Genomic DNA, 72,089 nt, shown 5'->3' with positions numbered 1-72,089 from the left:
TAAGGGAAAACTACAGAGGCTACGGGAGGATCTCGTTAACGCTCCGGTCCTAAGCCTACCAGACTTAAAAAGACCCTTTTATCTGTTTGTCAACATAGATAATGGTACAGCTTATGGGGTCCTAACCCAAGATTGGGCAGGGAAAAAGAAGCCGCTGGGATACTTGTCAAAGTTATTAGATCCTGTGAGCCGGGGATGGCCCACTTGCTTACAGGCAATAGTAGGATGTGCCCTCCTGGTAGGGGAAGCTAAAAAAATCACTTTCAATAGCAATCTTAAAGTACTATCTCCCCACAATGTTAGGAATGTACTCCAACAAAAGGCCGAGAAATGGATATCGGATACTCGGCTCTTAAAGTATGAAAGTATCTTACTGGAAGCCCCCAATCTGACTTTAGAAACTACCAGCTTGCAAAATCCTGCACAATTTTGTATGGGGAACCAGATGACACAAAATTAGTACATAATTGTCTCCAGACTATAGAAGAACAAACAAAAATTAGGCCTGACTTAGAGGAAGAAGAATTAGAAGAGGGAGAAAGGATTTTTGTAGATGGGTCCTCCAGAGTAGTGGAAGGCAAAAGGAAGTCGGGATATGCTGTGATAGACGGGAAAACCCTTAAAGTGTTAGAATCAGGACCCCTGAGTGGCACCTGGTCAGCCCAAGCCTGCGAACTATATGCTGTATTGCAGGCCCTAAACAGATTACAAGGGAAGGAAGGAACAATATACACAGACTCCAAATATAGCTATGGAATAATACATACCTTTGGAAAAATCTGGGAAGAAAGAGGGCTAGTAAACTCACAGGGGAAAGATTTGGTGCATCAAGAATTAATAAAGAAGGTGTTAGTAGCGCTACGTAAGCCAAAGAGGGTAGCAGTGGTACATCTCAGAGGACATCAAAGGGGAGTGGATTTTAAAACCAGAGGGAATAACGCTGCTGATCAAGAGGCCAAACAGGCAGCATTTAAAGAGTTAATTGTAACTCAGAAAGAACAAGAGGAGCCCAGACAGGATTCCTCGGCCCTATTATTTACGACACAAGAAGAACAGAAATTGACCCGGATGGGTATTTCAAAGAACGCAGAAGGGAAGTGGCACTTAGCAGATGGGCGAGAGGTGTTATCTAAATCAATAGCTACTCGAGTGCTAACCAGGTTACATAAACAAACACACTGGGGAAGCCAGGCTTTGATAGACCATTTTGCCACCAAATACATGTGTATCGGACTGCACGACTTAGCTAAGCACATTACCCAGGGATGCCCCACCTGCTTGAGAGTTAACAGATCAGTACAAAGAAAATTGCCATTGGGGGGGAGACCTTTAGCTACCAGACCATTTTCTAAAATTCAAATAGACTTTACTGAATTCCCTAAAGTAGGAAGATATAAATATGTACTAGTTATAGTAGACCACCTAACCCATTATGTTGAAGCTTTCCCTACCACTAGAGCAACTGCGCAAACGGTGTCTAAAATTTTGTTGGAACAAATAATACCTAGGTACGGGGTAACTGAGGTTATAGATTCTGATCAGGGACCACACTTTACCTCCAAGATAGTCAAAAACCTTGCTGAGGCTCTGGGAATAAGGTGGGATGAACACACCCCTTGGCATCCTCAAAGTTCTGGAAGAGTAGAAAGAATGAATGGGGAATTGAAGAAGCAATTAGCCAAGTTAACGATAGAAACCAAGCTCTCTTGGATAAAGTGTATTCCCCTTGCCTTATTAAATCTTAGGGCCCAACCTCGAGCTGATATAGGAATATCTCCTTTTGAGATGTTATATGGAATGCCCTATGATGCTGGAATACCACAGGATCACCCTGGAATTACAGACAAAATCATTCAAACATATATTAATGAATTGATGAGATACAGACAAGAATTATGGAAAAAAGGACAATTAATCCAGCGTCCCCCTCTTGATATTACTTTACACCAGGTAAAGCCCGGAGATTGGATCCTTATAAAAACGTGGAAAGAAACCACTCTGCAACCTCGGTGGGATGGCCCGTACTTGGTATTATTGACCACCAATACAGCGGTGCGAACTGCAGAGAGAGGGTGGACTCATGCCAGCCGCATAAAAGGGCCTATACCCAAGGACGAGTGGGAGGTCAAGAGCCCAGCCGGAGACTTGAAACTTAAACTGGCTCGTAAAGGGGGGGGGAACCCCACTTGAGAAAGACACCGATTGAATCTGACTGATTCTGGTCCTCTTGACTTCTACATCTTTTAAATACAGACATTGGGGAAACATACAAAGGATACATATATATTGTTTAACCTTATGGAATAAAAGAGAAGTGGTTAATGGATAGGGAACATAAGCATAGAACCTTTAGAATAAAATATTTACCTGGGGCTAGAAGGGATGATAAGGGGAATGTATATGCACAAGATGTGCAAATAAAGTGTACGGATTTATATTGTAGGGGAACCTGTTATCCATTTGTATGCTATCAATGCTTAGTGTGTAAAGACAGGTGGTGGACCCATTGTAATAACGGGTACCCACCAAAAGGAGTTTGTTATTCCTGTTGGTCTCTCCAACGAGAAATAACTAATTGGACATTGGCCCAGAGGGTGGCCACTGGAAACTTAATATTAGGATCTAATGAATGGTGGAATATTTTTGCAGAAGGGGTTAATCCGGACCTTTACTGTTATCATTCAAACGAACCAGTGCCTTTCGTGGCGCACATTATAGCAGGACTGTGCCGCAAAAGGGCAAAGAGCATCAATTGTAACGTTCCAGAGGTCAAAGACCATAATTGGAACACTTACATTCAAAAGACAACCCGAAGGGGGCAAAACTCCCCTCCTGAAGAATACTCTTGCTGCCGAGAAGATGGTACACCCCGTGGCTCGAAGCAACCGAGTCGACGGGCGAGGCAGAGGAGACAAAGACTGTGGAGGAGGTCGCCCCGATATCAGTGGAATCAAGAGGTTATGGTCCAGGAAATGCCCCAAGAGTGGGAATGACCCTCCTATCCAAAATCGTACCTGTTATTACAAAGGAGAGACCACTAGTTTAAGGCTGACAATTAAGATGACTATCATGTTAAGTTTATTTGAAAGATGTTGGGGTGAACCGACACATCAACCGTTTAAGTGGTCCTTGATAAGGTGGGACAATTCCCAAACATTACAAACCATTACCACGGTAGGGGCTCCAAGTTTTACAGTAGGATTATGTAACATGACTAATATTGACCACTGTGGAAAGGTATTGAATCTGACTGGATTTTACATGTGTCCAAGCTCAACTCAAGGGAAAGGGTATTGTAACCTACCTGGGGAATATTTTTGTGGATACTGGGGTTGTGAAACAATTGCCTCTGATTGGTTGCCAGGAGGAGGGCCCGACAAATATTTGAGAGTAGATTTTGGACCGGCAGGATGTATTAAACCACGGAGAGGCCCATCAGGGGAAACAACCTATATAGGGACCTGTTCCTTTCTCTATGTTAATGTTACCCAGCCAGAGAAACCAGAATGGTTATTGGGGAAAACCTGGGGAATTAGGCATCGGGAACCCGGAAGGGATAGAGGGAATCTAATCTTGATAAAAAAAGAACCAGCCCCATATGACACACCCACAGGTGTAGGACCCAACCCAGTACTGGTAGTAGGGCAAAACTGGACAGAGGTCACAAACAACAATAGCTCGGGAAAGTTAACAGTGTTGCAAACCGATGCCTCGGAGGAGGCCTCTAATTATAATACTCTTTGGAAAATAATGCAAGCCAGTTATGGAATCCTAAACAAGACATACCCCAATTTGACCAAAGAGTGTTGGTTATGTTATAATATGAGGCCACCCTTTTACGAAGCTATTGGGACTGATGCTGGGACAAGGAGAAGAAATGGGACTAATCCCAGAGAATGTCTCTGGAAGCAAACAAAAAAGGAAACCCCTGGAATTACATTGGCTTGGGTTACTGGGAAAGGAAGATGTGTAGGGACAGTACCTATGGGAAAACGTCACCTGTGTAATAATACCATAAGTTTAGAACAAGAATCAGCTGATTGGCTATTACCAACAGCTAATGCAAAATGGATTTGTAACACCCTGGGAGTAACTCCGTGCCTATCAGTAAAAGCATTCAATAAGAGCCATGAGTATTGTGTACAAGTGACAATAATCCCACGAATTATATACCATCCGAAGGAATATGTACTTAACCAACACATTACAGCTGAACACCACTTGGAAAAGAGAGAACCACTTACGGCTCTGACCATAGCAGTCCTACTGACCATGGGAGGGGCTGGAGTAGGGACAGGAGTGGCCTCTCTAGTATCCCAACAGAAAGAGTTTAAAACCCTGAGAATGTCTGTGGATGAAGACCTTAGCAGAATAGAGAAAGCCATTGATGGATTAGTAAAATCAGTCAGATCATTGTCTGAAGTAGTGTTACAAAACAGGAGAGGATTGGACCTCCTGTTGCTACAACAAGGAGGACTGTGTGTAGCCCTTAAAGAACAATGCTGTACATATGCTGATCATACTGGAGTAGTAGTGGATACTATGGCTGAACTCAGGAAACAATTAGAACAAAGGAAGCGAGATCGAGAAGCGCAACAAAGCTGGTATGAATTATGGTTTAATCAATCCCCATGGCTGACTACCCTGCTATCGACAATCATAGGACCCGTTATACTACTGGTATTGGGATTGACCTTTGGACCATGTATCTTTAATAGACTTATAACCATTGTAAAGAATAGACTAGAAGCAGCCCATCTAATGTTAGTAAGAGCCAAGTATGAACCACTTGAAATGGAAGAAGAATTAGAATGGAGCAGACAAGAGCTAAAGCGATTTAATGAACAAAACAAAATAGCCTGAAAGAAAAAGGGGGGATTGTGATAAAGTGTGTTTGTTCACTAAATCTGGGTGAAGGGATATAGATGCTTTGCTCACTAGAAGGGTGAAGGGAAATAGATGTTTTATTCACTAGAAGGGTAATAGGATATAGATGTAATAAAGTACATTTGTTCACTAGAAGGGTGATGGGATATAGATGTAATAAAGTACATTTGTTCACTAGAAGGAGTGAAGGGAGATAAGTAAGGTATGTCCGTTCACTAAATCAAGGATGAAGGGAGATAGATAAAGAATGTCTGCTCACTAAATCAAGAGATAGATAAATTGTATAACTTTACTGACCCCTTCCTGTTAAGATAAACATTTTCAGGGACACGCTAATTGCGATGATTAACTGCATCTGAGGAAAGGCTAATCAAGACCCTAGCAACACAGGATGGACATGCGCAGAGTACATCGAGGACAGTCACGTCGACAAGGAACAGAACTGTATAAGAGGACACCAGAGACCCCGGATCGGCGCGGCGGGTTTGCGGGACGAAGAGCCCACCTGTCGCCCAGCGCTGAAACTGCTTTTGCTTTGCTTGCTGTAATTAATAAAATTTCAATTGGAAACCATAATTGGCTTTTGGTCATAAATTGGTAACAGGTACCAGGGAGAATTGACAGGAAACATTCGGGAATAGGGGTAGGTGTCAGGGAAAACTGACCGACACAACCCAGGCTAAACCACCACCCCAGGGAGGGTGAAAGGGAACAAACCATATGATATTAAAATACAAAATTACACACAGCAACACTGTTCTCTCTCTCTCCACATGTAGCCATCTTTGTCTCTTCACACGGGGTGATCTGCAGAGGGTGCCATCTTGGGAGGAGGGGTTTCTCCACCAATGAGTTTCTTTTTGTTCCCAAGGAGTCCATGAGATTTCAGCAACTTTGTAATTAGTGATTTTTTTATAGTTATTCTTTTTTATCTGTTGCTATTTTGTCATTTGTTGGGGTTTTTTTTTGTTTTGTTTTTTAGTAGACTTTTATTCACTTATATCTACTCGTCTTCATCCCTCATTTTTGGTGGAAAGGATTGGTTAAAACTAAAGGGTAGTGTTGGAGGTTAGGATTTTTCCTTTTTTTTTTTTTTTTTTTTTTTTTTTCTCTCAGGGAATTTTGCCCCATTTGTTACTAAGAGACGATAATGACCAGTACTTAAGAGACAAAAGAAATGGCCAAGGTGGGGGGAGGGTTGCAGCTGGCTGCAGCCTCTTATCCCGAGGGCAATCTCTTGGAAGGGCAGAGATGAGGGGCTGGGCTCGGCTCCTCTTTCTCTTGCTCTCAGGATCAGAGGGGAACGGACGAGCTGCCAATGTGGAGTCCAGCCTGGCACTGCTTCTTCTTTACTGTGGGTGAGCCTCTGCTTCTAAGAGCAGCCAGTGAACTGGGACCTTCTTAACAGCCGATCTGACTGGAAAGGACCCTCACCATCTACTCGGGTGCTTCAGGGGAAAAACCTGGGATCCCGACCCCCGACCCCTTCCCAGAGGGGTGTGGGTTCCCATCTGCATGCAGCAGCTGCTACAGAGAAGTCTGGATGTTGCTGCCAGCCCCGCTGTATTCTGCCACTGCCTTGGGCTTTTTCGCTACACTCTAACCCAACATCCTATGTCCGCTCAAGCCCCGTGGCTCCTGCTAAGTCTGCAGAGTTTTCTGTTCCACTTTGTTTGCTACCCGGGGTGTGCCCACCTCTGCCATTGCAGCCACTGCTCCGAGGTTCCTGCTACAGCCCATTCTGTCCATTCTGCCATTCAGAGGGGCACTGAGACCGGTCACTCCTGTGACTTTGTAAAGGAAGCCCCTTTTCCATCTCTTCCGCAGTCGTGTCTGCCATTACCCAGGTGCAGAAAGGCTGAGCTCGCATCACAGCACCCCCTGCACCTGTAGGGGAATCACTGCACCTGCCCTGCCTGTCCGGGAGCAAACAGCACCCCTGCCGGCTGTGACCATACCTATGATAGCATAGGTATAAATGTTTCTAAAACCATGGGAATTGTATACAATAGATTCAGGGGAGGTGGAAAGAAAGATTGGGCCTGGATAGGCCAGAAAAAGGGAACCAGGGCTGGGTAGGCCCTGGGAACAAAGGTTAGGCTTTGTCTTTACTAGATCATGTGAAACTGCACCTGCATAATCATCATGTGATAAATTATATGATTGTTTATTGTAATGATTGATTGGTAATTGAATATGATTATTATCTTAAACAAGAATCATGAGAAACTATGTTTGGGGGGCCTGATGATATCAGCAATTGATGGAGAGACGGGAAGACTGATTCATGATCAGAATTCGATTTTACTCAGGTTTTCCAAGTCTTTTATACCATTTCAGTGAGGTTAATAATTTCTACTACAATAATTAGGTTAGAAGATCATACAAGCAACTCATGCATTATACAACATCTTTATCGTAGGGGGTTGATTGAATCTTTTCCCTTAAGCAGGTTTTAATCCCATCTTCTCATAAGCTCAAAGTTCTGTTTGTCCTTGCCACAGCATCCTAGTCACCAGACTAGTTATGCTAATTAAGTCTGTCTTAGTCTCAGACTTGTGTATTCCCATATTTCCCCCTTCTGTATTAACCAAAACCACTCGTTTAACAGCCTTATCAATCAATCTCTGCACACATTGAAGCAAGAAAGGTATCATAACAAACATAATTATTATTAAAATCATAACATGCATTCCTATTCTAAGAAAATCTTTTAGCCAAGGTGTCAAACCCCAGCTACTAAAAACTTATCTAGCCAAGATCCAGATTCTACCTTTAGTTTAAACACACTATCCTTCAGCAGCTGAATGCTTTTATGGATAGATTCTGAGCGATCAGAAAGATTCATAAATAAGCATAGCATTTGATTCAACCCCACGGTTTTATGCTTGTTTGTTTTGATCTATATTGTGGAGAGAAAAAGATTCCTTTTAGCGTATTTCATTTTTAAAAGATCAGTCAAATATAAGGCACTCAATTGTTTTGTCTTCATTCCAGTTTGCAAATATGGCTATTTTTGGATTTCCTCAATACTTGCCTCCTGAGCGTAGGGAGATGAGGACTATCCTTTTCTTGTGCCCTGGTATAATTAAAATTTCAATGGCTGTTTACCTGAATTACACCAAAAGGACTCCGTAATATCTCTAGTTTTCACATCCTTTATACTGACACAAAACTCAAAGTTCACAGTTTCCTAGATAAGACAAAAGAACATCAGCTGCAGTCCAGGTGGGGTTTCTCCTCTTCCTCCTCTCCTGTGGACTCGGTGGTGTCAGCTGCCAGTAGAGGTTCACAGAAAGGCTTCACATTCTTTGCAGGAATCCAGCAAGGTCCTCTTTCTGAGGAGATACAAGCAAAGCCCCTTCCCCAAGTGATCAAGGTGTGGTAAATGTAATTGATAAATTCGTGTATCAAAGATTTGGTCTATTAAAAAGCTTCTCCAGGGCATCTCTGAGATTCCAAGACCTGTGGTGCAAGCTGTAAAACCACAACATTTGCAACAGAAATGACATAGCCGGACTGGAGATGGCCCATTCATCAAGGATAGGCTGCTACTTCGCAGCTGCTCGACATCTGATATCAATCTTGATAGGGGATCCGGAGGATGACCAAATCAGCACCCCAAAGATGAGATCCGGGAAGACTATCAACGTCTTTTCATACTTACGGGAACCCCTTTCAAGACCTCGCTTGGAAATAAAGAGATACATGAATATCTGTACTTTCAATGGACTTAGCCTCAGGGCGAATAAACTGTACAAAAACTGTATGTCGAAACCCAGTGTGTGTGGCTGAGGTTGGATGGTAGCGTTGTTACTGTCACTCTGCCCACCCAGCATTCGATCCATGTTGTCCAATTTTATTGTGGCTTTTTGATTGTTTTTTTTTTTTAAATTTGCTAAATAAATTCTGTTATTTTGAATTGGCTTCTTATCATTTATAACAAAGGGGTAAGGGCCCAGGATTTTACCAGATTCTGGGTCACGGATTAGTACTGGTGGTTTTTCCTTGCAGGAAAGCGATGTGGATGATGCAAAATGCCTAGTCATGGGAGGATTCAAGTTTGTCATTGAACAGTTTAAGAAATTAAAAACGTATTGGGCTTTGCATAGCCTTTCAGGGGGGGTGTCTCCACCTCCCCCCTTTTGTTGTACCAGAAGGCGTTTGAGGGTGCCATGGGCACACCCTATAATGGACTGTCCTGTGGGTGAGTGTGCTATGCCTCTTTTGTGGGTGATACCCCATAAGGAGAAAAAATCTGCAACTCTACGGGAAATGTATTCAGGTCCATTGTCTGTCTTAATCTGTTGGAGAATTCCTAATGTAGCAAAGGCAGCAGCGAAGTGACGACAGACATCCTTTGTTGTCTCTCCTGTGTGAGCTGAGGCAAAGAGAGCACCTGAATATGTGTCAATGGAAGCATGCACAAATTTCAAGTGGCCGGATTCAGGAAAGTGTGTTACATCTGTTGGCCAAATCTGTAGGCTTTGTAAACCTCTTGGGTTGACTCCTGTGTTTACATTAGGAAGGGTGCAACGCTGACAGTTGGGACATGTGGCGATGATACTAGAGGCCTGAGCTGGAGTTAAATCAAGAAGTCTTATTAAGGCTCCAGTATTTTGATGAAAGAAGGCATGACTCAGCCTTTCTTGCTCTATTTTGTTTGGTAAAACATGCTTCACTGATAAAGCTAGCAAGTCTGCTTGGGTGTTACCTTCAGTGAGATAACCTGGGAGGTTGGAATGTGACCTAATATGCATGACAAAGTAAGGAGCTGTCCACTTGTCTAACAGAGTAATCGGCAGTTTCAACCAGGAAAAAAAGAGTGTCATTTTTAACATTTTTCAAAACAGAATTTTCTGCTCTTTGAACAATACCTGAAACATATGCAGAGTCAGTAATCAGATTAAAAGGTGTACTGAACTTCTCAAACCCTCTGACCACAGCAGCTAATTCCACTATTTGTGGAGACCCTTCAACAACAGCAATATCAGATTGCAGGGTCCAGTTTCAGAATCTTTCCATACAATCACTGATTTATGGGTTTTCCCAGAACCATCTGTGAATATTGTCATAGCTCGCAAAGGAGTCTCACTTCTCTTTGTCTTAGGGAGTAAGTTAAAGCAAGAACTTAACAATTTGTGTTTAGGTGGATGGATAGATATCTGTCCTGGGTAATCTGCTAAAGCAATTTGCAGTTTTTCAGACATCTGTAGCAACCAATTCAAATAAAACATAGTGAGAGGCAGAAAGATACAATCAAAATCTTTCCCAGCCAAGGAGGTCAGCCTTTGACGAGCCTTGATAATCAACAAGGCCATAAGTTCATCCTGCATGGAAATAGTCTTGGGCATATTATTAGGCAAAAAGACCCATTCGAGGATTAGTAAAGGGTCTGCTTTTTCTGAGTCCCACTGAAATATTAAAGCATGGGGTTGCTTGCTGGGGTTCAGAACGATTAACCACAATGGTAATTCAGGGGCCCAACGGGCTGATTGTCTCTGAGAGATAGCATCAGCCACTTTCTGAAGCGCAATCTGTGCTTCTTTGTTTAAATGCCTAGGTGATAAAAGATCGAGCTCTCCCCCCAGTAGGGCGAACAATGGCTCTAAATCTGCATTCGAAATCCCAAGCAGGGGTTGAACCCAATTTATTGTTCCCAGCAGTTTCTGTGCATCATGTCAAGTTTTGATTTCAGTTGAAATTTGCAAGGGTTGTGCTGAAATAGAATGCATGCTTATTCGCCAGCCCAGATATTTCCAGGAGGATGTCTTTTGAACCTTTTCAGAAGCAATGGTCAGGCCCGCTGATGTAACAGCCTGGCAGACCGCTCGCATTGCTTCCTCCACACAAACCACAGTTTCTGCAGAGATGAGGATATCATCCATATAATGATACAACAGAACATCAGGCATTTTTTCCCGTACTGGACTCAGAATTTTTGCCACATACCATTGGCATATGGTCGGGCTGTCTCGCAATCCTTGAGGCAGTACTAACCAATGATATCGATCAAGTGGTGCCTGCATATTAATGCTTGGCACAGAAAAGCTAAATTTGGGTGCATCATCTGGATGCAGCAGTATATCAAAAAAGCAATCCTTTAAATCAATCACTATTAAATGCCAATTTCTAGGGATCATAGAAGGAGAAGGGAGCCTCGGTTGTAGGGGCCCCATTCCCTCAATTGCCTCATTTATCTTCCTCAAGTCATGCAACAGCCTCCACCCCCCAGACCGCTTTTTAATTATGAACACGGGTGAATTCCAGGGACTATTTGATGGGATTATATGTCCCTTTTTTAGCTGTTCTTGTACAAGTTCCTGTAATACGTGCAGTTTTTCTAATGACCATGGGCTATTGATCCACCCAAACAGGATTGGAGGTTATCCAGGTTAGTTTGGGGGTGTCGCGCGCACCAATGACCCTTATGCAAAATTTGACTGCATAAAAATTCCCCACTGTGATAAAACATCTCTCCCCCACAAGATCAGTGGCGCTGAGACCACAAAGGGTTTGACAGTAGCTACTCTCCTCTCAGGTCCTGTAATTTGCACCATGTGTTGGCTCTGATAGCTTTGACTGTTCCCACCCACCCCTGAAAGGACTTGGGGGACCGGCATCAATGGCCAATCATTAGGCCATTGACTTCGAGAGATAAGACTAATGTCTGCACCGGTATCAATAAGTCTGGTTAAAATTAACTCCTTGCCTTTCAGAGACACTTTGCATTGACATGTGGGACGCTGAGAAGTGATACGTTGTGTCCAGAAAATCTGTGGCACCCCTGTGGAACCAAACTCGCCCCCCCTCTGTGTAGCTATTGGGGGTGTGGACAAGGGGGCTGCCGGGAAAAGTATAAGCTGAGCAATTTTGCCGCCTGCGGGATTCATGCAGGGGGGCTGTGGAGTCCAAGCCATAATTTTTATTTCCCCAACTGTATCAGAGTCAATGACTCCTGGCAAAACAAATAGACCTGATACTGAGGTAGAAGATCTACCTAAAAGCAAAGCATGGTAGCCCTACGGCAAAGGACCACCAATTCCCGTGGGGAGACAAAATACAGAGCTGCTGGTAAATGTTACTGTGTTACTGGTTGATATGTCCAACCCGGTGCTTCCTGGAGTGGCTGTCCGTAGTTCTGCAATGGTCCGAGTGGCGGGGGCAGGGCTGGCTGGAAACTGAAGGTTGGTTCTGGCAGCTGTGCCTGGGGAGGCTGTGGAACTTGTGTCTTCATGCGTCGCCATCCTGCCCTGCGAGATGAGTTTCCCTGCAAAGGCTGCCCATTTTTGTGAAATTCAGAGTGACAGGAATTAGCAGTGAGGACCCTTCTGGCAGCGAGGGCATACATTCGGTGTTTTTGTTTTTTGAACCTTTCAGCAGTCTTTTTTAATGTGCCCGGTGTCCCCGCTGCCAAAACAAACCGACTGCTTTCCGGGCAATATTTTTAAAGCGGCAAAGGCATCAGCTATACCTTGCCCCACGGCTTGGTAAGTAACTGCTGTTGTGTGCTGCAATGTCCCCAGGCGATTGCAAGCCTCAGTCATTTGTAGCAATGTGGGCTCTGGTTCTGGTGGCAAAGTTTTTAAAAGACGTTTGCAAGCCTCATTAGTATTTTCAACAGAAAGTTTTAGTAGTACAACTTCCCTGGCTTGATCATTATCAATTTGTCTTTCCAGAGTTTGTTTCAGTCTGTTCACAAACAGCATATGGGGCTCTTGTGGAGCTTGCTTAATATTTATGAAGGATTGTTGCGGGGTTTTGGCATCAGCCGCTTTTAGAAATGCATACCTGGCTGCCTCGGTGATTCCCTCCAGTGCTTCCTTCGATAAAGCAGCCTGGCCATTAGGATCGGTATGCACCCCCTCGCCAGCCAATTGGTCAATAGTTAAGGCAGCCAGGGCTTGGGTTGCATGCCCTGCATATGTTAAAATTAAGTTTTCCAGTCTTTTTTTCCATTGTGCCATGAATATTGCATATTGCGTTGGGGTGAGCAAAGGTTTGCCAAGAATTTAACGTCATGAGTAGTCATCAGGTGGGTAGTGAAGGTTGCTCTTAGTAAATTACTGAAGTAAGGGGATCCCAAACCATATTCTATTGCTGTACGACACAGTTCCTTAATTTCTGAGTGGCCTAAGGGCTCCCATCGCGGATTCTCCCCCCTCGGGCTGAGTTGCACAGGGGATACAAAGATTTCTGCCACAGTTTCAAAGTCTCTGTCCTTAAGGGCTTTCTTTTTTATCCATAACCAATTGTTATGCATATTTGGAGGGAATAGGTCCGGATCTTTTTCGGGGCCGGGGTCGAAAGACTCTCCGTTGCTACTAGAGTCACTGTCTGCATAATCAATTAACGTTTGGCGGCTCTGCGGTTGCTGGTGGGGTAGTGGCAAGGCTACAGGTGGCGTCTGTGCTCTGTCCCTGGCTTTCGTCGGGAAGGGGGTGCAGACGGGAGAGGGAGCGTGGGACCTGGGCCGATCAGGGTTAACCACAGCTGCAGGGACCGTCTCTGCGGTTGCCTCACAGGTTACCTCACCTCCCCCCTCTTTTTTAATCACCTCCGTGACTGCCCTCCAAGCAGGGGGCAGGGGAAGCTCTGGCTCATGGCCAGGCAGCATAGCCAGGTCATAGAGTTTTACACCGACCTTGTCCCAGTAGCAGAGAGTAAAAATAGAAGAAGCCGTGGTATTGGGAAATATGCGTGACACTCATCGTAGAAGTGGCTTAAGGTCCCTCTTAGGGATGGGGGATCCATGCTTGCTTAGGAGGCATAGCATGGTTTCATAGACGTCTCTCTTGGTGGACATTCCCTGTCCCATATTTTTAGATCCCCTGGCTCACTTTTCACGTCGCAGCGTACAGGGATTGTGGGTCCAGATGCAGTTCTTTCACCATCACGATCAGTTCCAGGGGCATCACCGATTGCTGTCAGATCGCTGGTTCTTCTCCAGTCACACAGAGCACCAACTATCGGCGATTGATGGAGAGACGGGAAGACTGATTCATGATCAGAACTCAATTTTACTCAGGTTTTCCAAGTCTTATATACCATTTCAGTGAGGTTAATAATTTCTACTACAATAATTAGGTTAGAAGATCATACAAGCAACTCATGCATTATACAACATCTTATTGTAGGGGGTTGATTGAATCTTTTCCCTTAAGCAGGTTTTAATCCCATCTTCCCATAAGCTCAAAGTTCTGTTTGTCCTTGCCATGGCATCCTAGTCACCAGCTCAGTTATGCTAATTAAGTCTGTCTTACTCTCAGACTTGTGTATTCCCACAGCCCTGGACATTGCTGAAAGAGAGAAGTGGCCAAAGCTCTGCCTCTACACGGATTCATGGATGGTAGCCAATGCTCTGTGGGGATGGTTGAGGAAGTAGAAAAAGGCTAATTGGCAACGTAGAGGAAAACCAATTTGGGCTGCTGAAGAGTGGAAAGACATTGCTACCAGGGTATAAAAGCTACCTGTGAAAGTCCGCCATTTAGATGCCCATGTCCCCAAGAGCAGAGCTAACGAGGAGCATCGAAACAATGAGCAGGTCGATCAGGCTACAAAGATAGAGGTGACTTAGATTGGCAACACAAGGGAGAGTTGTTCTTTAGCTTGATGGGCCCATGATGCCTCAGGTCATCAGGGCAGAGATGCTACCTATAAGTGGGCACGAGACCGAGGGGTGGATTTAACCATGGACAGTATTTCTCGGGTTATCCATGATTGTGACACATGTGCTGCAATCAAACAGGCCAAGAGAGTTAAGCGCCTGTGGTATGGTGGACGATGATCCAAATATAACTATGGGGAGTCCTGGCAGATTGATTATGTTACACTGCTCCAGACACGCCAAGGCAAGCGCTACGTCCTCACAATGGTAGAAGCCACCACAAGATGGCTGGAGACCTGTCCTGTGCCTCACACTACAGCCCAGAACACCATCCTAGGCCTTGAAAAGCAAGTCCTGTGGAGGCATGGTACCCCTGAGATGATTGAGTCAGACAACAGGACTCATTTCAGGAATAGCCTTATCAACAACTGGGCTAGGAAACAAGGGATTGAGTGGGTGTACCATATCCCCTATCATGCACCAGTTGCCAGGAAAGTGGAGAGATACAATGGACTGTTAAAAACCACTTTGAAAGCATTGGGTGGGGGATCTTTCAAGAATTGGGAGCATCATCTATCAAAGGCCGCCTGGTTAGTTAACACCCAAGGTTCCATCAACAGAGCAGGCCCTGCCCAGTCTGAGCTCTTTCATACAGTAGAGGGAGATAAAGTCCCTGTAGTACATGTAAGAGGTTTGTTAGGGAAGACAGTTTGGATCAATTCTGCCTCAAATACAGACAAACCCATTCGCGGGATTGTCTTTGCTCAGGGACCAGGTTGCACATGGTGGATAATGCAGAAAGATGGAACAACACAATATGTACCTCAGGGAGATCTGATTATTGGGTAAGAACCATGTGTAAATATCATTTTTTGTTCAATGTCACTGGCATTACCTGTATATAGCTGTATATTGTTTTTATATAGATATATGCATGTATAATGTGTGTGTATGTAGAGTTAGAATTCAAATAGTTTTGGTAGATTGACGATATGGTGATAAGGGGTGGAATGTCCTGGGTTGACTATGATGCCTCTGTGTCCCCAGTCATCTGTTCTGTTTGTGCTGTAGATTGTGTTCTGTACCTTTAAGAGTGGTTCTGAGGGTGAGCAGGGAAGAAGACACGCATAGTTTGTTTTTGAAAAGTGTTCTCTCCTCCACATTCCTTTTTCTGTTTTTTTTTTTTTTTCTTCCTTGGGATGGTGTGTTCGTCGGATACTCGAACAGGGACCAGGAGAGGTTTTTTTTTTCCTTTTAGTTAGTTTAGCTAGTTGAGGCAAAGAAGCTTCCTGGACTGTTTTTCTCTCTTTTTCTTGGGACTGTTTAAGTCTGCTCTGGACTGAAAACTCAGAGAAGGATTGGGATCTGAAATCCGGGGCCCACTGGGTCCTGGTCCTCTGCATTTTCCAGCACCAGAAAAGACTGAAACTAACTTTTGGCGAGAACCTCCTCAATTTGCCATCTCTCTTTGGAGTAACGAGAAGTTTTGTTGTTTAATTTTTTTCATTCCTCATGCTCATGAGCATTTTGTTTATTAAATAAATAGTTTTTTTCCACTTTTTCTCTGAGGAAATTCTTTTCCCGGACCAACTGGGCGTGGGGCCGTTTGGGTTTGCTCCCCAGAGGAACCCCATTCAGAGGTTTCCTCCCAAATTTGACCTAAACCAGGACACCCACCCTGAGCATCATGCCATGTTTTACTCCCTGAAGTTGTACTCATCGGTGAGATTTGCTGAGACCCCTTCCTGACTTTCCCTTAGTGCCCCCTCTGAGCATCCATGTCCAGTGGTCCTTTCCTATGGACTCTGCACAGACCCCCCCCCCCCCCCCATCTGCTTCTCCCTGTGGACTGAAACCTAAGTGGTATGCAACAAAAGGTTAACCACAAGTAATATTGTAACAAGATGTGCAGGTAAAGCAAGCAAGATAGCAGAGAAAGCAACTATCAGAGCAAGCAAGATAACATGCACAAGGAAAAGCAAGCAAGATAGCAAGTTTTAACAACTTGCAAACTGCAAAATTGTCTAGAAACAAGTTAGACTGAAAAACAAGAAGCACAGAACATGCATTAAAGGTAAAATGTTTAAACGTGAAGGAAGACTACAGAAGTCTTCATCAAAAGACCACCAGAAGACTGGCAATCACCACAGAAGGAACTGACACGTGCAAAAGCAAAAAACTTGTAAAACAATTGAGAGGAATGACAGACCTGTCTTTACAGACAAGCAGTGGGTCTGCTGGTAGATAAAACTAGCACTGAGAGATAAAAGAAACAATGGGAAGGATTCTACTGATTAATGAATGGAAAAGAAGATATTTGCCTTTACAAACAAACTGTAGGTTTGCTGATAAATGAAATTGGATATTGAAAGATGAAAGAAACAGTGGGGGAAACTCATAAATTCCATAAGAACTAAAAATTAAAAGGGGGGTTATACATTAAAGGGGAATTTTATGTATTAGGCACTCTGGGAAGTCTGTAACTCTCAAGTACCTCAGCCAATGGGGAAAGAGAAGGGGAAATGTGGCCAGGAAATTAGGATAAATAGGAGGCTGTTTCCTCCAAAATTTGAGAGACCCCAGGGGAAATGCCCCATGGCCTCTCCCTTTATTCAAATAAAGTAAAAGGACTCCTCTGTCTCCTTTTTGGACATAAACCTCTCGTGTTTGTGGATTAATATTCCTAACACCATTGCACAGCTTTATGCAGATATGAGTATGCTAATGATAGGTAGTAATTGTGATGTTGCGTGGAAGGACTTTTCAATGTAACTGAAGGCTAAAGAAGATGGAGTAAGTTTTGTGTCGGGGTGATCCCCTCACTCCCAGTGCTGACTAAACAAATACCTGCTCTGTAGCCGAGTCGACTATAGAGTTTTATTTTCTTGCCTAGTTTTGTGATTTAGTTTGATGAGCCAGGCAGGAGGAACTCTCTGCCTGGCTGCAAGGTCTGCTGGAGCTGTGGACTCCCTTGGCACGCCTCGAGAATTTCTCGGAGGGATTCCATGCTTCACTGGCTCTCTGCCGGGGTAGACAAGGACCAACTGCAGGAAATTTAAGGTATTTATTTATCATGTGAGGGTTGTAGGTAGCGAGACAGAACTCATTACTCAAGTCCTCTTGATCATGAGACAAACAGCCTGTTTTGTTGTTTGAAACTCTCTTATATAGGGAGTTCAGAACTCCTGGATCTAGACACTGATTGGTCTGAGTTTTAGCCCTGCCCATCTCCTTGACTAGTGATATGTCTGCTCTCTGGACTGACTATGATTGGCTCAGGTCTCTGCACGAGCTCTCTTATTCACCTAGGGACTTCTAGAACAAGCCAGGTCAGCTGAACTGGACTTGCCATGACCAGATTTATTTTGTCTTAGCTAAAGGCTAGCTGTGACATTTATTGATTGTTTTGGATTTTATTTCTGGTCTTGGTTAAGTAACTCCCATAAGATGCGTGTGATGACTCATGCAGAGCACTATATCATGGGTGAAATTCCTGAGACTGTTACATATGGGGATAGAGTCCCCTAAAAGGCAGTCTGATGACTTTAAGTATTGGTCTGGGTCTTGGAATTTTGAGTTTGATTATTGTATGTGTCATTTTGTTATTAAGTTTTTGGGTTTTGCCTATGTGTCTGTTAAAAGGTTTTTGGATTATGCCACATCCTACGCTGTTACCTTGTCTGTTGGGCAGATTGGGATGGTGTAGATTGGGACTGTAGATTGTGCGAGAGTGGACCATGTGATCCTTTCATGTTTATGGCTTGCCAACATTGTAAATGTGAATACTGGTGCAGGTCGAAACTAATATTCCCAATTTGTGGTCGGTGCAGTATCTGCAGAATAAGAGTAAAGAAAGGAACACTGTTGCAGGACTTAAGACAGGCTTGAGCAATTCCAGACTGAGCCCTTTGGCCTGTTGGCCTCTGTGACACAGGAAAAATTCCCAGTTGTGGCGCAGTAAAAATTCCCTTCTGACATTAAGATGTTCCGGGCAATAATGAGGTTTGATATGCAGAATTGTGGTTCTGGTACTTTAACCACCTTAAGTCCAAGACTGTTTACATACTTTGTGTGACCTGTAATGTCAACTAAGTTGTGTGTATAAAAGTCATTGCTGAAAACAATAAAGAGAGAGCGACATGATAACCACATTGGCTCGACGTGTCGCTGCTCTGTCCAGCCTCCTATTATTTAAGGTTCCCCCTTTGTTACAGAACACAAGTGATAATTTTTTGCTGCAAAAAGAGAGCATCTGGATAGCACCAGGAATGGGTAGCACTGATGGCAAGGAGATTGTCAAAAAGAGTCTGTTGGGGTGTGTTTTGGCTCATTGGAAGGATTTGGGAGGGCTCCCTGGAGGCAATTTAAAGAAAAGTGATTTATTAAATATTGTAATCAGTGATGGCCACTATATAAATTAGAAAATGTGGAAAAGTGGCCTGTAAACAGGACTTTACAATAGAATACTCTACTGCAGGTAATGTTGCTTTTAAGAAGAGAGGGCAAATGGAATGAGGTTATGTACCTGGATGTTTTCCACTCTGGGAAACAAGCCTGAATGGCAGAGAGGATGCAGTATTAGTTTACTCCCACAAGATCCCATAGTCTTGGCCCTAGAAAAGGATGGAGGTAAATGAAAAAAATGAGAAGGTGTTGTTCTGCATGTAGTATAGCTCAGAAATGTCTTAAGATGAAAAATAGAGAAGAAGATAGTGAGGTTGAGCTTTTAGAATTACAGTCTAATCTCCTCAGGAGAGTCCTCAGGGCCCCTCAATTATCACCTAGTGGTAGTAGATTAGAAAGTGAGAAAGGAGATGACTCAGATGACCCAGATGAGGGAATGAGCCCAGGGACTCCAGGAACAGCTCACACTAGAAGCAAGACTAAAAATGTTTTACCAGTTATTGCTCCTTTAAGACAAGTGGTAGGTCCCACAGGAAATGCCATGAGAGTAAAAGTACCTTTTTCCATTAGTGATTTGAATAGTTGGAGAGAAGAGGCTAAAAATTTCAGGGAAGACCCCAGTAAAGTGGCAAAAGGATTTGAGTTGATAGTCAAGAATCAGGACCCAGATTGGGGTGATATCGATTTAATGCTGACAGAATTAACAGAAACTGAAAAAGAATTAGTTATAAAACAGCTAAAGCACATGCACAGTGATGGAGGAGGTACAACTGACACCAAAGAAGGATTCAAGCATCAGCTCTTTATTGCTTTGCAGTACAATCTTTTATACCCTTTATCTTACATGCATTCCACCTGTGCACCCTATCTACCCTTCTGCAATTGGTCAGGTACACCTCAGCATTCCATGTTTCTTTACCTTCAATATTGTTCACCTGCTTTACAGAGTTGTAGCCTATTAGGGATGAGGCTTGGGCACAGCCCCATTCCCAATCACCACAAACTGTGTGCCTACAATTTCCCCTTATTTTTCTTTTAAATAAATGCCATGTTTACCATCCTTCTACAGCGCCCTTGCAGAAGAAATAGCAAACATGGTACAAGTATCTTTCTATGTAGGTTCCACTAACACTGGAATGTGTCCGTGTACTGACCTTGATTGATTCCCCAAATCTACATTGCATTTCATCAAAATCCTTATACCTACATTTATAGAATATTGACAATATGTCCTGGGTTGTAGTTTAGGATGTATTCTATCACCATCTTCAGTTAATGGCCCATCAATGCCTTGTGCATGACTCAGAGATAACTCCCTCCGGGAGTTGTCTCTCTTTAATGGGCCATCAAGGCCCTCTTCCATGACTCATCATCCCATTGTGAGATGCTCCACCCATGGGGAGGAGCCAAGCATTCTCACCTGGATATAAGCTGGGATTTGGGACAGTAGAAGCAGCCTTTATCCACTGGATTCCCAGAGGACTGGAGCTACCAGACCTTTCTACGAGATCACAGCTTCAGTAAGACCATCTCACCTGGACTGTTTCCATCACCCCGATCAGGTTGCATTCTGACTCTGTCAGTTGTTTTTCTTATTGTATTTGTTTTGTTTTATTTTATTTTATTTTCCTTTTTTTCTCATTAAATTTTATTTCTGGCTTAGAGCCTCTCACTTGGTTTGTTTTCAAACCACAGCATATTTTGGCGCCCAACGTAGGGCAAAGGCAATAAGAAAAGTCAGAAATTACAATTTTATTGAAGAAGACACCTGTCTGCTATGATGCTCAACATGCTTACATGTGTCTTATACCTATCTCTCTATATTTTTCCGAACGTGGGGCACTATCTGCCAGCGTTAATACTCCTGCGTAGACGAGGATATGGTACAAAAATTGCTTTACTGGTCTATTATGTCCATTGCTTGATAAACTGTGAGGTAATGAACATTATTCAGAATATATACCCAGTTTTGTATTCTTGTTCTAGTCTAGGATGCTACATCTGGGGCCTCAACAATCTCACCCAGCCCCTGTGGGGAGGAGTAAAGAAAGATTTTTTTCCAGCTTTTCAGGAATGACACAGCAGTTTTTAAAAATATTGAGTACCCTCTGGATGCCAGGGACAGCATGATGTTCTTGTTAGTCTTGCTTGGTTTTCTATGTATGGCCCGCACCATGCTTAGAATCAAAACACTACATAGTGTGTTGGAGCATGTTCTTAAAGAAGTAGAAGAGGTAAAAAGAAGCAAAGCAACAGCATCAACGTCCACACAGACTCACAGAGGAGAAGGGAACCAAAGGCGAGGCAGCAGTGTCCTCATCTACACAGACCATCACAGAAGAGAAAGAAGCCAAAAGTGAGGCAACCGTGTCCACATCTATGCAGACTGTCACTGAGGAGAAAGGAACCAAAAGTGCTGTCAGCATCTCCACACAAACCGTCACTGAACCGGAACAGCCTAAACCAGTAGCAGTTGCCACCACTCAGAAGAAGAAATCAAGGAGCAAATCAGTCTGCATAGCGGCTGACGAGGATGGAGCAGGACCTTCGCACCCAGCTGAAGAGACAGAGACAGAGATCATCACTCGCTCTCTATCTCTGGGTGAACTGCGTGACCTGCAAAGGGAATTCACCCGCCAGACCAGGGAGTCCATCCTCACCTGGATGCTCCGCATCTGGGACGCTGCAGCCAATGACACCATTCTGGATGGAACCGAGGCCAGGCAACTGGGATCACTGTCCCGGGATGTGGTCATTGACCAGGGAATTGGAAAAGAAGCTCACAGCCTCTGGCAGCGACTGCTAACAAGTGTGAAAGACAGATACCTTTGTAAAGAAGACCTCCTAGTGCACCAAGGAAAATGGAACACAATAGAACAAGGTATCTGATGCCTAAGGGAATTGGCTGTGCTGGAGATCATTTTTGCAGAAGACGAGAGATTTCCTAAGAGCCCAGATGATGTCCAGTGCACATCACGGATGTGGTTGAGATTTGCACGGCTCGGACCAGAGATGTACTCACGTTACCTGGCAACACTGCAATGGAGAGAAGGTGAGGACAAGGTGGGTGTCCTGGCTAATAAACTAAGGATTTACGAGGACACTGTCACCGCCCCAGTTCGTACCCATGTCTCATCTGCGGAAACAAGACTGGCTGAACAAGTCAGGAGCTTAATTGAAGAAGGCCATCAGAAACTGAAAAAAGAACTTAAGGAAGAAATTTACGATATCTCACCAGAGCCGACGAGAGTCTCTGCAATTAGGAGCAGGCGTCCCCCAGCCAGGGAGAGAGGATACACACCCCGAGGTAACCTTTGGTCTTTTCTTCGGGAGCATGGAGAAGATATGAAGAAGTGGGATGGAAAACCCACCTCCTCCTTAGCAGCCCGGGTACGTGAACTGAAAAGAGAAACACCTACCACAAAAAGCTCATCTATAGAATCAGTGTTGCTCCAGTCTCTCGTGCACAGAACTCCAGACAGTACAGGAATGATGATATGACTGATCCTCTTGAAGGGACCTCAGCAACACATTTACAAGAAGAGAACAACGTATGCGATGACCAGGAATAGGGGGGCCCTGCCTCTAGCCAGGAAGAGGAAAGGGACAATTGGATCTACTGGATTGTGTGGATCCGATGGCCTGGCACATCTGACCCACAAAAATATACGGCATTGGTTGACACTGGGGCCCAATGTACCATGATGCCATCAAGATATGTAGGAACAGAACCCATTTCTATTACAGGAGTAACAGGAGGGTCCCAGGAACTGACTGTATTAGAGGCTGAAGTGAGTTTAACCGGGAACGAGTGGCAAAAACACCCCATCACAACTGGCCCAAAGGCCCCATGCATCCTCGGCATAGACTGTCTCAAGAATGGATATTTCAAAGATCCAAAAGGATATCGTTGGGCTTTTGGGTAGCCGCAGTGATGAAAGAAGACATCAGACATTTGAATACTTTGCCTGGTCTCTCAGATGACCCCTCTGCTGTGGGACTGCTGAAAGTTGAAGAACAACAAGTACCAATTGCCACAGCAACAGTACACCATCGGCAATACCGCACTGACAGAGACTCTGTGATTCCCATACATGAGATGATCCGTAAACTGGAAAGCCAAGGGGTGGTCAGTAAGGCCCGTTCACCTTTCAACAGCCCGATTTGGCCCATGCGTAAGTCCAGTGGAGAATGGAGACTGATGGTGGATTGCCGTAGTCTGAATGAAGTCACGCCACCACTGAGCGCTGCTGTGCCGGACATGTTAGAGCTTCAGTACGAGCTGGAGTCCAAAGCAGCAAAGTGGTATGCAACCGTTGATATTGCCAATGCCTTCTTCTCCATTCCTTTGGCAGCTGAGTGCAGACCTCAGTTTGCCTTCACCTGAAGGGGCGTACAGTACACCTGGAACCGACTGCCCCAGGGGTGGAAACACAGCCCCACCATCTGCCATGGACTGATCCAGGCTGCACTGGAAAAGGGTCAGGCTCCAGAGCATCTGCAGTACATTGGTGACATCATCATATGGGAGACGACGCCAGAGGAGGTCTTCAAGAAAGGAGAGAAGATTATCCAAATTCTGCTGAAAGCTGGTTTTGCCATTAAAAGAAGCAAGGTTAAGGGACCAGCTCAAGAAATCCAGTTCCTGGGAGTCAAATGGCAAGATGGTCGTCGCCAAGTCCCCACAGAGATAATCAACAAGATCACTGCCATGTCCACACCTACCAACAAAAAGGAGACACAAGCTTTCCTAGGTGCCATAGGCTTTTGGAGGATGCACATTCCTGAGTACAGTCAGATCGTGAGCCCTCTCTACTTGGTGACCCGCAAGAAGAACGATTTCCACTGGGGCCCTGAACAGCAACAAGCTTTTGTTCAGATCAAGCAAGAGATTGCTCATGCAGTAGCCCTGGGCCCAGTCAGGATGAAACCAGATGTGAGGAATGTGCTTTACTCCGCAGCTGGAAACAATGGTTTGTCTTGGAGCCTTTGGCAGAAATTGCCTGGGGAGACTCGAGGCCGACCATTGGGATTCTGGAGCCGAAGTTACAGAGCCTCTGAGGCCAACTACACTCCCACAGAAAAGAAGATCTTGGCCGCCTATGAAGGAGTTCAAGCCGCCTCAGAAATGATTGGCACTGAAACACAGCTGCTTTTGGCACCCCGACTACCAGTGCTGGGGTGGATGTTTAAGGGAAAGGTTCCTTCCACACATCATGCCACCGATACCACATGGAGCAAATGGATTGCCCTCATTACACAGCGCGCCTGCATTGGAAACCCAAATCGCCCTGGGATTCTGGAAGTTATAACGAACTGGCCGGAAGGTGAAACTTTTGGATTATCATCTGAAGAAGAAGAAGAAGAAGAAGAAGAAGAAGAAGAAGAAGAAGAAAAGCAAGTAACACGTGCTGAGGAAGCCCCACCATATAATGAGCTACCGGAGACTCAAAGACGATACACTCTATTCACTGATGGCTCCTGCCGAATTGTAGGAGCTAACCAGAAATGGAAACTGCAGCATGGAGCCCCACATGACAAGTTGCACAAGCTACCGAGGGACAAGGTGGATCGAGTCAAGTTGCAGAGCTTAAAGCTGTCCAGCTGGCTTTGGATATTGCTGAATGAGAAAAGTGGCCGAGGCTCTATCTCTACACTGACTCATGGATGGTAGCTAATGCTCTGTGGGGATGGCTGAATCGCTGGAAAAAGGCCAACTGGCGGCGCAGAGGAAAACCCATCTGGGCCGCTGACATTTGGCAGGACATCGCCGCCCGAGTAGAGAGGCTGACCGTAAAGGTTCAACACGTGGATGCGCATATACCCAAAAGCCGGGCTAATGAGGAGCATCGCAACAATGAGCAGGTAGATAAAGCTGCCAAGGTGAAAGTATCACAAGTGGATCTAGACTAGCAGCACAAGGGAGAATTATTCCTAGCTCGTTGGGCCCATGATGCCTCTGGTCATCAGGGAAGAGATGCAACATATCGATGGGCCCGTGACCGAGGGGTGGACCTCACTATGGACAGCATCTCACAGATTATCCACAACTGTGAGACCTGCGCTCCAATCAAACAGGCCAAATGATTGAAGCCTCTGTGGTATGGTGTGCGATGGCTGAAGTACAGGTACAGGGAAGCCTGGCAAATTGACTATATCACCCTTCCCCAAACACGCCAAGGAAAGCGGTACGTGCTGACCATGGTGGAAGTCACCACTGGATGGCTGGAAACCCACCCTGTGCCTCATGCCACTGCCCGGAACACCATCCTGGGCCTTGAAAAACAAATCCTGTGGAGACACGGCACCCCTGAGAGAATTGAGTTGGACAATGGGACCCATTTCAAGAACAACCTTATAAACACCTGGACTAGAGAACACAGTATCGAATGGATATACCACATTCCTTATCATGCACCAGCTGCCGGGAAAGTTGAACGGTGCAACGGACTATTAAAGACTGCCCTGAAGGCACTTGGTGGGGGGACCTTCAAGAATTGGGAACTAAACTTAGCCAAAGCCACATGGATGGTTAACACCGGAGGGTCTATCAATCGAGGTGGTCCTGCCCAGTCTGAACCCTTACACACAGTGGATGGAGACAAAGTACCTGTGGTACACATGAAGGGCATTTTAGGAAAGAGTGTATGGATTAATCCCACTTCAGGCAAAGGCAGACCCGTCCATGGGATTGTCTTTGCTCAAGGACCTGGTTACACTTGGTGGGTAATGCAGAAAGATGGAGAAACCCGTTGTGTGCCACAGGGAGACTTAATTTTAAGTGAGGGCAGTGTGTAAGGTTTCATTCTGTATGCATACCTCTGTAAGAATGTATTGATTTGGGCATGTTGTAGATGGTAATAGAATAAGGGGTGGATTGTCCTGGGTTGTAGTTTAGGATGTATTCTATCCCCATCTTCAGTTGATGGCCCATCAATGCCTTGTGCATGACTCAGAGATAACTCCCTCCGGGAGTTATCTCTCTTTAATGGGCCATCAAGGCCCTCTTCCATGACTCATCATCCCATTGTGAGATGCTCCGCCCATGGGGAGGAGCCAAGCATTCTCACCTGGATATAAGCTGGGATTTGGGACAGTAGAAGTAGCCTTTACCCACTGGATTCCCAGAGGACCGGAGCTACCAGACCTTTCTACGAGATTTCTGCTTCAGGAAGACCACCTCACCTGGACTGTTTCCATCACCCTGATCAGATTGTATTCTGACTCTGTCAGTGGTTTTTCTTTTTGCATTTATTTTATTTTATTTTATTTTCCTTTTTTTCTCATTAAATTTTATTTCTGACTTCGAGCCTCTCACTTGGTTCGTTTTCGAACCAGAACACAATATCAGTAGCAACATACGTGAATAAGCTAAAGGTTGCATGTTAGGATATTAACAAAATTAACAGCTGTATGATTCTATCAATAACTATACAGCTTTAACAACATCAATAACTATACAGCTCCGTCAAGTAACATACAAGGACAAGATAGAATCTGTATGTTCCCATCACCCACATGTTTTTTCTTATTCCAAGGAGTCAGGTGAGCCACAGCCAGGTTTGGTGCTTTGAGGGGCATTATCCAACACAGGTCGAATTCAACGAGCAGGCACCCACTGAACTGCACTATCTGTCATGATAGAGGCATATCTATATCTCTAGGTAACAAGATCCCATGGGCCCTCCCAAGCTTGTGTTTGCAAATTATGAACCCAGATTGGAGCAGGGCCACCAGTCTTGTCACTTGATACAAAAAGTGCATTAGAGTAACAGGCATTGTACATGAGGGAGGAATAGTAAGATGATTCAATGTAAACACAGCTTTCCAAACTTTTTGCCTGTGGGGTTTCACTTACTATTCCCCCTGTTTTGCTTTTGAAGAAAGGCTTTAAGTGTAGAATGAAAATATCTCATAATAGCTGGACCAGTTGAGGAATGAAAAATACTAGCAACATGTTGAACACTCCAAGATTGTAAGAATTGTTTGGTACGCTGAACTACATAACTAGGTCCAGTATTAGCCTTGACAATATGTGGTGCACCTAAAGCTGCAAAAGCACTACCATCAATGCAAGATCACATATTTTTGCCTTCCCTCCTGTATGTACAGAAGCTCAACAGGCCTTAGAATAAGTGTCCACAGAAACATGAGTGAGTGGTAGCTGTTTTTCTGCACTGCTAGAAATACCCATTGTAAGAAATGCAAAGGATCGTACTAACTGTCACACCATCAGGCTATTGAGGCCCACAGGATGGTCCAGAGATAGTAAAATATATATACTGAGAGGTATGGTGGTAACCACCCTCCAAGCTTTTCCCTTTTGTACTCTTAATTCTACTTGCCTCAATGTAGCAAGTGCTTCTGGTGACAAGCTCCGGGAAGACAACAAGGTAGGACTACCTTTTAATTAATCAAAAAGGTGTGCCAACAGCACATTCAATAATCCCAGCAATGGTTTGATCTAATTAATTGTACCTAATAATTTTTGCAAGTCATTCAATGTTTGTATAGAGTCACCATCTGAGGTTTAACAGGTTGGTCCAAGATTTTCATCCCTAAATACTTCCAGGGAGCTTGCTGTTGTACTTTCCCAGGAGTAACACACAAACTATGACTTGTTAAAGCCTCTTTCATTACAGGCATTGCCATAGTGAGCTGTTCTACAGTTGATGCAGCAACTAAGACATCATCCATATACTATACTGAGTTCCAAGACACTATAAGTTGCTTTTTCATCATTCACTGTTCTATAGCTCTGCATTAGTTTTAAGGCAATGTATATGTCAAATTTAGGGAAAGAAAAATATAGCAAAATGCACTGTACCACACTGTCCTATCAAGAAATAATGATACACCAAGTTCTGATTTTGTTTAACTGCAGTAAATGTTACAATCTACTTGTGTTACTGATTTTCCTTTTGAGAAGGCTGCCTACTAAATGAGTAAACTATGTATGAAATACAATGTTCTCAACCAAAAAGACAATACAAGGTGCACAAAAAGGCAGTTTTGCAAACATGACTGACTTGAAAACTTAATTTTTGTATGCTCAATGGGAGAAAGCTAAGCTTAAATCAAATTAGTTTATTATCTTATAAAATTTCAAAGAGTTAAATATTGTCAACATGCTATACCTCAAGTCACAAGTGTCCCATTTATTATTATTCAAAAGAAAATTCTTTCCTTACTCAGCCCAGTAATACTGTAAGAGGGAGCAAGTCAAGAGAAAGAAAAGCCCTCTCACTTGCTACTCTTGGAGGCAACCCCATTTGATTCATACCATGGCCAGCAGTCTTGTCCTTTTGTGCTTTTCCTTGTCTATGATGGAGGCCAATACCACATCCTGCCTGCCCAATGTTCTTTCACTGCATTATTGTAGTGGTTTTAGTTCATCAATTTCTGTTTTCCAGCCAATGCACCAATTTCTGTAGTGGGCTGAATGTCGACTAGAATGATTTACTCTTTTTCTGCTGTGAGATAAGATTATGAGAAAAAGCAAAGCAGGCTCAAACGTTAAAAGGTAGAGAGAAAGCTTAATTAACAAAACTAAAAGAGGGAAAAATTAATAAGAACCAGAATAAAACCTTCAAAACACTTCTCCTCCCCCCACAACTTTTCTTTCCCTTCTCACTGACAATGTATAGAGACAAAACTTGGAACCCAGGTCAGTTTACCACCTCTAAAATAGTCTTTCATCAGTTCTTTTAGGGAGAGAAGTCTCTTTTTCCATGCCGTGGGGACTTCTCCACAAGAAAAAAACAGTTTTCTTGTGGCTTTAATTCTCACAAATAGCAGCTGCCTGGGAATCTGCATTCGTGAAGTCCCTCCCTTATCATGCAGCCTTCCCACAGCTGCATTGTGGGCTGTATAAACTCATGGGGTACCATTTTAAAGATGAACTGTTCAAAAGCAAAGGTTCTCTTCATATCTCTCTGACATAATTTTTATCTCTGGGAACAGAGGTCTTCTCTTCCTGGGGGCAGGTCTTCATCTCATCTCTCTCTCTGTTCAAGCCCCTCATGAGATCACAGCTACTTCAATATTTACTTAGTTCACCATAAATGCCTTTGCCCATGTCTACAATTTGAAAACTCTTCATCTCTCAATACATGTTTTCCACAACTTAAAGGGATATTCTAGTATATCACAGTCCATCACCATGGACTTACAAAAGAATTTCAGCCTAAGACTGGGCATCACCTCATTCTCTTCCTATCTAGGATGTGACTTCTCCTTCACTGACTTTAATGTCTTCATGTTGTCTCTCTACATGTCTTCACTCTGTCCTTTTCTCTCACTCAGAGAGGATTCAATGCTTTGCAAGTTTCATCTGTGCAAGGAAAGAGATAATTTCTTGCCCAGGGCCTGCAGAACATCATGATGGTTTCTGTCGGGCAGTGCAGAGCCAGCCCTGGTCTCAAGCTGCATGATCTCTTGAGCGGCTGGGGCCACTTCCTCGGCAAGGTGCCTTGGTAACAGGGGCCAAAGCTGTTTACAGTATGAAGGCTGCACTGGGGCTTGTGCCAGGATCTCGGAGCTCTGGCTGCATTCAGTTCCATCTGTGGGGCCCCTCTGCATGGCTGCAGAGATGCCCCTGGGGGGAGTAGCAGCTAGGATCTCAGCAGTAGCATGCCCGCAGCTGGTGGGGCCTCCCTCCCTTTCTCTGCCTGGCAGCCACTGGCGCTGGGGGAGAAGCAGCTTAGCAGCAGGATGTTAACAGCAGCTAGGGCCTGATCCAGCTAGCATGGGGCACGATAGGCTTCCTGGGAAGGAGCTGGCCCCTTCACAGGGCCCATCCGGCCCGGCCTCCACAGCAAGGAGAGAGCGGAGCCAGCTTACCTCTTCCCAGGTCGGAAGAAAAGAGAACTTTTCCCGGGGTTTCTTGATTTTTAACATGTGTATTCGCAGAGGCATGTTCAACTTTCTAGTTGTCTAACAAGATGTCAATATTCAAAACTAGTCACTGATTGGTTTTGCCACTCCTTTTCTTAGAACCATCTCTATTCCAGCTGGTAGAGGGGTCCGCCGCTTGGGACCCAGAGAGCCACAACCACCACCAAAAGATGTCTCGCTAAAGACAGCTTCTTGGGGGGGTCAGGGAGCTCCTCAGCTAGCAGAGGGGCTTCTCAGCAGGAGGGCAGAGCAGTGATTTCAGCTCAGTGATTTCAGCTCCTGCCCTTGTGAGTTTGCCCCTCTTTTAGCCGGCCGTGATGAGAGAGAGAGAGGTCTCGTGTGGAATTTCCGCAGGTGGTAACTTTATTGCAAAGGTACCAGCAAAAGGGGTCCAGGGACAAGGTACCTCTGCCAACCAGAGGAAACCCAGGGGTTTTTATGGGACACCAGGGTGGGAGGAAAAGAGTACAAAACCAATCAATTGTAACTGATCTACATAAGATCCCGAGGGTGCTTGTGGGTCTCCAGACAGGTCGCCATGACTAGAAGGTTTGTTTTTTGTCTTAGGGGCTCTGGGTGAAGTTGCGAAATTCTTTCTTAACTCCTCAGCTTGGCTCTCTCCAGGGCAAAGCAGTTGGGGCTCTGCCCGCCCCCCCCCCCCCCCCCCCCCACACCTCCTTTTATATTTAGTAAAAAAGCTTCACCAGCTGTTCTTTTAAAGCAGCATAGGAGGCATGAGAACATAAGTAATACGATAACAATCACAATGAAAATCCATAAAACACTTTTAACCAAAGAGGCCACCCATCCTGTCAATCCCCATTGTCCAAAGAGGTTGTTGATCCAGTCCAGAGACTTTTCTGTTTTTATGTCTTTTACTAATCCTTCTAGTTTCTGTATGTTCGCATGGATGGATGTTGAGTGTGAAGAAAGGTTGAAACAGCACATTCCTTCAAAGTCCTGGCATCCGTGTCCATTGACAAGCAGCAGATAATCAATCGCTGCGCGGTTTTGGAGGGTTGCTTGTCTGGTAGTCTCCTCATCCTTTAAAGGATCACTTAAGGCAGCAGAAGTGGCATTGGCTTGCTTACTGAGCCAGCACCCCAGGTGATATCACCAAGGGCTTTAAGCGCAGCTAACCAAGGGGTGAACACAGAAACTGCAATTCGCTCTACCCAGTGTATGTTGTAAATATGACTGTCACAGTTTGCATCATACTCTGAAAAGGATCTCTTTTGGCGTGTGGATACCTTTGTTTTCCTCCAGTTATGTAGTAGTGTAATATTTGGAGTGAGAGTAGAAAGCTTTCCAAGGCTACAGGGGCCCCCTTGGAGGCGTGAGGGAATCCCAGCCCAAACTCTGTCACCACAGATAAAAAACATCCCTTTGGGTAGCACTTTGGGGTGGAGAGTGGACATAGAAAGCATGTGACTGGTATAGTTGCACCAATCATGGTTATTGTAAGCTTTATTAATTGGTGATATGTCTCTTCTGTAAGTGTTTTTTGCCTGGTCCATTACTGGCCTGTGTTGATTTTTGTGTCTGAAATAGAATTTGATACAATATGTTGCCTTAGAGGATCCCAGCAGGTTTAATTCTTGGGGTTCATCTTTGGCATCTGGCAGAATTTTGGTCCACTCATCCCAAGTATCTACTGGGTTGGGTCTCTTACCTGTGGTGCGGAGGATTTCTGAGTTAGTGATGGGCCAGTCATCTGCTACAAAGGGAATTCCTACCAGACATGTGGAAAGTGGGTTATCTACGCTTCCCATAGACAGGCACAGATTTTCTTGTTGGAGTGTTTTTGCTAGGGTTACCCAAATGTTGTGGCTAGGCTGTGGGACGACCCAGCTGCAGGCATGAGGCAAGGTGGAGAGCATCCAGGCAGCGATGAGGACAGCATCAGTGCAGATAGATTTCATCTTTGAAACAGGGATGGGGGTTCTGAGAGGGAGAATAAGCAAGAGCGATTAGCTTTGTGGTGAGAGGGGGAGGTTTTTGATTAGGGAGGTTTCGCGGGGGTTGAGGGAAGGGAATAATTTGGGGTGAAAAAAGGGGTGTTAAACACATAAACTGGGGATCAACTTTTGGTCAGACTATATCTGGCCTATGTCTTGGGGTTTTTTTTTTCTGGGCATCTTGCTCGGCTCTGTCTTGTCTGCTGTCAGGTGACGGGATGGTTTCTTTTCTGGTCTGAGGTCATCCGGCGACGTCTCCGTCTCCAAGCTGAGCTGGTCTGGTTTTGAGGAGGTCTTGTGATTGACTCGGGAGGATTTTTGTCTGTGTTTGTGGGAGCATTATTAGCAGGGCTCAGGTATGGTTTAATGTTCTTTCCTGGAAACCATTTTGGGCCAGATGGCAGTTGGACACAGGCATAGCCTCTCGCCCAGGTAATCAATTTGAAAGGGCCCGAGATCTGGTGTGTTTCAGGATCCTTTACCAGCACTGGTGGTTTTTCTGTAAGCTTAGCTTGGGATGAATTTGAGAAGTGGCAGAGTATTGGAGGGTCAGGCTCTGATGATGTACAGTTTAGGAAGTTGATGACATAGAGAGCCTTACAGAGTCTTTCCACGGGCGACAGAATTTCTGTGTCTCTCCGCTGCTGGTGGAGGGTTCTTTTGAGGGTTTGGTGAGTCCTTTCAATGATGGCTTGCACTGTGGGGTTGCTGGGTATACCTCTCTTGTGTCTTACCCCCCCATTGATTGAAGAAATCTTTCAGCTTTCAGGAGGCATAGGCTGGGCCATTATCTGTGGTGATTTCTTTGGGGACTCACAGGGTGGAGAATGCCAAGAGAAAGTGTTTGATGGTGTGGGTGGCATTTTCTCCCACATGAGCCGATGCAAACACTGCTCCAGAAAATGTGTCAACTGACACATGCACATATTTGGATCTCCCAAAGGATGGGAAGTGGGTCACATCAGTTTGCCACAGTTGGCAGCTGTTCAGTCCACGGGGATTAACTCCAGTACCCATAGATGGTATTTGGTAGTTTTGGCAGTTTGGGCACGTTGCGACGATGGCTCTTGCTTGATCTTTCGAGAGCTTGAACATCCTGATGAGGGCAGGTACATTTTGGTGATAGAACGTGTGTGACAGTTTTGCCTGGGCAAAGATGTCAGGGACATTTGCAATCTCTGCTGGCATGGCCAGCGCATCTGCTCTCCTGTTTCCTTCTGCAATGGGACCAGGAAGGTCAGTGTGCGATCTTACGTGCATGATATGGTAAGGCTGTTTTCTGTGGGAGATTAAATGAATGAGTGTAAAAATTAATTGGTATAATTTTGGATTGGGGACTTCTTTGAGGAGAGCATGTTCAGCTCTCATAGCTATGCCGGCAACATAGGCTGAATCTGTGACTAAATTAAAAGGTTCATTTTTCAATTTCTCAAAGGTTCTGATGACAGCTGCTAGTTCTGCGATTTGTGGAGATCCGTCCACTATTTGGATGTCTGACTCCCATTCTCGAGTCTTTGGGTTCTGCCAAGTCATTACTGATTTGTGGGATGATCCTGAGCCATCTGTGAAGACAGTTATGGCTTCCAAGGGTGTCCGGCTCTGTACTAGTTTTGGGGTCAGATGGAAGGCTACATCACGATTGAAAAGTCTGTGTTTTGGCATGTGAATGGAAATTCTTCCTGTGTAGCTATCTAGGGCGAACTGGAGGCTCTCATTGGTCTGAAGCAAATCTTCTAGATTTCCAGCAGTTAATGGCAAGTATATGCATGCGAACTCACACCCTGCAAGTGAACGGATGCGAGTCCTGGCCTTTTTTATCAAATATGCTATTATTTCTTGGAAGGTGGTGATTGTCTTTGTGGGTTGGTTGTTTATAAAGATCCATTCGAGTATCAGCAGAGGGTCTCTGAGTTGGGAGTCCCATTGGAAGATCAGTCCACGAAATCGAGGGGCTTTTCCCAAGACGGCAAACAGGAGAGGCAAGCTGGGCTCGACGCAATGGTCTTGACGTGAAGACAGGGCTTCCTGGACTCTGGCGATGGAGTCTCGGGCTTCTGGCGTGAGTGTGCAGGGAGAGTTCATGCTCTCATTGCCCTGGAGAAGATTGAAGAGGGGGGCGAGGTCTTCTGTTGTGACCCCCAGCAGGGGGCGTATCCAATTTATAGATCCACACAGGCTGTGCAAGTTCCTTAGAGTCTTTGGGTCATCTCGGATGGTGAGCTGCTGGGGTACGATGGTCCTCTCGCGGATCTGGAGGCCGAGGTGAGACCATGGGCTGGTTTGCTGCACGTTGTCCTCACGAATCTCAAACCCTGCTGCTTCTATGGTTTCAATAGTCTTTTTAACAGTTTTGTCCAGGTAGGTTTTTTCTGCCGCACAGATTAGGATATTGTCCATATAGTGGTGGATTATTGCTTCTGGGAATAGGGTCCTGGTGGGAGACAGGATGTGTGCAACGTACCATTGGCATATCGATGGCGATGCCTTCATTCCTTGTGGAAGGACCAGCCAGTGGTATTTCTTGAGCGGGGCTTGTCGGTTGAGAGATGGAACAGAGAAGGCAAACCGTGGAGCGTCCTGTGGATGAAGCGGGATATGGAAGAAACAGTCCTTTATATCAATGATGGTAAGCATCCAATCTCGGGGCAGCATCGATGGTGATGGTAGGCCGGGTTGGAGGGGTCCCATGTCTTCAATGAGTTCATTAATTCTGCGTAGATCATGGAGTAATCTCCATTTGTCTTTGCCGGGCTTTTTCAGTACAAAAATGGGAGAGTTACAACGGCTGGTGGTCTCAGTGATATGTCCTTTGGCAAGTTGCTCCTCCACCAAGTTCTCTAGTGCGTGCAGTTTTTCTTTTGACAGGGGCCACTGCTCAGTCCAGGTTGGTGTATTACTTTTCCAGGTAAGCTGGGGAGTGGCTGGTGGCACGCTTCTCTCAGTGGCCCCGATCAGAAATCCTGGCTGGAGATTCGGATGGACGCCCCCCATTGGGATAGGAGGTCTCGGCCCCATAGGGTGATGGGGGCCCTTACCACGTAAGGCCAGGTGGTTGCCATCTTGCCCTCAGGTCCTTTGATAACAACATTGTGTTTGCTTCTCATGGAAACAGCAGCTCCACCAATCCCCGAGATCACACCTGCCACTGGCTCCAGTTCCCAGTTGTCTGGCCACTCAGAGCGGGCCAGGATGCTAATGTCTGCACCTGTGTCGAGCAGACCTGGTCGGTGGACTCTCTCTCCTTTGCAGAACAAGGTGCACTCAATGATTGGCCTATTTGGGCCCACAATCTGTGCCCACATCACTGTCGGGTTGAGTGGGAGCTGTTCTGGGTGGTTCTGTGGAAGCAGGAAGGCTTGTGCTATCGGTGTTCCCTGTGAAAGAAAAAAGGGAGGGTCCGTGCAGCAAAGCTGAGCAAGAATTTCTTGTCCAGGAAGCACAGTTTGTAATTCCGGCAGTACAGAAATTTGCTCTGGGCCTCGGAAGGTGTCACTCAGGATAAGGATGTCCGACGGGCCTCCTGGGGGTCCGTATTTTCCTGTGGGGATACTATAAAAACATTTCTCGACAAGGTTAATAGACAGCGATGTTACCAACTGGCGACGTGTTCCCATCTGTGAGGCTCCGTATGTTGGGTCCTTCTCATGTGTTCCGGGATCCCCTGGGATGGCGTGCCGCGATGTCTCCACTCTCTCGGCTCTTGGGTGGGATGGTGTGGCCTTTGATTTGTTGTTCGGACACGGGGCCTGACCGCGCCCTGCTGGGAGTTTCCCGGATGCTGCTGGTACTGCTGGGGTCTCTGGTACCTCTGGATGCGACGGTCCTGGATGGGTGATTTCTCAGGACACGTCTTGATAAAATGTCCGAGTTCTCCACACAGGTAACAACAGGAATTCTCCTTTGACAGTGCTACTGCAAAAGCACCAGAAACTCCATCTACAATACCTTTGACAACTGCCTGGGTCATGTTGTTCTCCGTGGATGCGTAGCGTGTGCAGCTTTCTACCATCTGTTCAATAGTTGGTTCAGTATCTAAGGGTAAAGCTCTTAAAATAGTTTTACATTGCTCATTTGCATTAGTCATAGCAAGTTTTGTTAAAAGTTCTTTTCACCCCTCTGGGCTTTCTATCTGTTTTTCCAGGCTTAATTTAAGTCTGTCTATAAATTGGACAAAGCTTTCATTTACTGCCTGCTTGATATTAGAAAAATGTTGTGTAGGAACAGAGTCATCAGGTGTGAGGAGCAGTGATGTCTTTGCAGCAGTAGCTATGTCTTGTAGAGCTGCTTCAGGCAGCATGTTTGCTTGGTCTAGGGGTTTCTGGAGGTCACCTTCTCCAGCAAGTTGCTCAGTTGTTAGGTTCTTCTGATTTGGATCATTATGATAGGTGTCTGATAATGTTTTTATGTGTTTTTTCCACCGTCTTTCCCATAACATGTATTCAGCAGAGGTAAGAAGGCAGGTGATAATATTTTTAATATCATGTGGTACAAGTGTGTAAGCAGAGAAGGTAGCTTCCAGTAGATTTTTAAAAAAGTGAGAACTTCTACCATGTTCTTTTGCTGCTCTACAGAGTTCTTTGAGTTCCTTGTATGGGATAGGATCCCATGTCTTTATGTGTGAAGAGCCTCCTCTTTTGCCTTTTCCTATTATGTCTGGGAAAGCTGTGATGTTTTGGGCTATTTCCCAATCACCTGCCTGGGTAGCTTGCCTGCGTGTCTGTACCCAATGGTCATCTGAATCAGAGTCCGAATCTGATGGGGTGCTATCGGAGGATGGATAATCTGTAGTAGAGGGGTGTTGGGCAGCAGGAACTTTTGCACGGCGAATTCGGGATGCCGGCTTTGCATTGGGCAGGGGAGGGGGTGTCTGGGGGGATGGGAAGGGAGGGAGTCATGGCGGTGGGGGGTCCGTGGGACAGCAGCATGTAGAACATTGGGGGGGGGGGGAAGGGATGGCAGCAGCCGTTCGCAGCCCCCGGGATGTCCGGGGCGGAGGGGAGGGGGGGGGGCGCAGCACGGGACCGTGGAGGGAGCATGCACATGCGGCTGCGGCTGCTCTGCCGAGCAGGAGGTGTGGGCGGCGGGGGGCGGCAGGATCGAGGGTGGTTGCGGGGCAGCGCTGGGAGGCGGCGTGGGTGCCGCGCTCAGGGTTTGTGCAGACGGCGGCGGAGCCGGCGGGCCGGTCTTCGCGGGGGAGGTGCCTGTGGCTGGCATCGCCGGAGCCGCGGGGTAGGGGGAGGGCGGAGGCGGGAGGGGCGGGATAGACGCGGTGTCAGGGGTGGGGGGTTCGGGACTGCCGGCGGGCAGCTAGAGGGCTCGGGCGCAGGGGCGGGGCGAAGCGCGTCCGTCGGCTGTGCTGCCGAGGCGGGGGGGGGGGGGGGGGACGAGCCGCGGACTCCTCAGGAGCGTTAATCGCTGGGTCATTAGCATGCGAATAGGCAGGGGGATGGTGTGGATAGTGTGGCAGCGCCGGGGAGCAGGGGAAACAGGTTTTTCCAGTTTGGCCAGAACTGGGAGCCGGACGAAAGGGGATTTCGGCGGCACGGTTTTTTTGGTTTTCTACAGTTTTTGCAATTTTGTGAAAGATAGGATAAAAGAATGCAACAGAGAAGTCCCCCGCAGCTTGCGTGTTGTAAAGTTTTTTCCCGACTTCATCCCAGAAGAAGTTGGAGGATAGAGAATCAATCGTTATATCCGGAAAGTTTTGTGTTAACCAGGTAGTGAAACGTTTGAGGTTTTTTCTTGGAAGTTTTTTCTTAGATAGATTTTCAAGAAGGGTATTTTTAAGGACGGGATATATATCTCTCTCAGGAGGGGGTGTTCTAACAAGCTTGTTCCCCATGCTAAAAGGTTTCTATGCCCCACCCAGCAGAAAAAGAGAAAAAAAAGAAAAAAAATTAGAAAAGGGACGCGAAAGATGAGAAGCGCTTATACTTACAACTTGAAGGTAGCGTCCAGTGGTCTGCTGGGGGGTGGCCGGCCAAAATCCGTTCCTCAGAGTGGCTGGCAAGGTGAGGGTCACGAATTCTCCTGGGCAGAGTCAGTGCTAAAACGCAGTGAGAGCTGGTCCAGGAGGTAGCAGTCGAATCAGCTGTTTTCAGCCCTCAAAGGGGCGCAGCTTTTCCACTGGAATGCAGGGGTACAGAGTCCAGAGGCGGTTCGGGCGCTGAATATTCCAGCTGGTCGAGGGGTCCGCCGCTTGGGACCCAGAGAGCCACAACCACCCCCAAAAGATGTCTCGCTAGAAACAGCTTGTTGGGGGTCAGGGCGCTCCTCAGCTGGCAGAGGGGCTTCTCAGCAGGAGGGCAGAGCAGTGATTTCAGCTCAGTGATTTCAGCTCAGTGATTTCAGCTCAGTGCTCTCAGCTCCTGCCCTTGTGAGTTTGCCCCTCTTTTAGCCGGCCGTGATGAGAGAGAGAGGTCTCGTGTGGAATTTCCGCAGGTGGTAACTTTATTGCAAAGGTACCAGCAAAAGGGGTCCAGGGACAAGGTACCTCTGCCAACCAGAGGAAACCCAGGGGTTTTTATGGGACACCAGGGTGGGAGGAAAAGAGTACAAAACCAATCAATTGTAACTGATCTACATAAGATCCCGAGGGTGCTTGTGGGTCTCTGGACAGGTCGCCATGGCTAGGAGGTTTGTCTTTTGTCTTAGGGGCTCTGGGTGAAGTTGTGAAATTCTTTCTTAACTCCTCAGCTTGGCTCTCTCCAGGGCAAAGCAGTTGGGGCTCTGCCCACCCCCACACATCTTTTGTGGGTGGCCTATTTCCTCACCAAATCTCAATCAATGCAAAAAAAGCACAGTTATACACTTGGTACGCAGAGACTTCACATCATGCAGACCTTTAATTGCCTCTCCTTCCTTTCTGCACACAAAGGCATCTGCAATATTTATCTCTAGCACATCTTAGTGGGGAATAGATTAGGTTGTAAAATAGAGCAGGATTACAAAGAAAATCCCATAATATATACAATGCCTTGACATAACCTTTTCCAAGTAACCTTATTGTGCCATACTCCACTCTGTCTTAGCACATAATTATTGATTTGCAATATGGGTCACACTTAGAGCTTTGAAGAAAACACAAGTGACCTATAACAGCTTCCTCAATGACATCATTCTCTGCAAGATCTAGTGCTCTATTCCTTTTCCTGTTTCTAATTCCAAGTTATCCTTTCTCAAACACACAGCAAACATTTATGGAACAAACTCACATCACTCTGAACACAGCCTTAATACTGAGTAAATTATAACATGTCATATAAACCTTTATCTGCAGAAGATCATATATTATTTATCCTCAATGACGAACAAAATAAACTTCTGTTCTTTAATCTCCATAGCATATCAGGAAAACTCCCATTCATCCATTGCTTTGATCTATACCCTTTTTTCTTTAGGATGAAACTCAGATCAAGTGTCTGTTTTTTCTCTGGAATATAATATTATCACCCTATCAGTCAGGATGCAAAATTCCTCTGGGCCCCATCCACACAGGCCCAGGGATATCCAGAAATGTAAGGGTTGAATTAGAACCTTCAGAGAAACTAAAATACATAAATCCACACAGACATTAGGTAGAAATGCGAGCTTAGTTTTAAATAAGTAGAAAAATTTTAAAGTACCTTGAGCAAATAAGAGGATAAGAGGCTAAATTAGCTTATAAGAAAAGGACCTAAAACCTAAAGTTCAGTAGCATTGCTTTTGCGAAGTTAGTTAAGTTCTAGACATAACAAAAACAATGTAGCCTTGCTAAGCAGTCCTAGATGGAACAGATAGAGTTATATGCGTATAATTTGTGTAAGAAATTACGAATACTGTTGCACATCAATCGTAGCTTAAGATAGGTCCAGCAAGACTGTAGTAACATCATGTTTTTACCTGATTGGCTAAAAATAGAATAAGATGCACTGCTTTGAGGATGCTAGCACGCTCATGGAACACAGATTGTGGATGCTATGACTGCTGCCGCTGCTACTACTACTGATAAGATGCTGCCACTTCTGCTTGGGACTTAGGGACTATGTTAGAAGACTTCCTGCATACTGGCACGGACTGTAATAACTTTGCTTTCATGAGGCTGATTTAGCGATGCAATAATGGACTTCTACAATTACCCAGCTTTTGGTATTCAATGAAGACGCACCAACCTCCTGACAACACCTATCCAACCATAAGTTTTGAGGCACTATCAAATTGAATGTAATCTGTTCATCTTTGCAAACAATTTTCTCAAGTGTGCCAGAACACATCTGGACATTAAGATACCAAAAGCATCTCTGACCCACCACATGTTAGTAGACCAGCATGTTTCTGGTCAGCAGCTTGGGATAACTTGGGATCACCTCAGGATCACATGCTAAACAAAGAGCTAAGAAATAGACTTTAAACTTATGACCTGCCTTATTCCAGGTAAGCTTTCTGTTTCAGGTTATCCCTGCAGGAGCTGCTTCCATCTGCAAATTATCATTTCTCTTCCAGCAATAATTTAGACCAACTTAGTCTGTATGTCTTGTGAACAAAGTGAAGTTGCTTAACAAAAGCTATTCATGTCAACATTTATAGTGTCTGAAAAAGCAATGAAAAAGGTTACCACTTAAATTCTCTTGTTCCTTTTTTTCAGTTTTTGTTGCGTTAGTTGGTCACTGCAAGCCTCTCTTACATGCTTTCTGTGCAGCTCTGACTCCGCCTCTCGGAGCTCCACGTTGTTTTTGTTCTAGTGCTCGACTCAGCAAACCTCACCCTGCACTTCTCAGGGGCCGCGCCACTCCTACGGCGCCAGCTGCTGCTGAGCACACCGGCAGTCAAGGGGAACCCGGCCCCACCCTGGGACCCGGCCAGACTGTGGCTGCTGCTGGATGGGGGGATGCAGGGCTCACTCCACTGTACCTGCAGGGAGTGGCAGGCAGTGGCATGGACCAAGGTGCAGCTGGTACTCACTCACATTTTAAGGAAAAAGGCAGTTGTATGTTTGCTCCCGAGCCACCTCCTTTGTACCAAATAAGTACCAAATAAGTAAACTGTACCAAATAAGTAAACTGTGCAGCTTCACTCCATCTCCTTCATATCAAATAAGCAAAGTTTGTAGCCTCACTTTGTACCAAATATGCAAAGTGCATAGCATCACTGTTTCTTTTCTACTAAATAAGCAAAGTTCGTAGCGTTACTCTATTTCTTTCATACCAGATAATCAAAGTGCATAGTGCCCACTCCCCGTATCCAGCACCCTTCTTATGCAAAAGTGGTGACAAAAAAATTCGTAACAAAATGTCCAAAATGAATTTTCCTTTTCCTAATGTTTGAGGCCTCATTATTATGTTTCTCAGTTGCTTACCTCTTCTGCACCAAATAAACAAGGCACATAGTGCCCACTCTTCATACTTAATACCTTTCCTTTGAAATATTTGCAGCAGGATGTCCAATATGGACTCTTTCTCCGCTGATATCTGAGCCCCCATTCCTAAGTTCCCAGTTGCTGACCTGGAGGCGATGTGTTTGTTTGAAAGTGGTCCAGACTCACAGGCTTTTGGCCCTGCCTGCTCAGTTCTCCAGGGTCCTGCCTGGCTCAGTTCAAGAGGCTCTCAAACCGCCTGGCTCAATTCGGCTCGGCTCCCCCATCTTACTGCTCTTAGGTCCGCAATCATCTGCCCAAATCACCTCAGTATCACGTCATGGTCACCAGATGATGGGGGAGAAACGACTGACACCAAAGAAGGCGTCAAGCATCAGCTCTTTATTGCTTTCCAGTACAGTCTTTTATACCCTTTATCTTACATGCATTCCACCTGTGCATCCTATCTACCCTTCTGTGATTGGTCAGGTACACCTCAGCATTCCATGTTTCTTTACCTTCAGTATTGATCATCTATCTTACACAGTTGTAGCCTATTAGGGATGAGGCTCGGACACAGCCCCATTCCAAATCACCACAAACTGTGTGCCTACAGCACAGGGACAAATTAGTAGTGGAGCCTTACAGGGTAATGTGAACATGCTATTCTCTACTCTCAGGGAGGGTTTCCTTACTCAAGATTTAGATTGTTTAAAGTCCTTGGCCCTCTAAAAGCCCCAAGTCGCATTGGTATAAAAAAAGCAGAGTCTTCAAGGTCTGTTTTCAGGTTTCTCGTGTTGTTTATTATTTGATATCTCAAAATTTTCTCTGCTCCCAGCCGAGGTCTGGACTGCAGCTGGGACACGAGGCGACTGCCCCCCAATGGGATGTTCCCTTACATTTATACAGATAACTACATGTCGGTTATTTACTATTTTGTACCAATACCTAGTGCCCACACTAAAAGTGTCATTTCTACTTTCACCCAATCCACTCTAACTACTTTGTGCCATCACCACCCCAAAATATGGAGGATGAGGAAGAAGAAGTACATGAGGTACCACCCAAATTCCACCATCTTGTCCCCATTTACCTCTCTTCTATGAACCCTAAAACTACTGAATTTTGTGTCTTCTACTGTACTAAACTACTGTTTTCACATCCTGGTGATTTGCAATTCCTTTCTCTGTGTCAGAGGTCTCTCCCATGGACTAAAATTAAACCCCGTGTTTTCCTGGGCTCTGTGCCAAGGTCTCCGAGCCCCCTGGACTGACTCCACACCCCCCTGTCCAGGGCTCAAATTCCCTTCCTCGGGTCCCAGGTCATCCAAGGGAATGTCCTGGACTCCAACACCTACCACAAATCCTTTGTGAGATCCGAATGATCCAGGTGAATATGCCTCACTAACCAGATACCCAGAGCTAGTCAAATTTGGATTAAAGAATGCCATTCCAAAAGCAGTAAATTGGACATTAATGTATAATGTTAAACAGGGAAAGCAGGAGTCTCCTACCAACTTTGTAAATAGGCTCCTAGCAGCAATGCCAAAGTTTACAACCCTTGATGCTGCTTCAGAAGTAGGAAAGCAGCAGTTAGTCTCGTCGATGCTAGGACAGTTCAGCCCAGACATCAGACAGAAACTACAGAGATTAAAAGAGCCAGAAAACAGAAATTTAGAAGCATTAATGGGAGAAGTCTGGAGGGTATATAGCAATCAAGGCAAGCAAGAGAAGAAAAACCTTGTGGGGCCATAGTGGCAGCTTTAGAGCAACATCAAAGAAGAGAATGTGGTAGGGAACAAGGCAGAGGCAGAAGTAAAGGTGGAAATAGTAGAGGCAGCTCAAATCAGTCCCAGGGAGGTTAGGGCCAAATCAGTGTGCTTACTGTAAGGACAAAGGGCATTGGAAATGCCAGTGCCCAAATTTACTGCACACTACACAGGAAGCTGTTGTTGCAGCAATAGATAACAGTGAGTGATGGGGACCGGCAGATCTTTCCCTAGCAGATCCACTGGTTAAGATACAGCTAGGGAATGATAAAGAACTTGAATTCTTAAATAGATACAGGGGCCATATTTTTGGCTTTAAATCAAACTTTAAAGTCTAAAAGTGAAAAAAACATATCCAGGTAATGGGAGCCTGTCTTGGGTTGCAGTGCAAGATGTAACCAAAAGTATGTATTCTATTGCCATCTATTGAAACCAGTTAGGGAGGTGTTGTTCTTTCTCTCTTCCATGACCCATCCTTCCTCCAGTGAGATATCTTCTGTTAATGGGCCATTGAGGCTCACTGCATGACTGATAAAATTACATCATCCCATTGTGAGATGTTCCACCCAGCGGGAGGAGCCAAGCATTCCTGCTGGGATAAAACCTGAGATTCAGAACACCAGGACAGACTGTTTCCACTGGATTTCCAGAGAAAGACCAGACCCTTCTACATCACCACTGGACCTTCAGAGGAAAACTACAGCCTTCAACAGGATTGCTGCTTCAACAGAACCATATCTGTCACTCCAGGAGGACTGCAGCCACTGTTGGACTGTTACCAACACCCTGATCGACATGGTGTCAGGTTGTATTCTGACTGTCAGTGGTTTTGTACTGCTGCATTCTATTTTATATTTTCCTATTAAGTTGTAGTTTTGTTTTTGTTCTTTTATATACATACTAGTAAAGAACTGGTATTCCTATTCTAATATCTTTGCCTGAGAGCCCCTTAATTTCAAAATTATAATAATTTGGAGGGAGAGGGTTTACATTTTCCATTCCAAGGGAGGCTCCTGCCTTACTTAGCAGACATCTGTCTTTCAAACCAAGACAGACATGAAAGACCTCAGCTCAAGGCTTTGATCTACTCCTAATTTCCTATATGGCTTTCAGCAAACCATTTAAAACTCAAGACAACTAAGGATTTTTTACAAGACCCCAGATCCGTGGCCTCTGGAGCTTACACACCTTGAAAAGTGATAAATATACAACCCCAAATCAGGCCCAGTCCTCAAAAGGTAAAAGATTACATTCTTTAATGACTTGTATCATAGGGACAGAAGTCAGAGGGAAGGACTGTAGTGTCACTTAAACAGATGTAACTCAAATGATGACAATATAGGCTATGAATAAAACCAAAGCAGAAGGATAGTAACTGGAATTTCCAGACTCAGCATCTACTCCTTGTGGAAATCAATGATAAACCTTGTTGGCTTCAGCAAGGTGCCAGCTTGGACTAGAACTACAATATGACATAAAGAAGAAAAAGCAGGTGTCATTTATGAGTGTGGAACATGCGTGATGGAATCCAATCAAGAGCAGGTCAGGGACTCACCAGTCAAGTTCTGCCTAAAGAGCTTAAGCCAGTATCTGCTCTCCAGCCCAGACTTGGATACTGTACCTTTCCCAGTTAGACATCTGGCTCTGGTTGGCTTCTATCAGTAAAATATCATCAATTATTGGCAATTAATGGAGAGACGGGAAGACTGATTCATGATCAGAATTTGATTTTACTCAGGTTTTCCAAGTCTTATATACCATTTCAGTAAGGTTAATAATTTCTACTACAATAATTAGGTTAGAAGATCATACCAGCAACTTATGCATTTCATAACATCTTTATCGTAGGGGGTTGATTGAATCTTTTCCCTTAAGCAGGTTTAATCCCATCTTCTCATAAACTCAAAGTTCTGTTTGTCCTTGCCAAGGCATCCTAGTCACCAGACTAGTTATGCTAATTAAGTCTGTCTTACTCTCGGTCTTGTGTATTCCCACAATCAATCTCATCCTCAATCTGGAACAGATGCTGAGACACTGGTTCATCCTCAGGGCAGGAATAGGTAAGGATGCTGCAGACCTATTTCAACTGTTTGTGGCAGGACCTTTCACCCCCTGATACAGCAAAACCTTATCTCCCCATCACATATGGCTAAAAGTCAGACTGGAATGATTTGTTATGTGATGAATTATCTCGGCTAAGAACCTCCTTAGCCAGCAATACACATCCTGACTTGAATGGTGAGAAAGGAAAACCTAAAATTAGTGACTGCAGAACACAAGGATTTTTACAACTATAAGAGACCACTATGATTTTTATGAAATCAGAAATCTCTTATACACTCTGTGTGGAGAGTTCTTCTCAATGTTAAGAAGTTGGCATCGAGTTACTTCCCCAAGGGACTGAGACAAATTAAGGAGATTCTCTGCACACCATTATCATTTGTTGGTAAGTGACATTGACTCTTAATCTATATTATTTCTTCGCTAGCTGTAGCATAGGTACCTCTATAATAATGCACTGTATCTTTCTCTGCTAGTAGTGGGTTTTTTTGTTTTATTCCTGTGTAGTAAGTAATCTGTTTAAGTCTTATGTCTGTTTTTCTTGGTCTATTCAAAATATAATTCATTTTGTAATAGGCCTGATAAGCCATTATTAAGAACTTGTGAGCAAGAGTAGTTTTGGGGTGCTGGCCACCTCAGTAAAACTACTGTCTGCTGTCAGAGGCCTGGGAAGAGGCAGGGAATTGTCCAAGCTCTCCCCTCACTATTCGTAACACCATCTATCAATCCATACAGTTAAATGTCAGTATTTTCTCCAGAAAATCACGAGCTATGAAGCAGACAGAAACAAGCTCACTAATTCCTCAAAAGCAATAAGCTTCCTTTCCAGGATGAGTCTCATGAAACACCCATAACAAATTCCCTTGAAGTAAGGAAGGAATTAAAGGTCATACTCTGTGTGCATCTAAAAGGAGCACTTCTGTCCTTGTTGCATCCACCTTACTCCTCACAGGAGATGTGTGCTTGCAGTGGAGCAATTCTATAGCCTGCAGGCATCATCTCATCTAGCAAGGCAGGAGAAATGACCATGAGAGCATCACACCACAAGATATGTGTTATACCAGTACTGCAATCCCATCCAGAATGCTAAGCTTGTACCCCAAAGAGACCTTTGCACAGTGTCGGGATTTGATTCCATGGTCTCAGATCCATTCCACGAGCACACTGTGTTTCAGACAACTGATTTCACATCTTTATGTGCAACTGAGGTAGGATTAGATTTAGCACATTTTAAAAAATATTTGGTGTGACCAACACTATGAAATTATTTTACCAATTAATATTTAAAGTATTCTGAGTGACTAAAATTATTTTAGAAAGACTGTGGTGCATGAACTATTTCTACGATGATGAAGGAAGAAATTAAAAGCAATTAAAGTCACTAGAATTAAATCTAAAAGGGCTTTTGTGATTTCTTTGACGAATCCTTTTACTGAGATATGTGAACAGATCAAATCCTGTCATTAAAGTAGTTGTTTATTCAGTTGATTCTTGGTACATGGAAGAGTCCCTTAGAGGTCAGAGAACAAAAATAGGAATATGCCTTTCTTCGGTTACAACTTTATATTGTACTGTGTGAATCGACCGAGGCAGGCAGCCAAAACAACCACAAAACTGCAGTTGAAATTCAAAGAGTAAATTTATTTCATGGCCTCCCAAACCAGAGGATCCTAAAGCAATACCCAGGCAGAGACACAAGTGGCAACACAGGCACTATTTGGCTCATTTCATGCTAGCAGGCAGCAGATCTGCTGTTTGCACCAATTTATCCAAGGTCTGTGCATGCGTAGTTTTGCACCATGCTGTGATGTCCTTGATACTTTTTATGATGTCTGAGCTTTGATTTCTCTTCCAAGACAGGGAGTTCAAGCATGTCTATGAGAGTGTCTCCAAGTCTCTCCAAACACCTATATTATCTGTACACAAGGATTCTACTTCTCAAAACAGAGAATAAACAGCAGTAGGTATAATATGTGGGGTTTCCTACACTTATTCTCCAGGCCTTGACATTCCTAGATGTAAGGTCAGTTGAGCAAATCTACCACCCTCATCACCATTCTTCTGCTTTTAACCATTTCCTCACAACATGTACCTTCAGAAATATCCCCCTTAAACATGTAACTGTGGGAATGGGACAGTTTCTTTAGGGGAAAAATCACTCAGCAGAAAGAACAGCCATACCTATTGCCTCACTGCTTAAGCATTAACCAATATCTGATTGTCTTCTGTGAGATTATTTCCTAGTGAGTTGCAGAATAATAACTTTGCAATTAAAAAACTGTAAAGCAGGTATGTTTTATTTTCAGCTGGGATGCATGGGGGATTTTCCACCATACATGCGTACCTGGTTGAGACAGGTTCCAGGTTTAAATACACATAGATCCCACAAAACCACACCTCCCTGCCCACCCATTCCCTGCCTCCTTGCGCTTCATATTATAATTAGTCTTCTGTGGTGCCACACCTCCTGGTGGTTGTGGGCAAGAGTCTTCCTCAGGTGTTCGCTGTTTGACCTTCATCTCTGGGCAGGCACAGTGGAGGTTTGGCTAATTCCCAGGTCACTTTGTCCTGGCCAAAACCAGGAGCCTGGTCTTGCTGGTTTCCAAAGCCACAGGTTCTGCTTTATCAGATTTTCACAATACCCAAGTCCTGCTTTACTGAGTTTTAACAATATACATTTTATCTTTATGGCCTTTGCCTAGCAACTAAATTCTTATGTGTTCTGTTACAAGTTGTTTCTACCTTTTACAGAATTGCTAAATAAGCTGTATATTTCTGTTTCCCCTCCACCTGCTTAAACACATTTTATGCTTCTAAAATTCTGAATTTTCATGTATATATGTTTCCCATATCAATTCCCCCCTTTTCTTCTAAGTGACGCAAATTCTTTTGCTTCCTAAGGTACCTATCTTATTCTCTACGACTATCTTTAACTAGTTGATTGGAGAACAGAATAGACATTATGGCTGTCCTTCTTGGCAGTTTTAAATTCCAAAAAATCATAACCAAAAACAAAACAAAACTTAAGCTAACCAGAATTAACAAAACTACTATAGGGTGACACAGCCGTTTTGGAAACCCTGTTGCAGAAGACCATCCGAAAAGTACATCCCACCAAGTGGTGAGATGTGTCTTCATTCTCTTAAAGACTCTCCTTATAGTCTCTGTGTCATGGTGTATTGCAATCAAGGTCTTCTTTCCTATGTCTTTGATTTCTTCAAGAATTTCTTTAAGGCCTTCTTGTTTTTATAACTGATCAAAGTAATATTCATCCCAATGGGCACAGGTAATATGTCCTGCACAGTGGTCAAATTCACTTTTATATATTGATGTGATACAACAGGTGCCTGATAGAAGTCACATCCCTCAATTTTGACAAAATTACAAATACACAAATTAGATTGTGTATCATTCACAGAGAGCCCATCCACCACTATGGTGAGGCATGCTGTTCTGAGACATACACAACCCTGTCCTATATACACAAGCAAAGTTGTCTGGTTGATTGAGTGAATTTCAAAGTGACAAATGCTTTGTCCTGTGTCCAGGCAGATATCTTGGTCATCATTTACATTTCAGTCACATATAAACCCTAGTTGTTTCCTCATGGCACATGACTATATTAATAGTCTGTCACTTCCCTTCAATTTCTAGTGTCCATGTTCTTTGTTCAGAAGGATGTAGCACAGCTCCTTGGTGGTTTAGTCCTAAAGTGACTATTGGGTGAATCATACTAACTGATGTGTTGTGTATGGTTAAACAAAAGCAGTCATTACACTTGTTACAGGGTCATAGGTGAAATTCACCAAAACCCACAAGGATTGGAGTTCTCTTTCTAAGTCAGAAGCATTATGCCAATAATTTTGCCAATCTCAGTAGGGAAGGTGCTTTCTCCACCTTCCCTAATAATCAAGGCAGCCACTGATTGCATCCACAATTGTGCTTGTATGCAACCAAGGGCTAAAGAAATATTTTTACTAGCTGTTCCCAGAGTGTTGGTCATTAATTCATGATCTCGTTCTTTTATGTTTTCCCATTTTGGTAATATCTTGAACAATTTCCACTGGCTAGTACCTAAGGCTAATAAAGATGTTTGTAAGGGTTGTTGCAATTTGACTATATCATTACCAGTTGCAGTCAATTTGTTCATAAATACCTCTGAATCCATCGTGTTCAAGACCCCAGTCCTGTTCCCAATATATTTGTAAGATCTCTTTTCTGTTTAATTATATAAGGTTGCAACCAAGTGGTCCATTCCATAAAAGAGGTTTTGAGGAATGGAGTATGCTCTGACCTAATGGCAGAAGCATTTACCTGCACTGCCATTTCTACTTGCTTCAGGGACCACTCTGGACTGAACAATAGCCTTTGGATCCCTGTCATTTTATTAGCATAAGGTCCTATTTTGGGGATTAAGGGCAAAATTGTTTCTTTTGGGGTCTGATTTGGTGTGGCCTGGGTAACTATGGTTTCTCCTGGTGTCAGGGTTTGTGGGGTTCTAGCCTCTCTATTCCAAGTGTTATCATTTGATGTAATACAAATTTGAGTTATATTATAATCAATCCTGAATCCTGCACTTTTGCATACTGTTACTACAATCCTGGATTCAGAACAGTTGGTTAATCATTTGTCACAGCATTCAGTACGAATTTGAATGGGTTTTATAGGTCCTAGGTGTATTCCATCCTGAACAAACCTTAATTCAAATCCTGGGACATTTCTTCCTGTCCAAACAGTTGAATTTGTAATCTTTAACACCTGCCACAGAGACCTATGAGTGTTAAAGTCAGAAGGTTTTCCTTGACAAACATACATGTCAGTCACATTATATACAGGTGATCTTGCATTGACATCTGTTGTAGCCATGACTATGATCATGAAAGCCACAGCTTTCCAGGCTGTGCCTGCTTGATTCTCCATGGTGACTGTGAAGCCTTTTTGATCCTAGTGTGATGCATCCATGCAGCTTGTTCTCTGATCTTGATTGCGGTGAAGGAGGTGAGGAGCACTTGATATGGTCCTTCCCACTGAGGTTCCAAAGTCTTTTCTGCAAGAGACTTTACATAAACATAATCTCCAGGTTGCACATTATGTACTGGCCTATCCAGTCTACTACACCGGGTTCCCAATACATGTTTCTTAATACTGTTGAGTTGTTTTCCCAGGGCTACCATATATTCTGTTATAGGTTCTTCCTCTGCTTGTGATTGATATTCCCTTCTGCACCTCATAGGATCATCCATACAGGATCTCAAAGGGACTCAGTCCTTCCTTTGCCTTTGGCTTAGTTCGTATGCATAAGAGTGCTAAAGGAAGAGACTGAGGCCAAGGTAGGTTGACCTCCTGTCCTAATTTCACAATTTGCTGCTTGATTAGGTGGTTCATCTTTTCCATTTGTCCACTTGATTGGGGATGATATGGGGTATATAATTGCCGACCTATATCCAAAGTATTGCTAACCTGTTGTATGACCTTTGAGATAAAATGGGATCCTCTGTCTTAGGAAATGACGGCTGGAACCCCAAATCGTGGTACTATTTCTTTAATCAATACTTTGACCACCTCTCGAGCCTTAGCAGTTCCAGTGGGAAAAGCCTCAGGCCATCGTGAAAAGGGATCAGTTAACACCAGTAAATAACGAAACCCCCCTTTTTCTTTGGAGTTCAGAAAAATCAATTTGCCATTGTTGACCAGGTCCATTTCCTCTCCCAATTTGACCCATTTCTGGCTTTGGAGTGTTTTTGGGATTAGTCTGAAGGCAGAGATCACACTGTTGGGTTACATGCCTTACTGTAGTGTATAAATTCCTAGCTCTGATGTCTCGAGTCAAGTGCTTGTACAGGGCTTCTACTCCCCAATGCCTCTTTCTGTGCTCCTCCCTTACTACAGACCATATTAGATGGCGAGGTATTATTACCTTTCCCTCTGGACTGTAGGCCCATCCTTCTTCACTGTATGTCCCCTCAAAATCTGTGATTAGTTTCAGATCCTCTTTGTCATAATTTGGCTTACCCTCAAGGGAATTTTTTTTCCATCTGGAATTAAAGCTCCTTCCATTTTTGCCTCTCTCTTTGCTGCTTCTTTTGCCTCTGTCCACCAGCTCATTTCCTTTTTTTAATTCCAAGTTTGCTTTTTGATGTGCTCTGATGAGCATGATTGCTATTGTTTTGGGAGCTGTAATGCCTCTAGCAGTTTCAGAATTTCTTCTGCATGCCTGATGTTTTTTCCTTGGGACTCCAATAGCTCCTTTTCCTTCCAGATTGCTCCGTGGGCATGCACAACTCCAAAAGCATACTTTGAATCTGCATTTATGTTCATGTTCTTACCTTGGGCCAATTCCAAGGTGTGGGTCAAGGCAATTATCTCCACCTTTTGTGCAGAAGTATTGATGGGCAATGGCTCAGACTCTATTACCTCACAGCAAGTGGTGATGGCACATCCTGCATGTCTTCTGCCATTTAGGACAGATGCTTCCATTTGTGAAACAGTTCTCTGCATCTTCTATTGGAGCATCTTTCAGATCCAGGCAGATTGAGTACATCGTTTCAATGGTTTCCATGCAGTCATGGTGTACTGGTTCCCCTGTGTTTCCACTGAGGAAAGAAGCTGGATTGACAGTGTTAGTGACCACTATCTCCACATCATCCTGTTCCACCATTCTGGCTTGGTACTTCAGGAATATCTGTGGAGAAAGCCAGTGCCCACCCTTCACTTCTAATACTGCAGACACTGTATGGGACACAAACAGAGTAATTTTCTGTCCCAAGGTGCATTTCTGTGCTTCTTGGATGTTTAGCATCACAGCTGCTAGGGCACGCAAGCACCCTGGCCATCCTTTTGCAGTTGCATCCAATTGCTTAGAAATGTAGGCGACTGTCCTACAGTATGGACCCAGGTCTTGTGCCAATATTCCTAGGGTGATTTCCTGTTTCTTGTGAGAAAACAAAAAGAAAGGCTTACTCACAGCAGGGAGCCCCAGGGCTGAGGCTGACATTAGGGCTTTTTAAAGTTGTTCGAAGGCCCGTGTACCTTGTTTATCCCATTGGAGATGCTTCTGCTCAGTGTTGATTAGTGCATACAGGCGCTTAACAAGCAGATCCAGAGGCGACACCACCCAGTCATCCCAAGAAAAGTTCTCATCTCCTTTACAGTCTGTAGCTTTGGTGTTTGGCATATAGCCTCCTTCTGGGCTTTTCCCAAGGTCCTTTGACCAGCACTAATCTCGTAGCCCAAGTAAATGACTTCTCGCTGCATTACCTGGGCTTTCTTCCTAGACACTCAGTGCCCTTGGAGCCCTAAAAAGTCTAAGAGACTCACCATTCAGGTCATGCAAGCATCCTCCGGTTCAGTGGCAATCAAGAAGTCGTCTACATATTGTAACAATCTTCCCTTCCCAGGTGGGGTTTTCCAAGACTCTAGATCCTTGGCAAGTTGATTGACATATATGGTGGGGGAAATTTTGAACTCTTGAGGCAGTACAGTCCAGGTGAGTTGAGCTCTTTGTCCACTTTTAGGATTTTCCCATTCAAAGGCAAATATCTTATTGCTGACTTTATGGAGAGGGAGGCAAAAGAAGGCATCTTTCAAGTCTAAAACAGTAAACTAAGTTAGCTCTGGTGTTAATATTGTTAACAAAGTATATGGATTTGCTACTGCGGGATATAAATCTTCTACTATTTTATTGACTGCTCTCAAATCCTGGACTACTCTATATGTTCCATCAGGTTTCTGGACTGGTAATACAAGAGTGTTAAAATCAGATTCACATTCTCTCAACAAGTCCCATTGCAAAAAGTTTTCTATTACCAGCTGGATTCCTTCCCTATCTTCTTTCTTTAAGGGATATTGTTTTATTCTAACTGGTCACTGTCCCTCTTTAGGCTTTACCTCTACCGGTGATGCATTTTTAGATCTTCCTGGCTTCTCAGTGGCCCATAGTCCTGGGTACACTTGGGCTATGATGTCTTGACTGATTTTTCCTTTTATGGGAGCATCAACCAAAAGTAAACTCATTATTTGAATGTATTGTTGAGTGTCTACCTCCAGAGTAATTTTCTGTTTTTCAAATTTGATTGTTGCATTTAATTATTCAAGAAAATCCCTTCCCAGGAGGGCGTGTGGTGAATTTGGCATATATAAGAATTTGTGTATACCTATTTGCTTTCCCAATTTGTATTTTAGCAGTTCACAAAAATAAGCCTTTTCAGCTTGGCCAGTGGCTCCTTTAACTGTAATATAATATTGTCCTACTGGTGTTAGAGCTTTGTTTAAAACCAAATATGTTGCCCCTGTATCAACTAGAAATTCTACTTGTTTTGCTTCTCCCCCTCCCCTAGCTTCATTATAACCAGCAGATACACTAGGGAAAATCCTCCTGGTTCCTGTCAGTCTTCATTCACATTTGCCACCACCCATGCCCCTTTACTTCCTTTCCCCTGGCATTCTGGGCACTTGTTTTTCCAGTGGCCTGATTTTTTACAAATAGCACATTGGTTCCTTCCCAGGCAGGAAGGTGGGGGTCCCTTTTTAAAACTTTTGTCTTCTTTTGTAACTACTGCGATCACCTTTCCTTTTTTCCCTATATTCCCTTCTTCACAGTTGCTAAACACTCTCCAGACCGCATCCAATAATATTTCTAAGTTTCTTCCTTCCATGGGTCTCAATTTCTGACGTTTACGTCATATCACTGGTAGATTGCCCTAAAAGCAATGACACCAATTGTTGTATTCCTATGTCTGATTCTGGATCCAAGAGTGTATTGTACTCTTAACCTATCCAAAAATTCAGATGGAGACTCAGAAGGGCCTTGTTTGACAGCATACAAAGCTGACCAGTTAATGGATTTGGGGATGGCCCTGTCTACTCCTTTTGCAATCCACCCCTGATTTGCTTGCAAATTTTGCCTTTCTGCTGCTCTATTCACATCCTACTTTGGATCCTGGAGGGGAAAGAATTCTTTCCCATCCTCTCCCCATGTCTTGTAGTGCTCCTTGGCCAAATCCCCTGCTACCTTTGAAATCAGCTGTTTCTCTGATTCTGTCATTGCATGTAATAGTAACTGTATATCATTCCAATTATGATTATGTTGTTTTATTATTAGCCGGAAATGTCTGGCTATACTTATAGAAACCTGTCGCTGTTAGGGACACGAAAGAGCAAAGCAGGCAGCAGGAGGTCAAGCAGGAAAGCTCTATACTTTATTTTCTGACTCCATCTTAAATACCTTTTACAAACAGGCCAAAGATTGGCTACACAGGTAGCCACCTCTTCAACCTCGTTGGTGAACATCACCATCAATAATCTTTTTCCTCCCAGCGGAGAAGAATGTAAACAATTCTAAAAATATACATAGTTTACTTGAAGCTGTGTGAGAACAAATGCAAATAGTAAAAAGCAGGCAAACTTGAGGCAACAGAAACCTTTTGGTAGTCCTTTACATTATTTTTACATATTTCCAAATCATTGGTATTTAAAGGAACCTTTAGTAGCATCACTGTTCCATCTGGTCCCACTGCTTCTCTAAGGGGTGCTTGCAAGACTGCTGGTCATTCCCTAGTTCTTGCCCTTGTATGGGAGGACACTGGACTTCCCGGGGGTGTCAGTGCTCGATCTGGTGCCCTCCCTGGGTTCCCACCCAACTCCAGTGATTGAGGAGGTCTGTATAAATCATCCAGATCACAGTCTTCTTCCTTATATATCTTTATCATTTCTAGTGCACTGCAGACCAATACTACAGGCTGAGTAGCATCATTTTAATTTATGCAGGACCCTTCTGTTTTCCCTTTCCAATGCTAAAACCATAGGATCTTATGGTGGGTTAATACCACAATCCCTTGGCCATTCTGGATGATTTTGCAAATTGAAAAACATATCTGCATAGGATGCCTCATTCCATTTTCCTTCCTGCCTCAAAAATAACATTAACTGCAACATGGTTTTATAATCCATGGTACCATTTAATGGCCATGTTTCTTGGGGCGACATCTCACCCTTTTACTGTTAAAAAAAAGAAAAAAAGAGAAAAGAAAATGAACAATGTTCAATTTCCTCACGTGGAAGGGCCATCAGAGTGATCATCGACATCCGAGTTGTCACTCAGTGGTTCCTCCACTTGTTGACCTTCATTTTGGACACAGTCTCCTGCTTTCAACATGACAGGATATTAGAATTCTGCAGCACCTTACAGTGCTTGATGGCATACAAAATCTTTGCCAATTGATTTTGCAGGGCTTCACCCTGCATTCCCCGTTTTTACTTTGAAGAACCTGGACTCAGGGGCACAACATAGGGTCTTCATCAAATGAAGTAAAGCAACATTGCTGACTCACTTGAAAATGGAATGACCCAGCTGCTGTGCCATGTTGGCCACAGAAGCAGAAGCCATGACTAAACTAAAAGGTTCCTGGGAAAACTTTGGAAACGTCATGACGGCAGCCCTCAATTCAACCAATTGGGCTGCCCCATCCTCATGACCTTCCAAAACTTGACCCTCAGATCCATCCTTCCAAGCAACAATGGCCAGTCTTGTCCTTCCTGAACCGTCTGCAAAGTGCCCTTGCACTGGCTTCTGACTATTTTTGGGCCGGAAAGAAATTTTAAAGAATTTTGCCATGTGCAATAGCTCATGGCTGGGCAGATGACAAGTGATCTGCCCTGAAAAATTTTCCAGAGCATTTGACAGAGAAACACTGCTTGCAAAGCGTCAGTCAAATTTCTCCAGTAGTACCGAGAGTATGAATTTTGTGAAATCCGCATCCATCAATTTACAAGCACTGTCGCCTGCATTTAATTATCAATTGAGCAATGAGCTCAAACAATGCAAGTGCTGTCTTTTGTGGCTGATGGGGCAAGGAGACCCAGTCAAAAACATGCAAGGGATCAGGCCATCCATCATTCCATCAGCCACTGATACCTGTAGGATACAAATGAATCACAAGAAAACAATCTTACAGATTCACAATGCGGATTGGCCACTCTGTGGGAAGCATGGTGGGTGACTGCACATCAGCTCGCACCATCCCCATGCTTTCCACCACGGCATTAACTTTTCAGAGGTCTTGTAACAACCTCCATGTCCCAGACTTCTTTTCAATGCAGGAAACAGGGATGTTCCAGGAACTGGTAGAAAGTCCCAGATGACCCTGGCCCAACCGCTCCCAAACCAAGTCACAAAGGGCGACGAATTTGTCTGGAAGAAGGGTCCATTCCATATGCCAAGTAGCAAGGGAGAGACTTGCAATGTCCACTCCTAAGACAGACAGAGTAAAAGTCGTGTCAGGACAGTCTCTGGCCAGAACAGTCTAGTGAACGTGAGGTAGCCCAGTAGTTTCAGAGCAGCCTCCTTCTCGCCAGCAGCTCTTTGTCCTGTGAACAGAAGACCCAAAAAACACAAGTTGAGCAATTCAGGTCCCTTCAGGGACAGTGACAGGGGAGGGTGGGTGTGGAAATGGTGCTGGCCCAGCAAATTTCCATTGGCTCTGGGGATTGGGAAGACACTCGTGTCAGAGCACACTTGCTTTTTGTGCTCCGTTGCCTGTTTCCTGAGCCCAATAGATGCTGCCCATTCACCTGAACCGTTGCCTTACAAACACTGGCCATGTGATTTGGGCTTCCACACCGTCCACAGAGAAACAAAGGAGTAGTCCCCTTTTGAAATCGTTTCCTGTTGGAGTCCAGGACAGCCCCTTGGATGACCTGGGACCTGAGGAAAGGAATTTGAGCCCTGGACAGGAGGTTGTGAAGCCAGTCCAGGGGGCTCAGAGACCTTGGCACAGAGCCCAGGAAAACACCGGGTTTGATTTTAGTCCATGGGAGAGGCCTCTGACACAGAGAAAGGAATTGCAAATCACCAGGATGTGAAAACAATAGTTTAGTACAGTAGAAGACACAAAATTCAGTAGTTTTAGGGTTCATAGAAGAGAGGTAAATGGGGACAAGATGGTGGAATTTGGGTGGTACCTCATGTACTTCTGCTTCTTCCTCATCCTTCATCTTTTGGTGTGGTGATGGTACAAAGTAGTTAGAGTGGATTGGGTCAAAGTAGAAATGACACTTTTAGTGTGGGCACTAGGTATTGGTACAAAATAGTAAATAACCGACATGTAGTTATCTGTATAAATGTAAGGGAACATCCCATTGGGGGGCAGTCGCCTCGTGTCCCAGCTGCAGTCCAGACCTCGGCTGGGAGCAGAGAAAATTTTGAGATACCAAATAATAAACAACACGAGAAACCTGAAAACAGACCTTGAAGACTCTGCTTTTTTTATACCAATGTGACTCGGGGCTTTTAGAGGGCCAAGGACTTTAAACCACCTAAATCTCGGGTGAGGAAACCTTCCCCAAGAATTGGCATCCCTGGGTGCTTTCCAGTGGACACACAAAGCCCTCTGAAACCAGGAAAAAACCTACAGAAGACAGGGGAAGATTTGTGGCCAAAGCAGCTGCCTTCAACTTTGCCTCAGACATTCAAACTCCAAGGGCCCTGGACTCGTCACCCTGAGATCTGCTGGTCGGTGATCAGGACACGCCCAGGACGAATTTGAGAACATCTGCACCCTGTTCTTCAGTTTTGGTGAGACCAGTCGAATCCAGAACACTTGGGGTGGGAGTCTCTCAGGAACAACTTAGGATCCTATCTGCTTTACGAGTAGTTATGTCTGCACATCCTGCAGGCCTTCCTGAAAAGGAGCTTCAAGCTCTGCTTTTGTGGGTTAGGTGTAACTTTCCACATTGTGAAACCCATGTCCTATTTGAGCTGGCATTTTGGCAAGAGGCAAATAGGGAGTTGTACCACAGGGCAACTAAGAAGGACAAAACGGCTGCGAAACTGTTGTCTGCAGGGAGAATCATGCTAGAGGCAATTTCACGTAATAAAAAGGCAGTTCCTCCTTCTTTACAGCAGCGGAGGGCTGCGCAGGAGGAACAGAGCGATGTTTCTTCTGTTGAACAGCAACCAGCTGCTTCTCAGCAGCAGGCAGGTCCCATATCTCCTAGTGAGAATGTGGGAGGAGGGGATAGCCAGCAGCTTCCCCAGGTTATAGCAGGAGGAGAGAGCCAGCAGCTTCCCCGAGATGAGGCACATAAATCACAAGAGCTTATCTCGGAGCCTCAAATTCCAAAACCTGATTCCCCGATGCCGGTCCCGGGAAAGAAAAAACTTGTACTTCATCCCAGCGATCAGGATAGAGACATGCTTTCTTTTGAGGCTTATCCCCTGGACATGGGACAATTGCCCCAGAGGGGGGAACGGGAAGATTTAGATCGGATTCCACCTAGAAGTCCGTTTACTCCCTCCCCAGACACCGCGCGAAACCGCTTCGCCATCCCTTCTCCCACCCGAGCAAGGACAGACACAACAGGGGGGAGGGGGAGTGAGCCAAACCCCAGAGCAGCAGGGAAAACAACCCCAAATCGCGCCGGCGGCGGGAGGTAACACTACGGCGCAAGGACGCCAAGGCGATGCGAGTCAATTGCGCCGGGAACAATCACACGGCGCGGACGCGGAACGTGACGGGGGGCAGCAGAAAAACACACCATGTCAGGGGGGGCGCGGATCGCGGGGAAAAACAACTCGCGGGCGACCGTCGGGATTTCGCGGACCGCGAGACCGGGACAAAGGGGGAAGAAAAGCCCGTGCCGGTAGTTCGGCGTAGGGTGATGATGGAGGCTACGGGAAGCGAAATGGACCAAATTGTGTCCACATCGCAAAGTGTGGGCAGAGAGCCAGCAAGGGCGGCGAAGAGCCGTGCACTGCAAACCCCAGAGGCGCTCGCGGCTCACGTTGGCGCAGGCGCAGTGGGGGTGGGATGTATCCCAAGCCGCAGTCTCGCTCCGGGCGGGGTAAACCCCGATGGCGAGCGAGACGGGGCGGTTCCCGGGGGCAGGTCGAGAGGGAACGCCTCCCAGGGCGGTGCCGGGACGATGCAAGGAGGATCGGAGCAGGCGGGGGCGGTGCAAGTGTTGTTGGGGTGGGGCCAGGGCGGAGAATTTCCCCAAGGGGCCGCCTCCTCACAGCAGATGCCACAAACCATAACCCCGCCCACGAGCGGCGCCTCAATACCAACACGGCAGCCACTCGGTGATTCAATATCAGCTATCTCGTTCATGCACATGGGTGCACATCCAAACATCACTGCAGTGTTTCCCAGAGAACCAGAGACGGAGAATTTGTTACAAGCACAGCGTCTTTTGTCAGAAATAATTGAAGAGATCCCGGACAGAATATTTGTCGATCGATAGGGTCCAGTTGTCGCGATGCCAGCGCCACCTAGTGGCGGAACACCCACATTGCAGCATTTTTTCCCAGTTGCATATAAAAAACAGATCTACTCTCCGAAGCAGCAATTTCAACAAGAACAAATGGAGCCGTTGTCAACTTTAGGGGACCATGCAGCAACTCAACTGCAACAACAAGCATTTACCACAGATGACAACATGATTCATATTAGTGCTTCACAAGGCACTCCTTTCAGATCAACAACAACTGCATGTCCTTCATCTCAAGCTTCTTCAATTTTATTATCTCAAGATTTCATGAAACAATTTCTTCTACAATTTAAAGAAACAGCTTTGAAGCTGTCCTGGTTTGGAATAAATTAGGGAAGAACCTCCAAAAGAAGTCCCCTAAACCAAACCTCCACCACCCCTTCCCCCCCAAGCCCTGGGTTCGGGAAGGAAAATACCTTGGAGGAAAAGTGGAAAAACCGGTTTATTGACAAAAAAAACCACTCCCCAACACCGAATAGTGGGAAAACGGGTTACTGTGATGAGGAGGGTGCTGATGCATCTCTGGCAAGCCCGGGACTTCTCCAACTTCTCAGGTCAGGTCAGGTCCGGAGCCGGTTCAAACCTTGGGGGGGAGGGGGGGGAAAGAAGGAAGAAGGAAGGAGGGAAAAAAAACCAAACAGAAGCAGCGGGGGGGGGGGGGGGGGGGTGGGGGGAACGGTGGCAGGGGCATCAGGAGAGCAAATGTTGTGGTTTAAAAACAAACCAAGTAAGAGGATCTAAGTCAGAAATAAAATTTAATGAGAAGAAAAGGAAAATAAAATAGAATAAAATAAAATAAATACAAAAAGAAAAACCAGTGACAGAGTCAGAATACAACCTGATCAGGGTGATGGAAACAGTCCAGACGAGGTGGTCTTCTTGAAACAGAAATCTCGTAGAAAGGTCTGGTAGCTCCGGTCCTCTGGGAATCCAGTGGGAGAGGGCTGCTTCTACTGTCCCAAATCCCTGCTTATATCCAGGTGAGAATGCTTGGCTCTTCCCCATGGGCGGAGCATCTCACAATGGGATGATGAGTCATGGAAGAGAGCCTTAATGGCCCATTAAAGAGAGAGATAACTCCCGGACTCCCGGAGGGAGTTATCTCTGAGTCATGCAAAAGGCATTGATGGGCCATTAACTGAAGATGGTGATAGAATACATCCTAAACTACAACCCAGGACAATCCACCCCTTATTCTATTACCATCTACAACATGCCTAAATCAATACATTCTTACAGATGAATGCATATATACATACAGAATGAAACCTTACACACTGCTCTCACTTAAAATTAAGTCTCCCTGTGGTACACAACGGGTTTCTCCATCTTTCTGCATTACCCACCAAGTGTAGCCAGGTCCTTGAGCAAAGACAATCCCATGGACGGGTCTGCCTTTGCCTGAAGTGGGATTAATCCAAACACTCTTTCCTAAAATGCCCTTCATGTGTACCACAGGTACTTTGTCTCCATCCACTGTGTGTAAGGGTTCAGACTGGGCAGGACCACCTCGATTGATAGACCCTCGGGTGTTAACTATCCATGTGGCTTTGGCTAAGTTTAGTTCCCAATTCTTGAAGGTTCCCCCACCAAGTGCCTTCAGGGCAGTCTTTAATAGTCCGTTGCACCGTTCAACTTTCCCGGCAGCTGGTGCATGATAAGTAATGTGGTATATCCATTCAATACCATGTTCTCTAGCCCAGGTGTTTATAAGGCTGTTCTTGAAATGGGTCCCATTGTCCGACTCAATTCTCTCAGGGGTGCCGTGTCTCCACAGGATTTGTTTTTCAAGGCCCAGGATGGTGTTCCGGGCAGTGGCATGAGGCACAGGGTGGGTTTCCAGCCATCCAGTGGTGACTTCCACCATGGTCAGCACGTACCGCTTTCCTTGGCGTGTTTGGGGAAGGGTGATATAGTCAATTTGCCAGGCTTCCCCGTACCTGTACTTCAGCCATCGTCCACCATACCACGGAGGCTTCATTTGCTTGGCCTGTTTGATTGCAGCGCAGGTTTCACAGCTGTGGATGACCTGTGAGATGCTGTCCATAGTGAGGTCCACCCCTCGGTCACGGGCCCATCGATATGTTGCATCTCTTCCCTGATGACCAGAGGCATCATGGGCCCAACGAGCTAGGAATAATTCTCCCTTGTGCTGCCAGTCTAGATCCACTTGTGATATTTTCACCTTGGCAGCTTTGTCTACCTGCTCGTTGTTGCGATGCTCCTCATTAGCCCGGCTTTTGGGTATATGCGCATCCACATGTCGAACCTTCACGGTCAGCCTCTCTACTCGGGCGGCGATGTCCTGCCAAATGTCAGCGGCCCAGATGGGTTTTCCTCTGCGCTGCCAATTGGCCTTTTTCCAGCGATTCAGCCATCCCCACAGAGCATTAGCTACCATCCATGAGTCAGTGTAGAGATAAAGCCTCGGCCACTTTTCTCGTTCAGCAATTTCCAAAGCCAGCTGGACAGCTTTAAGCTCTGCAACTTGACTCGATCCACCTTGTCCCTCGGTAGCTTGTGCAACTTGTCGTGTGGGGCTCCATGCTGCAGCTTTCCATTTCCGGTTAGCTCCTACAATTCGGCAGGAGCCATCAGTGAACAGAGCATATCGTCTTTCAGTCTCCGGTAGCTCATTATATGGTGGGGCTTCCTCAGCGCGTGTTACTTGCTTTTCTTCTTCTTCTTCTTCAGACGATAATCCAAAAGTTTCACCTTCCGGCCAGTTCGTTATAACTTCCAGAATCCCAGGGCGATTTGGGTTTCCAATGCGGGCGCGCTGTGTAATGAGGGCAATCCATTTGCTCCATGTGGTATTGGTGGCATGATGTGTGGAAGGAACCTTTCCCTTAAACATCCACCCCAGCACTGGCAGTCGGGGTGCCAAAAGCAGCTGTGTTTCAGTGCCAATCACTTCTGAGGTGGCTTGAACTCCTTCATAGGCAGCCAATATCTCCTTCTCTGTGGGAGTGTAGTTGGCCTCGGAGCCTCTGTAACTTCTGCTCCAGAATCCCAATGGTCGGCCTCGAGTCTCCCCAGGCACCTTCTGCCAAAGGCTCCAAGACAAACCATTGTTTCCAGCTGCGGAGTAAAGCACATTCCTCACATCTGGTCCCGTCCTGACTGGGCCCAGGGCTACTGCATGAGCAATCTCTTGCTTGATCTGAACAAAAGCTTGTTGCTGTTCAGGCCCCCAGTGGAAATCATTCTTCTTGCAGGTCACCAAGTAGAGAGGGCTCACGATCTGACTGTACTCAGGAATGTGCATCCTCCAAAAGCCTATGGCACCTAGGAAAGCTTGTGTTTCCTTTTTGTTGGTAGGTGCGGACATGGCTGTGATCTTGTTGATTATCTCTGTGGGGATTTGGCGACGACCATCTTGCCATTTGACCCCCAAGAACTGGATTTCTTGAGCTGGTCCCTTAACCTTGCTTCTTTTAATGGCAAAACCAGCTTTCAGCAGAATTTGGATAATTTCTTCTCCTTTCTTGAAGACCTCCTCTGGTGTATTCCCCCATATGATGATGTCGTCAATGTACTGCAGATGCTCTGGAGCCTCACCCTTTTCCAGTGCAGCCTGGATCAGTCCATGGCAGATGGTGGGGCTGTGTTTCCACCCCTGGGGCAGTCGGTTCCAGGTGTACTGCATGCCCCTTCAGGTGAAGGCAAACTGAGGTCTGCACTCCGCTGCCAAAGGAATGGAGAAGAAGGCGTTGGTGATATCAATGGTTGCATACCACTTTGCTGCTTTGGACTCCAGCTCCTACTGAAGCTCTAACATGTCTGGCACAGCAGCGCTCAGTGGTGGCGTGACTTCATTCAGACCACGGTAATCCACCGTCAGTCTCCATTCTCCACTGGACTTACGCACTGGCCAAATTGGGCTGTTGAAAGGTGAACGGGCCTTACTGACCACCCCTTGGCTTTCCAGTTTACGGATCATCTCATGTATGGGGATCACAGAGTCTCTGTCTGTGCGGTATTGCCGATGGTGTACTGTTGCTGTGGCAATTGGTACTTGTTGTTCTTCTACTTTCAGCAGTCCCACAGCAGAGGGGTCATCTGAGAGACCAGGCAAGGTATTCAATTGTCTGATGTCTTCTTTCACCACTGTGGCTATCCCAAAAGCCCAACGATATCCTTTTGGGTCTTTGAAATATCCATTCCTGAGATAGTCTATGCCGAGGATGCATGGGGCCTCTGGGCCAGTTGCGATAGGGTGTTTCTGCCACTCGTTCCCAGTTAAACTCACTTCAGCCTCTAATACAGTCAGTTCCTGGGACCCTCCTGTTACTCCTGTAATAGAAATGGATTCTGTTCCTACATACCTTGATGGCATCATGGTACATTGGGCCCCAGTGTCAACCAATGCCGTATATCTTTGTGGGTCAGATGTGCCAGACCATCGGATCCACACAGTCCAGTAGATCCGATTGTCCCTTTCCTCTTCCTGGCTAGAGGCAGGGCCCCCCTATTCCTGGTCATCGCATACGTTGTTCTCTTCCTGTAAATGTGTTGCTGAGGTTCCTTCAAGAGGATCAGTCATATCATCATTCCTGTAATATCTGGTGTTCTGTGCACGAGAGACTGGAGCAACACTGATTCTAGATGAGCTTTTTGTTGTAGGCATTTCTCTTTTCAGTTCACGTACCCGGGCTGCTAAGGAGGAGGTGGGTTTTCCATCCCACTTCTTCATATCTTCTCCATGCTCCCGAAGAAAAGACCAAAGGTTACCTCGGGGTGTGTATCCTCTCTCCCTGGCTGGGGGACGCCTGCTCCTAATTGCAGAGACTCTCGTCGGCTCTGGTGAAATATCGTAAATTTCTTCCTTAAGTTCTTTTTTCAGTTTCTGATGGCCTTCTTCAATTAAGTTCCTGACTTGCTCAGCCAGTCTTGTTTCCACAGATGAGACATGGGCACGAACTGGGGCGGTGACAGTGTCCTCGTAAATCCTTAGTTTATTAGCCAGGACACCCACCTTGTCCTCACCTTCTCTCCATTGCAGTGTTGCCAGGTAACGTGAGTACATCTCTGGTCCAAGCCATGCAAATCTCAACCACATCCGTGATGTGCACTGGACATCATCTGGGCTCTTAGGAAATCTCTCATCTTCTGCAAAAATGATCTCCAGCACAGCCAATTCCCTTAGGCATCGGATACCTTGTTCTATTGTGTTCCATTTTCCTTGGTGCACTAGGAGGTCTTCTTTACAAAGGTATCTGTCTTTCACACTTGTTAGCAGTCGCTGCCAGAGGCTGAGAGTTTCTTGGGTTTTTCCAATTCCCTGGTCAATGACCACATCCCGAGACAGTGATCCCAGTTGCCTGGCCTCAGTTCCATCCAGAATGGTGTCATTGGCTGCAGCATCCCAGATGCGGAGCAGCCAGGTGAGGATGGACTCGTTGGTCTGACGGGTGAATTCCCTTCGCAGGTCCCGCAGCTCACCCAGAGATAGAGAGCGGGTGATGATCTCTGTCTCTGTCTCTTCAGCTGAGTGCGAAGGTCCTGCTCCATCCTCGTCAGTCGCTATGCGGACTGATTTGCTCCTTGATTTCTTCTTCTGAGTGGTGGCAACTGCTACTGGTTTAGGCTGTTCCGGTTCAGTGACGGTTTGTGTGGAGATGCTGACAGCACTTTTGGTTCCTTTTTCCTCTGTGAGAGTCTGTGTAGTCGTCGATGTTATTGCTTTGCTTCTTTTTACCTCTTCTACTTCTTTAAGAACATGCTCCAACACACCATGTAGTGTTTTGATTCTAAGCATGGTGCAGAGAAAACCAAGCAGGACTAACAAGAACATTATGCTGTCCTTGGCATCCAGAGGGTACTCAATATTTTCAAAAACTGCTGTGTCCTTCCTGAAAAGCTGGAAAAAATCATTCTTTACTCCTCCCCACAGGGGCTGGGTGAGATTGTTGAGGCCCCAGACGTAGCATCCTAGACTAGAACAAGAATACAAAACTGGGTATATATTCTGAATAATGTTCATTGCCTCAGATTTTATCAAGCAATGGACATAATAGACCAGTAAAGCAATTTTAGTACCATATCCTGGTCTATGCAGGAGTATTAAGGCCGGCAGATAGTGCCCCATGTTTGGAAAAATATAGAGAGATAGGTATAAGACACATGTAAGCATATTTGGCATCATAACAGACAGGTGTCCTCAATAAAATTGTAATTTCTGACTTTTCTTATTGCCTCTGCCGCACGTTGGGCGCCAAAAATATGTTGTGGTTTAAAAACAAACCAAGTAAGAGGCTCTAAGTCAGAAATAAAATTTAATGAGAAGAAAAGGAAAATAAAATAGAATAAAATAAAATAAATACAAAAAGAAAAACCAGTGACAGAGTCAGAATACAACCTGATCAGGGTGATGGAAACAGTCCAAACGAGGTGGTCTTCTTGAAACAGAAATCTTGTAGAAAGGTCTGGTAGCTCCGGTCCTCTGGGAATCCAGTGGGAGAGGGCTGCTTCTACTGTCCCAAATCCCTGCTTATATCCAGGTGAGAATGCTTGGCTCTTCCCCATGGGCGGAGCATCTCACAATGGGATGATGAGTCATGGAAGAGAGCCTTAATGGCCCATTAAAGAGAGAGATAACTCCCGGAGGGAGTTATCTCTGAGTCATGCAAAAGGCATTGATGGGCCATTAACTGAAGATGGTGATGGAATACATCCTAAACTACAACCCAGGACAGCAAAGCAAAGCGAAGCGAAGAAGGCAAAGGCAGCCAAGCTAGCCAAAGTAAGAGCCGAAACAGGAAAGAAAGAAAGAAAAACTGCAGGCACCCGCCCAAGAGGGAGGGGCCAGCTGCGAGACATAACAATGTATCCAAGATATGGGATGGATATATGGGATAGGAGGCAGGTCAACCCAGAACAGGAGCTCAACCCAGATTGAAACACTCAATTCCCTCAAGTGCTCCTTTCAGCAAAAGGCAATCAAGCTTCTCTTCAGTCAATTGCACAGACGCCTTCTTTGTTTACCCTCCAGCTATCCGATGGATCAACCCTCTCCTTTGGTAATGCTGCACAAGGATCACATGCTGCACAAAAATCCCAGCTTTCTACTCCTCAACTAGAAGGGAGAGAAATGTCAAAAAAGAGAAATATCCCTCAAGGATGAAGGGATCACATCTCAAGAAGATGGGAACAAACAACAAATACAGGCAGACTCTGGAATAGGAGAAGCAGTATCAGAATGGAAATCACAACAATTAATTCCATTTTCTGAAAATTCACAGATGTCTGATGCATAGGTACCCAGTGTAACAGATTGGACAGAGATAAAGAAAAACGTATTAAAAAAATTTAATTCAGCAGACACAAGAAGTTTAATATTGCCAGTGGCATACGATGCACAAGGCCAAAACGCAAGATGGGAGCAATTGTATCATGATGTGATCAAAGAGTTGGTCAAAGCCATCCATGATAATGGATTGAGATCCCCGTACTTCAAGCAGCTTTTGAAGGCAACATTTAATATATATGACCTAATGCCTTTTGACCTCAAATCCATCGCCTCGATGATTCTTACAGATTCACAAGTCCTTATCTGGGAAGCAAAATGGAGAAGAGCTCTTGAAGACCTAAGGAGAAGATATCAAAGAGGATCAAATGCGGGTATCACTGTAGCAGAAATGGCAGGTGATCCACCAAATGATGAGCCACGTCATCAAGCAAGAGATTTACCATGAGACATGTTAGCAGATATAAAAGAAGCGGCGAGAAAGTCAATCCTGCAAATTCCACCAGCCGGTGTTTCAGAAAGTATTTATACAGAAATAAAGCAAAGCACATCAGAATCTTTCTCCTCATTCATTGATCGTCTCACACAAGCAATAGACAGACAAGTCAATGATGAGGGAGCGAAGCTGCATCTGCTTCGAAGTCTTGCATTTGCAAATGCCAACACAGAGTGCAAATGTATCATCAGTGCGATGCAAGGTCAGCCTTCCATAGCAGAAATGTTAGAAGCATGCAGCAAAGTAGGAACACCACAGCATGTGGCATCCATTCAAGCAGACATCTGGGGAGAACGTATAGAAAGAATTATCAAAGCCCAGACTGAAGACCTCAAAGCGGCTTTTTCAGCTCTTTGACAAAATGACTCCACAGCAGAAATGATGGCAAAACTTATAAAAGCACAATGTTACCAGTGTGGCAAACAGGGAAAGTGCTTGACAAATTTCTAAAGAAGTGGGGTGTTCATCATACTTTTGGTATCCCACATTCTCCAACAGGTCAAGCAATCATTGAACGGACACATCAAACACTGAAATCCCTTTTGGAAAAACAAAAAAGGGGAGAGGCAGATGCAACACCACACATGTGCTTGAATAAGTTCTTGTATGTGTTGAACTTTCTAAATGGCTCTTTCACGGAGCCCACTCCGCCAATCATCAGACATTTCTCAGATAGTACAAAAGCAAAACTAAAGGAGAATCCTTTAGTTTTGGTCAGAAACCCAGACACAGGACAGGTCGAAGGACCATTCAAATTAGTAACTTGGGGCAAGGGTTATGCTTGTGTCTCCACAGGAGCCAGACCGAGATGGGTGGCAGCAAAGAACGTGAAACCCTACCGAGTCCAAGCTCAGGCAGATGTGAACCCCAAGACTGGAAACAGGAACGCAGGCACGCAGATGTGAGTGGGTGTCAAGACAGCAGACGTCCCTTTGTTCTACGTGCAAAAGAGACTTTGGGTTTTGGGTTTTCTTTGGGACTTGGGTGGTGGTGCATTTCAGTGGTTCCCAAGGGAAAGAGGCCTTTGATAACACACATGTGCCTCACTCTCTCAATGATTGCTTTGAGCAATGCAGCAGTTTGGCCCATGGCTCAGCCCAAGGAAAATGTTTGGGAAACTAGCCAATGCATCAGGGCTGGATGGCATGTTCAATTTTTTTGACCTTTCACCACTGTGGAAGGAAATTTTAAAAACAGGTTTATGCATCCTGTTGGAGTTTGTAATTCTTCTCATAATCATGCCGTGTCTGTTTCAGTGCATGCGACGGCTCATGAACAAAGCTGCTAAAGAGGTCTTTTTAGTGCAAATAGGAGGGGGAGATGTTGGAGTCCAGGACACCCCCTTGGATGGCCTGGGACCCGAGGAAAGGAATTTGAACCCTGGACAGGGGGTTGTGGAGCCGGTCCAGGGGGCTCAGAGACCTTGGCACAGAGCCCAGGAAAACACCGGGTTTGATTTTAGTCCATGGGAGAGACCTCTGACACAGAGAAAGGAATTGCAAATCACCGGGATGTGAAAACAGTAGTTTAGTACAGTAGAAGACACAAAATTCAGTAGTTTTAGGGTTCATAGAAGAGAGGTAAATGGGGACAAGATGGTGGAATTTGGGTGGTACCTCATGTACTTCTCCTTCTTCCTCATCCTTCATCTTTTGGGGTGGTGATGGTACAAAGTAGTTAGAGTGGATTGGGTCAAAGTAGAAATGACACTTTTAGTGTGGGCACTAGGTATTGGTACAAAATAGTAAATAACCGACATGTAGTTATCTGTATAAATGTAAGGGAACATCCCATTGGGGGACAGTCGCCTCGTGTCCCAGCTGCAGTCCAGACCTCGGCTGGGAGCAGAGAAAATTTTGAGATACCAAATAACAAACAACACGAGAAACCTGAAAACAGACCTTGAAGACTCTGCTTTTTTTATACCAACGCGACTCGGGGCTTTTAGAGGGCCAAGGACTATAAACCACCTAAATCTCGAGTGACGAACTCCTCCCGGAGAGTTTCCCTTTTTTCTTGCTGGCCTGAGAATTTGCCTTTTTCTGCTTCCCACCCTGCTTCCTCTTCCAGGTTGGCCACAGGGTGGTAGCCACGGCAGCCACCTTAGCACCTGTGGTGCCCAATTTTGGACAGGCCTCGGCCATTTGTAAGAGTGTGGGATCAACCGGAAGGGCCTCAATGATCCTCCTGCACTCTGCATTACAATTGCTCCATGCCAGATGCTTGAGCAACATCATTCTAGAATTAAAATCATCGACCTGTTGCTCAGCTGAAGCTGTTACCCTCTCTGCGAACCGCAGGAAGGGTTCGTCTGTCCTCTGAAGAATTGTGGCAAATGACTGTTTCGGTGCAGACATCTCCATTGTCTGTACCAAAGCTGCCATGCCAACTTTCTGGCACTGCTCTAGTAGCAAGGTCTTATAGGTGATTTGCCTATTAACATCAACAAACTCACCTATACCCAGCAGCACTTCTTGCCCAACCCCATACCTAGGGTCATCTTGAAGAGTCATCCGATTCTGTGCTGCAGTCTTTTCAGCCAACTGAGACCACTTGGACTCAAATAGGTCATATTCAACCGGCTGAAAAAGAACCTTGGCCAAGCACTGAATGTCATAAGGACGTAACACGTCTGTGTCTGTCAGTTGGAGCCCTTGCATCATCTCTGGAGACCCCAGACCGTATTTACCAACCCTATCTCTGAAATCAACCAATGCTTGCCAAAACAAATGGGCATGCTTCTTGTGACCAGCTTCCCGAATCACAGGGAAAGCTCGCAAACCGCCCGTCGAGGCATCATCGTCCTCTGAATCCTGTCCCATGGACTCCATGGGGACAGAGACAAGAGCCCGTCTCATGGCACCTACAGAGCTGGGGAATTCATCCCTGCCCTTCAGGGGGTGCCATGCTGTCAAGGTCCGCAAACATATGCGGGGAACCTGATGGTTCGTTTTAGGATCTCAGAGCACAAAAGACACAGCGGGGGACAACTCAATACAACAAAAAATGCACCTTTATTTAGTGCCACCAAAACGCGATAGTGGGAAAGAAAATAGAGAATAGTAAGAAAGATAGAAAAGAGGGTAAGGGATTATAGCTACCAACGTGGAGGGCCGAGTCCTCGAGGCCGAGATGCCTATAGACGCGGTTGTTCTCCAGTGGGGTGTACACGAAGGTGAGCAGGGGTCTCCAGGGTTTTATAGGTTGGTCAAGGCAGGGACCAAAGCGAGTGGCACAAAGCCAAAGCAGGAGCCACCTGTGTTGAGGCAAAGCAAGGGGCCCAGAGCCAAAGCAGGAGCTGCCTGCATCAGGGTTGAGACAAAGGAGAGTCACAGGGCCAAAACTGGAGCCACCTGTGTCGAGGTTGGGTGCTCAGGGACAAGCTGCACACCGTACGTGCCGTACTCTGGTACGGACGGACCAGTTTGGGCAAGTAGCCTTGGCTCAGTCCACTGTGACCAGTTCCATTGTTCTTGCACTCCGTTCTCATAGAGATGCATACCAGTCCTCCGAGACTTGGCAAACATTCCACCTCAGCCAGGCCAGGGGCTCCTTTCAGAGTCTGGGGTCTCAGTCCTCAGTCATTGGAGACGGTCGTGAGGCATATCACATCCTTGGACAGACTCTGACACATGCCAAACCACAGACAACCACCGCATCAGCCTTGAACCAGATGTCCTCCCAAAACTGTGCCTGGTCCCACGGCCAGACCGTCACCTGACACGTTGGCAGCGTCCAACGGCCAGCTGAAGGTGACTCGGCATCCCAGAACCCCTTGCTATGGGGGAACACCGGCCTGTCCTCGGCTGTGTTGTCCCTTCCTTTAAAAGTGAACATCGTAGAGCCAGCAGCCAGATTTGCATCGGTGGCTGTGGCGGTGGCTTGTGCAGAGCCCCTGCGGCTCAGTATGGGAGGAGGACGCAGCACTGCAAGGTTTTTGCCTTGTGGCACCACTTTCAAAGACGTGGGCGATTCCAGGGGAGAAGGCATGGGGTAGGTGTCTGTCAGAGTCTGTCTAAGGATAGGATATGCCTCACAACTTTCTCCAATGACTGAGGACTGAGACCATAGACTCTGAAAGGAGCCCCTGGCCTGGCTGAGGAGGAATGTTTGCCAAGTCTCGAAGGACTGGTATGCATCTCCATGAGAACGGAGTGCAAGAACAACGGAACTGGTCACAGTGGACTGAGCCAAGGCTACTTGCCCAAACTGGTATGTCCGTTCCAGAGCACGGACATGTACAGTGTGCAGCTTGCTCCTGAGCACCCAACCTCAACACAGGTGGTTCCCACTTTGGCTCTGTGCCCCTCGCTTTGCCTCAGCATCGGTGGCTCCTGCTTTGGCTCTGTGCCCCCCAGTTTGGTTTCTGCCTTGACCAACCTATAAAAACTCTATAGACCCCTGCTCACTTTTGTGTACACCCCACTGGAGAAGATCGTGTCTATAGGCATCTCAGCCTCGAGGACTCGTCCCTCCACGTTGGTAGTTCCAATCCCCTTCCCCTCTTTCTCTATCTTTTCTTACTATTCTTTATTTCTCTCCCCACTATCATATTTTGGTGGCACTAAATAAAGGTGCATTTTTTATTGGGTAAACTGAGTTGTCCCCCGCTGTGTCTTTTGCGCTCTGAGATCCCTAAAACGAACCATCAGGTTTCCTGCATATATTTGCGGACCCTGACAGTGCCTCGAACAGTGTGGGAAACAGGGAGGCTCGCAGGGAGTGAAGGACTCACTGAAGAGCCAGGGTGTACAGCCTGGAGGCCCCCCAAGCGCCACCACACACCCCCCCACACCCCCACCCCCCATCTCTCAGTAGAGCTGTGGCTGAGGGAGAGTCTGTGGGAACCGCTCCCAGCATGGTTTTTTCATCCCCCTGGACCCCAGTGGTGGACGGACCTCCTGCCTCCTGCAGAGCGGGTCTCTCCCTCCCCGGGGCCATGCCTTCCCAGGCAAACAGCTGGCCACTCCGGTGAGACATTAATTTTGAAGAATTAAGGACTTTAGCAAAACTAGATATTGTTGAGGTAAACTTCCCTTTGTTAACAGAAGCCGGATTTAAGGAACTGATAAATCAGGAGGCCTGTCAACTTAATCAATAGACTCCAAGAATACAATGTGATCATAAATCAGATAGTCTTGAGAAAACAAGATCCAGGTGTCACCAA

This window comes from Sylvia atricapilla, chromosome W (assembly GCF_009819655.1).
Source record: "Sylvia atricapilla isolate bSylAtr1 chromosome W, bSylAtr1.pri, whole genome shotgun sequence".
In the NCBI taxonomy this organism is placed as follows: Eukaryota; Metazoa; Chordata; class Aves; order Passeriformes; family Sylviidae; genus Sylvia; species Sylvia atricapilla.
This window is presented reverse-complemented; position numbering follows the sequence as displayed.